The sequence below is a fragment of the Polypterus senegalus genome, chromosome 17 (assembly GCF_016835505.1).
Source record: "Polypterus senegalus isolate Bchr_013 chromosome 17, ASM1683550v1, whole genome shotgun sequence".
In the NCBI taxonomy this organism is placed as follows: domain Eukaryota; kingdom Metazoa; phylum Chordata; class Cladistia; order Polypteriformes; family Polypteridae; genus Polypterus; species Polypterus senegalus.
The window spans coordinates 95,284,640-95,353,601 of record NC_053170.1 but is presented as its reverse complement, the minus strand read 5'-3'; the positions used below and the strand labels follow the sequence as shown (position 1 = coordinate 95,353,601).

General features: G+C 43.3%; 2 protein-coding genes across 2 annotated transcripts in view; both read right to left on the bottom strand.

Annotated features, from left to right (window-relative positions):
* cbx2 (chromobox homolog 2 (Drosophila Pc class)) overlaps positions 1-338 on the bottom strand; it is a 13,176-nt gene extending 12,838 nt beyond the window's left edge. The window contains exons 1-2 of the mRNA XM_039740004.1: positions 112-338; positions 1-14 (exon numbers count right to left, since the gene is read on the bottom strand). The exon at positions 1-14 is cut by the window's left edge and continues 30 nt beyond it. Coding sequence (XP_039595938.1) covers positions 1-14; positions 112-183 — 86 coding nt within the window. The 5' untranslated portion in view covers positions 184-338. The remainder of the gene's footprint in view (positions 15-111) is intronic.
* A 12,669-nt stretch (positions 339-13,007) lies between these two features.
* LOC120517216 (ectonucleotide pyrophosphatase/phosphodiesterase family member 7-like) lies at positions 13,008-43,496 on the bottom strand. Its single transcript, XM_039739384.1, has 6 exons — positions 43,250-43,496; positions 32,622-32,767; positions 28,758-29,387; positions 24,534-24,756; positions 13,987-14,113; positions 13,008-13,228 (listed from the first exon to the last, which is right to left on the bottom strand). Exons 1-6 carry the CDS (start codon positions 43,494-43,496, stop codon positions 13,054-13,056), a joined length of 1,548 nt encoding a protein of 515 aa, XP_039595318.1. The 3' UTR covers positions 13,008-13,053.
* Between the last annotated feature and the right edge of the window lie 25,466 nt (positions 43,497-68,962).

The following is a 68,962-nucleotide window of genomic DNA, read 5'->3' as shown; positions in this document are numbered from 1 at the left end:
TACTCCGACTTTCCCTGCGAAAACATGAAAAGAAAACGTCATGCAAGTCTGCCCGAATTCGCGTATGCTCCCAGAATCGGATCCGAACTGTACATTCGGTCGTGCACTAACCTTACGGAACCTCTTGTTCAGGATACATTCTGCATCGAAAACCTGCCCCCCGACAGCGCTCAGCTCCTCCATGGCTGCTGCGCTACTTCGTGTGCCGTTTATTCCCTCTTCATGAAATGAGGAGAGGGAGAAATGGGGCGGAAAGCAAAGGCGCGCAAGGCATGGCGTCTCTCGGCCACCGTCCACGCATCGGACTAACCCCGCCCTCCTGGAGCGACTCCCCCACGCAAAAAAGCGGCAGGTCGTGCAACGTAGCGGGTTTGCTGCGGCTAAGCGAAGGTGCGCTTCAGTGTAAACAGCTACTAGAAAGTTCTCCTGTTTAATTCGGTAATGCGAATTTTTGTGAAATTTTAACAAAGAGGAAACTCGGCCACCACGTTACTTGATTGTTGTAAATTCTACTTCTTTCTTTATTCTGGTTGATTTAAAATTTGCTTTGCATTGTAAAATACAGTAAAATATTCAACTATCCATTTTCTTTTGCCAATGGATAGTCACTGTTTTTTTCAATTGAAATTTGTTCCGTTTATATTACTTTATACTTCTATGCAAATAAATACAGAAACATGCGGTTTCACTGATATCAGAACCAGAGCGGTTCTTCAGAGCGACGCCGTAGGGGAAACCACTTTTGGTTCCCAAAAGACTTGGCCCCCTGAAGGTTCCAGAAAGAACCGTTTATTTATTTAGATCTGTAACGGGCGCCATACAGTAAATAAGCAGGAATAGATGGTAACAGAACTTGATTTTCACAAAGGCTTTTTACAGAAGCTCTTTAAATAAATAAATAAAAAAATAGGTAACAAAATAAAAATAAATTAATTCATAAATACACACACACAATTTAGTCTGTACAAAGAAGAACATTTTTAAAAAAAGAGAACTTTTGACTTGGCTGTGACAGTCACAGTGAGGTATGATGCACACCTGACCAATCCCAGTGGCTCCTGATTTTTAAAGGACTCTCACTGCCCACAGGCCAAGTTCGGGTTTTCTTAATCTGTTAGTGTCCTGCTAGGTGGTCTACCATACATTGAAGATGTTTTTTCTCTCTACATATTAGGATGTTTTTCAAAGCACAAAGAACCGACATCATAACCCTTCCCAGAATGAAATGGTGCTTGGTGGGAACAACAGCTCTAAGAGAAACTACACAACCCAGTAAAGAAGCACATTACATTAACGCTGCTTTTACGAATCCCATACCATAAAGCATAGAACAGAGGCATATGAGTTGTTTGGTGCATGGCAAACGTTAACGCTGAGGTCTACGTTGATTACTTCAATTTCTGCCCATCTTACACGTTTGGCACAGCTAGTAATTGTATGTTATTTTACATTAGAAATAAATACACACGCATTCTCAAATTTGCTTTGAGGCTGGTGTGTACTACAGCTGCATTGGGCAAAAGACAGGAATGTGATTAGAAGGGGAGGACAGTCCATTGTAGGAGTCTCCACATGCATTAATCTTATATTGTATCATAAATGAAAATTCTCAAACCTCATGATTCTGATTCAGAGTCTCCTGCTGGCCATTGCACATAATAGTGTCATTAGGCGTAAGGCAGGACATTTCCCCAGACAACGCACCGGGTTATATACTCAGCAAAAAAAGAAACGTCCTCTGACTTTCAACTGTTTTTACTTTCAGTAAACTTAATGTGTAAATATTTGTATGAACACTAAGAGTCAACACCATAAGACATAAACTAAAAATGTTTCACAATGTGTCCCTGAATGAAGGGAGGCTCAAAATCAAAAGTACCAGTCAGTATCTGGTGTGGCCACCAGCTGCTTGAAGTACTGCAGTGCATCTCCTCCTCATGGACTGGACCAGATTTGTCAGTTCTTGCTGTGAGATGTTACCCCACTCTTCCACCAAGGCACCTGCAAGTTTCTGGACATTTCTGGGGAATGACCCTAGCCATCGATCCAAATCGATCCCGCTCCAGGGTACAGGCCTCGGTGTAACGCTCATTCCTTCGACGATAAACACGAATCCGTCCATCACCCCTGGTGAGACAAAACCGTGACTCATCAGTGAAGAGCACTTTTTGCCACTCCTGTCTGGTCCAGCGAAGGTGGGTTTGTGCCCATAGGCGGCGTTGTTGCTGGTGATGTCTGGTAAGGACCTGCCTTACAACAGGCCTACAAGCCCTCAGTCCAGCCTCTCTCAGCCTATTGCGGACAGTCTGAGCACTGATGGAGGGATTGTGTGTTCCTGGTGTGACTCTGGCAGTTGTTGTGGCCATCCTGTACCTGTCACGCAGGTGTGATATTCGGATGTACCGATCCTGTGCAGGTGTTGTTACACGTGGTCTTCCACTGCGAGGATGATCAGCTGTCCTTCCTGTCTCCCTGTCTTAGGCGTCTCACAGTGCGGACATGGCAATTTATTCAGCAGTCCTCATGCCTCCCTGCAGCATGCCTAATGCACGTTCACGCAGATGAGCAGGGACCCTGGGCATCTTTCACAGTCGGTAGACAAGTCTCTTTAGTGTCCTGCGTTTTCAGAACTGTGACCTTAAATGCCTACTTTCTGTAAGCTGTTAAGGTCTTAACGACCATTCCACAGGTGCATGTTAATTAATTGATTATGGTTAATTGAACATGCATGGAAAACATTGTTTAAACCCTTTACAATGAAGATCTGTCAAGTTATGTGGATTTTTAACACATTATTGTTGAAATACACAGTCCTGAAAAAGGGACGTTTCTTTTTTTGCTGAGTTTATAATACATTCTCAAATCCATTTAATGCAATTCAGGGTCATGCGATTATATTACAGAGTATTTCAATTCATTGCAGTTTTAATTCTTGATGTTTACAACAACAACAACAACATTTATTTCTATAGCAGATTTTCATACAAAAAGTAGCTCAAAGTGCTTTACATAATGAAGAAAAGAAAAATAAAAGACAAAATAAGAAATTAAAATAAGACAACATTAGTTAACATAGAAAAGGAGTAAGGTCCGATGGCCAGGGTGGACAGAAAAACAAAAAAAAACTCCAGACGGCTGGAGAAAAAAAAAAAAAAATCTGCAGGGGTGCCAGGCCACGGGACCACCCAGTCCCCTCTGGGCATTCTACTTAACATAAATGAAATAGTCCTCTTTGTAGTTAGGGTTCTCACGGAGTCACTTGATGTTGATGGTCAAACAGACTTCTGGCTTTTAATCCATCCATCATTGTTGGAACCTCACGGTGTTTTGAGTAGAGGACACAAAAGGACACCGGAAAAGGAAACAGAAGAGAGAGTAGGGGTTAGTGCAGATTTTAGAGCCACCATGAATAGTTATTATAATGAGTTGGATATACAGAGTATCAGGATTTTAATTACAGTGAAGTTATGAGAAGGCCATGTTACAGTAATGTGTTTTCAGCAGTGTTTTAAACTGCTCTACTGTATCAGCCTGGTGAATTCCTATTGGCAGGCTATTCCAGATTTTAGTTGCACAGCAGCAGAAGGCCGCCCGCCTCACCACTTCTTTTAAGTTTTGTTCTTAGAATTCTAAGGAGACACTCATTTGAGGATCTGAGGTTACGATTTGGAATATAACGTGTCAGACATTCCGATATATAAAATGGGGCGAGATTATTTAAGGCTTTATAAACCATAAGCAGAATTTTAAAGTCAATCCTGAATGACACAGGTAACCAGTGTAGTGACATCAAAACTGGAGAGATGTGCTCAGATTTTCTTTTCCTAGTTAGGATTCTAGCAGCTGCATTCTGCACTCGTTGCAAGTGATTTATGTCTTTTTTGGGTAGTCCTGAGAGGAGTGCGTTACAGTAATCTAGTCGACTGAAAACAAACGCGTGAATTAATTTCTCAGCATCTTTCAATGATATAAGAGGTCTAACTTTACTTATGTTTCTTAAGTGAAAAAATGCTGTCCTAATGATCTGATTAATATGCGATTTAAAATTCAGATTACAGTCAACAATTACCCCTAAGCTTTTTACCTCCGTCTTGACTTTTAATCCTAATGTATCCAGTTTATTTCTGATAACCTCATTGTATCCATTATTGCCAATCACTAAGATTTCAGTTTTCTCTTTATTTAAACTGAGAAAGTTACTATTCATCCATTCTGAGATACAAGTCAGACATTGTGTTAGTGAATCAAGAGAGTCGGGGTCATCAGGTGCTATTGATAAGTACAGCTGTGTGTCATCAGCATAGCTGTGGTAGCTCACGTTGTGCCCTGAGATAATCTGACCTAACGGAAGCATGTAGATTGAGAAGAGCAGCAGACCCAGGATAGAGCCTTGTGGACCATCATATCGGATATCATGTGTCTTTGAGTTGTAATTACCACAACTAACAAAGAATTTTCTCCCTGTCAGGTAGGATTCAAACCAATTTAAGACACTGCCAGAGAGGCCCACCCATTGACTAAGGCGATTTCTAAGAATATTATGATCAATGGTGTCAAATGCAGCACTCAGATCTAAGAGGATGAGAACAGATAAATGGCCTCTGTCTGCATTCACCCGCAAATCATTTACTACTTTAACGACTGCAGTTTCTTTGCTGTGATTTGAACCCGACTGAAATTTATCAAGAATAGCATGGAGTGCTGGAGTGCATAGGAGTGTTGTATTGACTGGGTGATGCATGAATTGCTTTTTATTCTTTTTATGACTTGATCTTAAAGCATAATAAAGGGAGAGGTCGGGCATGTGTGCTGATTACAACGCATTGCCGCACCCACCACACCACCCAGATTGGGACCCGACTGGGACGCCTCAGCAGGTTACGGTGTAACAGTGGCTGGAGTGCCAATCATGCCACCAACCCTCAGTTCTCCCTGCAAGTGCGAGGACCTGCTTTCAAGTTAACGTCATACTCTGGATTTAGCAACTGCAGGTTAAGGGTCTTGCTCAAGGGCCCACCAAAATAGAGTCACTTCTGGCATTTACGGGATTCGAACCGACAACCTTATGTTTGCTGGCACAGATGACTAACCTCAGAGCCACCACTCCACCCACTAACCCTACGATATATTAATAATTTTTAATATAAGAGTTGGTTATATGGAAACAAAATGTAAAATATAGTGTTCTATATATATATATATATATATATATATATATATATATATATATAGTCTGGGCTTGTGAGTGTCGTGAATAAAAACCAACAGCCAGGCCTATAATGACCTCTTGGGCATGGCCATCAGCAGTGTGTCTGTCTGCAGGGAGAGTGTCGACCTCATCGAGGGGCTTACTTACCATTCATGTGACTCTGGTGACTCTTCCTATGAAGTCAGTCTATGGATTGGGAGACAATGGACAGGGCAGGATTAAGGTGGGTGCTATTGATGCTGCAGCATTAGGCCCATTCCTGAAATAGGCCCAGATGAAAACAGACGAGAATTTTCCGGAAGCTGATCAGTTTTCCTTTGCTATTTTAACCTCAAAATAATTCTTAGAATGAAATTTGGAGTACGACTTTTGGACGCCTGGACACAGCATTACTTATTATACAGTTACTATTGTTCTTTGCGCTGTGACGTAACTATAACGTTGTTGTGTTTATTGTTAACCAAAGATTTCAAGTTAATGCTATCAATTTTACGTTAAACAGTTTACTTTTTTTAATTTAATTTAATCTGTAATTTAGCTGCGTTATTTGCAATATCTTGGGGATTCTTGCCACTTTATTGTTGTTCGGTAAGTGCCACGTAGTAAATTTTTCACCTTGAAAGTTAGTTGGACAGTAAAAATCGACGGCTATTTAAATGGTTATCCATGCCTGCAGGCCCGGCACGGATGTTTAGAATTTTTTAAAATCCTCGATAGGATTCTGGTCTATTATGAAATTTAAATCGTGGACAAATTTTTACCCTCGAGAGCCTGAACTGAGTCACTTTGACCCAACGTCTCTGCAAATTCATTTTTTCTTACTCTGTTTCGTAAGAGAATTGTGAAATTTGCTGTATTTCATTGTTCGGTTTTCTGCATTAAGTGCACTTTTCAGACAATTGCTGTTGAATGTTGATGTTAGATAGTTTGATGTTAATCTCGAGTTGTTACGATACTACGTCGTTATTATTATTCATGTTCAATAAAGGCTGGCTGGTTGCGTCGCAAGCAATTAAGACTCCTTGGTCGGTGTGAGTGCGCGTGTACGGTGAGTGTCGAATGCACAGGCGCCAATGCTAAGAAGAAATAGGCCTTTTTGCACCGCAGCATCAGGCCCAATTTCGTCGTAATCCGGCCCTGAGCATGGGGGGTCATGAGGTCACTGGAAAGTGGTGTGTGGTGCTCCCGATCTCTCTGCAAAAGGCCGAAGGTCCAAGTCTTTAGAGTCTTACTATATGATTGTGAGACATTGACGCACTCCAGTGACCTGAGACGAAGACTCCTTCATGTGTGTCTCTTCAGAGGGTCCTCAGATTCTGCTGGTTTGACTTTGTGTTGCTCACGGAGTCCCAAATGAGGCACCTGACCTGCATTGTGAGGGAGCGTCAGTTATGGCACTACGGCCATGTGGCGCGATTCCCGGAGGGTGATCCAGCTTGCAGGACCTTCATTGTTGAGGACCTGAGCGGCTGGACCAGGCCAAGGGGTCGCCCACGTAACACCTGACTGTGGCAGATAGAGGGGGTGGGACTGGACCTCGTGTCTGCGTGAGGGGTTGCCAACCAGTCTCCTGAGCTGTTACGCCATGTGGTGGGTGTGGCACCGTGCTGTACCAGTTTGTGCTCCCCAACCCGACCTGACCTGATTGTACACCGAAAAAAATTCAAATCCTACACAATGTGCAATTCCAGCTCTTGTCAGTAATGAGTTATGATGGGACTATCTTTAATTAAATAAAATGATGAATACAAATAAAATGACATTCTGATGCATACATGTGGCAAAAGTGGAAATTTGTCTGACAGATAAATGTTTGTCTAAAGCAATATAACATTGAGTTACAGTTATTTAGAAAAGGAACGATCACAACATTTTAATGATGGCGGTTTTTGCTTTTATTTCTCTTTTGTTCACCGCATATCCATGTAGTGGTTTTCCAGATAACACGCAAACCGATCCAAGCCTGCCTCGTACAATCGATTGTATTGAAAGAATGAAAACGGAAAGTTTGAATTAAAATGAGCGCACATCCTGCACATTTCCTCTCAGCTCCAGGCCCCCAGCAGGAAGCGACAGCCTTCGGCCTCCAGGATCGTTTGCGCGCTTACAGCAGGAGTTTGACGGTTTCGTTCTGTTTGGCAATGGGACGTGGCGGAGCGAGCAGCTGGCCGGCTGCTTCTGTTTTCTGATGAAGGCTCGGTGGCAGCCGGCGACCTTCCACGCCCGGTGTATGCCATGTTAGTGGAGGAGTGCAGGCTGCTGCTGGCAGGTAGATTCTCATCAAGTCAATAACACTTATGGACTATTGATCTGCTCAGTTAAGTAGCAGAGGGGCTTGTTCATCAGTTTCAGGTGCACTAGAGGGGCAACAATGAGATGACCCCCAAAACAGGAATGAATGGTTTAACAGGTGGAAGGAGGCCACTGACATTTTTTCCCTCCTCCTCTGTTTTCTCACTCGTTTTGCATTTGGCTACGGTCAGTGTCACTACTGGTAGTATGAGGCCATACCTGGACCCTACAGAGCTGGCACAGGTAGTCCAACTTCTCCAGGATGGCAGGCACATCAATTACCATGTGCCATTGCCAGAAGGTTTGCTGTGTCTTCCAGCACTGTCTCAAGACCATGAAGGAGATTCCAGGAGAAGGGCAGTTACTCTTGGAGAGCTGGACAAGGCCCCTCGTAGATGGTCCTTAACCCACCAACAGGATCCACCAGTATCTGCTCCTTTGGGCAAGGAGGAACAAGATGAGCACTGGCAGAGCCTACAAAAATGACCTCCAGCAGTCAGGCCAATGGTGTGAATGTCTCTGACCAAACAATCAGAAACAGACTTCATGAGGGTGGCCTGAGTCCCCAAAATCCTCTAGTGGGCACCGTGGAGCTCAATTGGCATCTGCCATAGAATACCAGAATTGGCAGGTCCACCACTGGCAAGTGCCCTGTGCTTTTCAAAAATGAGAGCAGGTTCACCCTGGGCACATGTGACAGAAGTGAAAGGGTCTGGAGAAGCCGTGGAGAACGTTATGCTGCCTGTGACATCGTCCAGCATGAGCGGTTTGGTGGTGGGTCAGAGATGGTCGGTCTGGGGAGGCCGTGGAGGGACAGAAGAGCAGCTTCAGCGACAGCCTGCTGTCACCATCCTGCTCCACTGACAGACTGAGGAGACCCCACACTATGCGACTCTTCAATTCCACCCTTTAACCGTTAACACTACACCATGTTATTGACTGTTATACCTGCATTGTTATCACTCTTTAATTTAATATTGTTCTTTATGTATGCTGCTGCTGGAGTATATAGTGCCTTTCATATCTGTCTCTCTATCTATCTATCTATCTATCTAGTATATAGTGCCTTTAATATCTATCAGATCTCTACAGGCTAGACAACAGCACCGCAGGACTGCCATTAGGTGTCGGGATGAAATCCTTGGACCCATTGTCAGACCCTATGTTGGTTCCTCCTGATGCCCGACAATGCCCGGCCTCATGTGGAGAGAGGATGAAGGAATTGATACCATTGACTGCCCCCCCCCCAACACATACTCACTCGCCTGACCTCAATCCATTGGAACACCTCTGGGTGGGACATTATGTTTCAGTCCTTCTGATGCCTCAGCCTGTCCAGGAGCTCAGTAATGCCCTGGTCCAGATCTGAGAGGAGATCCCCCAGGACACCATCCGTTGTCTCATTAGGATTTTGTCAGGCATGGCATACAAACTACTGAGTACGATTTGGAGTTACTGCAATTAAATTTCCACAAAATGGACTTGCCTACCTGCCACATCAATTTTTCCCTTTGATTTTCGGGGTGTCTTTGAATTCATCCCCATGTAGGTTGATCATTTTCATTTCCATCAAACAATGTGCCATCCTTTCGTTTCGTAACACATTCCATATCAGTAGTGATTGCCAGCAAAACATTTTTTCCCCATCGAGATCTGATGTGTTTTCAAAGTGTGCCTTTCATTTTTTTGAGCAGTTTATATTTAGGCAGTCGGTATTTATGCCCATCCATTATCCAACCCGCTATATCCTAACTACAAGGTCACGGGGGTCTGCTGGAGCCAATCCCAGCCAACACAGGGCGCAAGGCAGGAAACAAACCCCGGGCAGGGCGCCAGCCCACCGCAGATCCATTCATTCATTCATTCTTACTGGGGCTGTCAAGCATAAGATGCATTCAGCGTTTAAATATTTTCAGAACACTTCCTGGCCAGATCATCTGTTATTTATTTGCTTGTTCTGGATGTAGAAGTCTCGCGTGTGACTCCCAAATTGTTCAGACACCGACGGCTCAGCCCAAGACAACTCAGGAAATAATAAAAATTGTCAAACCACAAGGCGTCACACCCGCAGGAAACACCCTCTGTGTTCAGGTGCAGCTCAAGCCATTGATGCAGAAACAAGAAATCCTTCATCTGCAGGCAGAGGTTAAAATTCGTATAACGTGCATAATAATTGGTGGGTTGGAGAGGAACGAGAGTTGGAGAAACATCAACTCACTTCCATTCCCGTAAAAAAACGCTTTAGATTTTCAAAAAATACACAGAGTCGTCCTACTGGCCTGCACGGGCAAAATCACGGCGCCCGTAAATATCGTTGTCAGATTTTCGTTGACACCTGAAAATCGTTTCCTTTCCTCTGTGATTTGACCTTTTACTGAATATGGAAATGCAGGAACAGGCATAGTTTGATGGTGGAAATGAAGGAGACACTTTGCGACAGTGCAATAGTATTCAATATAAAAGCGCTATTTAGTGAAGGCAAAATGATCAATCAATGAACGGCACGAAGTCAAACAATTGCAGAATTCGTCAGTTACAAATACAAAGCAGTGGCAAGTCAGAGTACGACAGGCACAGACACTCGGCTGCCAATTTGTCTTCAGACTGCTTACGGTTATCATTGACAGTTAAGATCTGGAATCTCTGGCAGACAACGCAGGTTTGGCTGGCATCTTAGGTCATACTGTATATGGGATGGAACAACATGGATGGACGGGCATCTCCAACCCGAAAGGATCTGCAGAGTAGAAAACTCTCCAAATCCAGGTGGGTAAAGCTTGTCTCGTCAGACCCGAGAGGCGTCCCGGCTGGAATGGCGGACACAACTAAGTACTTACTAAAGGGGTCTAGGTGAGATTTCAGTTTTTTTATATTTTTAATAACTTTGCAGAAATGTCTAAAATCCTGTCTGCACTTTGTCATCCTTGGGTATTGAGTGTTGCTTGATGTGGGGACAAATGTAAATGATCTTAGCGTAAGGCTGCAAAATGGGAAAAGGTGAAAAAGGAGGTGAGGTCTGAGCGCTTTCTGAATCCTCTGTAAACAGGCTGCATTAGGAGAACTCTGGAGTCCTGCAGATTTCCTTTTAATGTCTTTGAGAATGGATTAAAGGCTTAAGAGGAGAAAGATCTGGCAGGATGGAGACGAAGTGCGGAACGCCATCAAGTTCAAGAAGCCAACGCAAACCAGCCAGCAGCTGCAGCGTGTTATTAAACTGTCAGTATTCATTATGACAGACACAGGCGCAGACACACGCACACCAAAGCCATCTTGGCAGGCCCGTGAGAGGATCAGTTCTCTTATCATATGTTTATTTCAAGGTAGTGATGAATGTTGACAATAATTTAAGATGAGGAGAGTTCATTTCTAATAAGCGGTTAGTTTATATGAAGACTGTTTGGAGGAAATGGAGTGGTCTGTTATCACACCTAAACCTATAAAACATCGACCCCACATAGAAGAAGAAGAAAAAGAGGTTGTTCATATATGATGAACGTGTATTCAAACATTCCCTAATTTTAAAATGTATTTTCTGGATTAAGATTGAGAGTAAGATTAAGAAGGAAGTTGTTCATATATGGTGAATGTGTATTCAGGCATTCCTTAATTTTAAAATGAGCTTTTCTGGATTAAGATTTATATTAATATTGTGATTAAGATTAAGATTAAGAAGATGCTCATATATGACGAATGTATCTAAGCATTCCCTAATTTTAAAATTTACTTTCTGGATTAAGATTCAGAAGAAGAATGAAATGTGCAATACTGTAAGTACAATTAAAATTCCACAGGTTTGTGAACTAGAATGATGGAAGTGGGTTCATTAAGAGGCTGATGTGAAGGAGAAAATGGTATATACTGTATCTGTGTATATATATATATATATATAGAGAGAGAGAGAGAGAGAGAGAGAGAGAGAGATATATATAAATACAAAGAGGACTGTTTGACTTATGTTAGGTAGATTGCCCAGAGGGGACTGGGCGGTCTCTTGGTCTGGAACCCTTACAGATTTTATTTTTTTTCTCCAGCTCTTTTGAATTTTTTTGTTGTTGTTGTTTTTTCTGTCCACCCTGGCCATCGGACCTTACTCTTATTCTATGTTAATTAATGTTGACTTCTGTTTATTTTTTATTGTGTCTTCTATTTTTCTATTCATTTTGTAAAGCACTTTGAGCTACATTTTTTTGTATGAATATGTGCTATATAAATAAATGTTGATTGATTGATTGATTGATATATATATACTCTTTGCATTATTTGACAGTAAAACTATTTCAACCATTCTATGATCTGCTTCTCGCAACTGAAAGAGGGCACCGTGGCGGATGTTAGCCGACTTGTTAACCAACCACAAGCGTCACAATCAGATTGTGAGTCAGACTACGAATGCCATATATATATATATATATATATATATATATATATATATATATATACAGTACAGGGAAAGATATAAACTGTATGTATGTATATATATATTTATGTCTATCTATAGATATATATATAAATGTATATGTGTATATATAAAATGTGTGTGCGTGTAGTAAGGTAAGGCGTATTTGTTGCATGAAGTGCGCATTTGCCAGGCTGTTATTGTACAAACTTGTGGTATATGTCGCCCTCTTGTGGCTGACATGCACTATCCCAGCCATCGTCCATCATCGTTCTTTTTTGCCGACATCCTTTACTTTGCCATCCTTGTAAAGTATAAATAAAAGGCATTACTGTTTTATTAATTAATACAATCATTAATTTATAAAAGGTATTAATATCTTATTAATTAATAAAATGTATTAATTTGCAAACATTATGTAGTCATGCATATACAGATTATCCCTCCATTTTAGAATACACTCATACTTGTGATCATTATGAATATTAACCTTTGTATAAATCCTGGCAGGATCTGATAAATAACATTTTAGATTAAGCACTTAGACTCCGTTTCTCTCTTTACTACTCTTCAAAGATTTACTTGGGCTGTTGGCCTTCCTCTCTTTCTCATGGGTGAGGGATGAATTGAATTTTAGTTGTGTTATGTTTGAACTGATTGTATAGAATGTTACATGCTTTTAATAAATTCAACAAAAGATTAAAAAAAGAAGCAGGATAGTTCCAGTACCAGGCATCTGCATTCACACCAAGAAAATGTGAAGTCACTCTGAGGACAAAAGCACAGGGAGAGAACATGCAGACCTCACACAGAGAGCAGTTAGAGGAATTGCAGCCAGTCATGCAGAACAGCAAAGCAACTTAAAATGAACTTTTATGTATTTTCTTCTTTTCAGACACCTCATGACACAAAGTAGCACCACAGATACTCAAGGCACCGCCAGTCGTCTTTGTGTTTGTGGACTTTTTTTTCCAGTCTAAATGTATTTTCTTAAAAAAATGTCTTTATTACAGATTATAAAAACGTACTACAAACAGGTTCTCTTTTTTACTTTCCAAATACTTTAAAACAAGTTTTTTTTAAAAGGACTTTGCCTGCAAACAAATAAATTACAATTAAAACTGGAAAAAAAGAAAATCACTTTATAAACTTGTTCTTAAAATCCTGTAAAATGTCCTTCTTTTGCAGATGCATTTTTTTCTGGGTTTTGTTGATTGCTGGTAAGTTGAAATTCGGGCATCTTAGTGGATTTGCTGTCTTGCAGATACATATTCTCTATCACAGGGTTCAATTCGTGTTGGATTTTGTCCAGGCTCAGTTTGTCACTCATTCTGAAACAATAAAGGGCAGGGGGATTAGACACATTGTAGAAATTCAATTATTGATTGAAGCAAATGTATGAAAGATTCACTATTTGCCATTTTGGCATAGCATTGATTAAGATTCAGATATGCAAAGACAGAATTTCAATGACTTCATTCAGATCAATGCACCAAGCCACATTTCATTCCTTAATTTTCTTGCTTTAAGTTACTAAAGGGTTAGAGGCAGAATTTTCACAGAGCATTTTATGTGTAGTCATCATTCAGCAGATTCTGAGAAAAAAATGTCAAATCGTTCCTTGCTGGGACAAGAAAAACCCGTGGCTTGTGATAATTTAATGCAGACATTTTCTATTAATTGTCTTGTAAGCTGCGTTGATGTTGTACAAAATTACTACTGTATTTTAGGGTATATTAGGAAATGACATTAATTTTAGCATAGTCGGCAGTGATAGATTTTAATTTTAGTATAGTAGGTAGGATAAGATAGACAGACAGATAGATATTAATTTTAGCATAGTCGGCAGTGATAGATATTAATTTTAGCATAGTAGGTAGGATAAGATAGATAGATAGACATTAATTTTAGCATAGGCAGTGATAGATAGATAGATTGATATTAATTTTAGTATAGTCGGCAGTGATAGATAGATAGATATTAATTTTAGCATAGTAGGTAGGATAAGATAGACAGACAGATAGATAGATAGATAGATAGAGACTGTGAAGACGATTGCCTCGACTCTTAGGATTTTGTAATGCCATACCTCTCCGATTGCTTTCTCCTGTGCACGACTGTTTTAATTATGAGCGCCACTGCAACAACCAGCAAAACGCAGGCCACTGCCAACAAAGCAATGCTAACCATTTTTTCTGTGGAGATTTTTTCAGGCTCTGAAACAACACAAAGACACTTTGTTTAGGAACATTTTGGGAGTGTATTTTCCAAATTAATGAACTTCCATGGTTCTGTAAAGGAAGTGATATTTGATAAAGATAATGGCCATTTACTGAAAACTATTCTAAAAGCTATGGTCTTCAAAGAAAGAGTCTGCAATTATTTGAGAAAAAAGAATGGAATGGTATTGAACTTAATGATAGCAATGACATATCTAAGCATTACTGTGTAATGTGTGTATTACCACCTGTGAGCTTTTTTAATGATCACAGAAGTCATATTTGTATTTCTCACATATCATATATGATCACATATCACGTATTTACATTCTTTTCTTGTTCTGGTCTCCGTGTGTTCTACTGTAGCTCTTTTGAAAGAGAAATGTGGCAATCATCATTTGTACACATATTTTGAATATTTGAGTAACGTAGAAAATTGTTCTTCTTTTGCCTAATCACATATTAAATGCTATTAATTTCATTTTCCAGGTACATTGCCATACATTATTATGATACTTTAGGCACTTCCTCATAATAGTGTGATTTTTATGCTTGGTATTACAGTATATTGTTTATTACCGTTCAGTTCTTCAGTATATTACTCCACTAGCCACAGTACCTGTCAATGACCGGTAAAAGAATAATTTAAAAAAGAAAAAAAAAAAACAGTTGCCATCTCTTGCCCTACGTGCAGCTTCAGCACCTTTCGTCAGTATTTTTGTGTGTCTGAACATCTCTTCACCTCCACTCCATCTCTTATTCCCATAAATCCTGCTTCTCAGACTCAGTCCTTATTTTCGAGGTGCCTTTCTCACCCCTTGTCTGCTTTTATGGTTGCCATCTTTGAAGAGGGCTCCCTCAGCAGGCCTCTTCACTCCTCGTACGTCTCACACTTACACTTGTCATCAAAAGCCAAACTGGCCGTTCAGATTGCTCAGATGGACTGGACAAACAGACCTTAGAGGGAGAGAGGTTGGGAGCATGCGCTGATACAGCTCATAACTGCACCCACAACATGACGAACCACCCAGATTGGCACCCAAGTGTAGCTGTGCAACGAGTGCCACCTCAGCCTCACTCTGGGACAGTGTGAAGTTTGTTAGTTTTTTATGGTAGCTGGAGTGCCAATCCTGCCACCAACCCCCAAGTTGCCCCAGCTAGTTGGAGGTCCTGCTTGGAGGATACACAGACCTTAGTGTTTTATTATATACTACATAGATTATTTATTTGATCTGAATTAAAGTCAAAGTCCTATCTTGATAGGCAAAAATGTATCACTCCAATAAACCTGAAAATACTTTGTTTAATTAAGTCAATTGAAATAACTTGTTTTCCTAATTTCCTCATACCTGCGAATATGGAGTAACGTACATTAAATACAAATTGTTGCAGCCTGCCCGAGGCGTGCGCACATGCGCATACTGCCTGCCCGATGTGTGCGCACATGCGCATACTGCCTGCCTGCAAGAATGAAGCTAGCTGGTGTTACAGAACCCCCTGGAGTTTGTATAGCTCCGGCTTAGCACCTCCAAAAATGTTTACATTATCCTGTAATGATCTATAGGGTGGTCCAGATCTAATTATGCAATTTTTATTACGCTATAAATTAAGTTGACTACATAGAAAATCACCCGACAAATCCCGGATCATCGAGAAGTGTGCAAACTGACGACATGAAGAATATTCTTCGCGCCAAACTGGAATCGTCGCCGCGTAAATCAAAGTCATCCAGACGATCTGGATCTGCATAATTAGATCTGGACCACCCTGTATTGCATCTATGCAATCATTTTGAAAACGTATTTCAAAATAAATAAATAAAAAAAGTCAAACTCTCATGAGATGTTATAGCTATCAATACTAATTGATGATGGGTTATCGCGAGGAGATTTTTTTTGTCAATGTATAATGCCCCTTATCTGAACATTGATGAGAATGGGTCGCTTTCTAATAGCCAGCAAAAAAAACAAGGTCTTTAGATGCCCCGAACAGTACTAAACCCAACGAGGACGTCGGTAACACAAACCAACATCCACCACTTGAAGCAGAGCTGCAGTACCGGGAAGGGGGGCCGTCATCTGTGCTCTGTGGCCAAATTGAGTTGAACTCCGGTCCTGGAGAGCCGCAATGGCTGTAAGATTTCATTCTAACCACCTTCTTAATTAGTGACTTGTTTCTGTTGCTGATTAACTTCTCTCGCTCTAGTTTTAATTAACTCGACTCGGACCCCTTAGTTCTTTCTTTTTTCCTTAATTAGCAGCCAAACAATAATGAGACGCAAAAGAGCCTCCACGTGACCAGCTAACCAATTTATCTGAACATAAAGAAAGGTGAATGTCTCAGTAAAATTGATCTCACAGATCACTAAAACATTTTGATGATGTTGTTAGGAAAAACAGAAAATCAACAGTTTTGGAAATGTCCGCTGTAGCAGAAAGAGAGCAGCAGCAATCCGTGGAATCATGTAACGGGTTTAATTAACAGGAATCGGTTTCTCATTAAGGAACTGGTTGGTGTAAAATTGGTTGGCGTTTGAATCCCCAGTTTAGCTGGTTATCTGTTGGCTCGTTTCATGGCACGTTTCTGTTTGGCTGTCATTTAATGAAGAAAAGAATTAATTGAGAGGACTGAATCTTTAAAAACATGGCTATGAAAATGAAGGGAAAAGAAGTTAATTAGCAGTGAAAACTGGTGAAATGTTAGATTGAAAACTTGCAGCACAACTTGGATGCTTCTCCACCACAGACCAAGCACACACTAGGGACAATTTAGAATCGCCAATGCAATTGACCTGCATGTCTTTGGACTGTGGGCGGAAACCCACGCAGACACAGGGAAGCAAACCGGGTCTCCTAACTGCGAGGCAGCAGCGCTAACCACTGCGCCACCGTGCCATCCCCTTTTCTATTATCGTGACGCAAATCGGATTTTCGTTTTTAAGATTAGGCACCCAAAGGGGACATTTACATTAGGGACCTATAGACAACTATGTTCCACCCCCACTAGCTTTAAGGTTAGCATTTGTGGTTGGGGTAATAATTTAAACTCCAAAAATTAAGCAACCGGGGCGGCAACCCCACTGATTTGAGTGAAGATGATAGTGCCGTCCGTTTAGAACAGGGGGTCGCCAAGTCCGGTTCTGGAGGACCATCGTGGCTGCAGGTTTTCATTCTAACCTTTTTTTTTAATGAGTGCCCTGTTTGTGCTGCTAATGAACTTCTTGCGAATTCATTTTAATTGATTTGCTTTTTTAAGATTTGTTCCACTGAGTTGCTTCATTTCTTTCCTTAAATGGCACCCAAACAGAAATGAAATGTGAAGTGAGGGAGTCGACAGTAGACCAGCTAAGTCAGCGCCTCAAACGCCAACCAGTTTCACTCCAACCAGTTGCTTAATGAGGTGCCGATCCTTGTCGTTAATTAAACCCGTTTTTTTTTTGTTTTTTTTTTAATTTTGTGGCTTGTTACTGTTCTCGTGGTGCATTAGTGGACATTTCTCAAATTATTGATTTAAGAGCACTGGTCAAATGTTTGGGGACCTGAGCAAATCGACATTCCTGAGACCTTCATCTTTCTTTATTTTCAGATATTGTATGAAGGACACCAGTTGTTTTGGCTCATTTTGTATCTCATTATTGTTTGGCTGCTAATTAAGGAAAAAGAAACAATTAAGGGGTCTGATTCTTCAAGAGCAAATCAATTAAAATTAGTTCAAAAGAAGTTAATTAGCAACAAAAACTCTTTAAAAAAAAAAAAGGTTCAAATGAAAACGTGCAGCCATGATGATCCTCCAGGAGGTTTAGAACTAAAGTACCCTGAATTGAGAATTCGGTTTCTGAGGACCGTGTTGTTTAGCGCACGGAGACTGTGCTTTTTACACAAGAACATCCGAAGAGGAGGAAAGCAGCAAGTCTCATTTAAAACACAGAGTGCTATTGAGGGGCATAAGCAATCAATGGATGGATGGGCCGAATGCAACCTCAGCAAAAAAGAGGGTTCTAAAATGTGTAAGGACATTTAAATACACCCTCTTCCAACACAGGTCATTTTCTCGAACTTTTACAGGTTGCGTAATCCTAGTGATGCTAAATAAACCCACCATGCCATACATTTTGGAAATCATGTCAAATATGGTGCTGGATAAAATAAGTAATGAAACATAAGAATATGTGCCGTTCGTATTAGTTGATGATAGTAAAGACATCAGCAAAAGAAAAAAAAAAAAAAAGGCTGTTTACGGTGGTCCGCTGTTTGCATCGCGCTGCTGTACGGGTGGAATTTTTGCATTTTACTCCAACATACTTACTAACTTAAGAATTAGACTTCAGTCAGTCATTTTCCAACCCGCTATATCCTAACACTGGGCCACGGGGGTCTGAAGGAGCCAATCCCAGCCAGCGCACACACACCAAGCACAATTTAGGATCGCCAGTTTACCTGACCTGCATGTCTTTGGACTGTGGGAGGAAACGAGGAGAACACGCAAACTCCACGCAGGGAGGACCCGGGAAGCGAACCCACGTCTCCTTACTGCGAGCGCTACCACTGCGCCACCGTGCTGTCCCGAATTAGCCGTTGATTCACTTTTTTAAAAAACAATCAAAAAGCACTCGGTGTTAATGTAATATTGACGGCAGCACTTGCACTGCTCAGGGCTCCGATGGACGAGCCGCCCTGTCAGGCTGTCACAATGGAGTAGCCGAGAAATTCCGAACAGAAGCTCCACGGGGCAGCATACATTCCCTGTCATGCACAGCGTGTCAATCTTGTTTCGATGGACTGTGTTAAAACAAAACGTACAACCAGCAGCTGAATTCTTTCCAGCCGTGCAGATGCTGCACATTTTTTTTTTCTTCTTCTTTCAAGCTCGGTTCCTCGCAGTCTTTTTCTTGAACAGACAGAAATTGAACCAAGATGTGCTCCCTTTGAACTGAAGAAACTTTAAGGAACAAAGCGGTCTCGTCGGTATTCCGTCTTACACGGGCGATTCAGGCAACACTCCATACAGTCTGCGAAACTTTTAAAGTCAAAACTGGTCAGCCTAATAATACATGGCGCAAAACTGAAGCGGAAGGAATATGCAGTGTACCCTCATGGACCACTTTCTTTATTTGAGGATGTGTTGCGGCAGGAGACTTCCTGTCTTTGCCGTGAAATTGGCAAGAGAAACCAACATATTTGTGAAGTGTGTCAGCATCCCAATACGGGGCGGACGAAGGACCCTTACTCGGCTGGGAGGGCAACATCATGGAGTAATTAAGGACACCATATCCTAGATGGCAGCATCCCTGGGCCTCTGGCTTCAAATGGGCACCCACTGGGCATGCTGAGAATTGTAGTGCCCTGGAGCAGCCCTGTTGGGTTCCATGGGTGCCACCAGGGGGTGCTGCAGGGATTTATGATCCCTATCTTTTCAGGGAGTTCAACCTGACCTTCTTGCTCTCATAGACCTCTTTCTTTATTTGAGAATCTGTTTCGGGTCACACTTTTTGGTAGAATCACCTGCAATCTCCAGATCTACAGCTTGCATCTACAACTGATCTTATTCAGCGAGTTACACCGACAATCGAAGAGAAGGGCAGTGAGAAGCCATGGGACGACCTACTGGAGTGAGTGCAGGCCTGGTGTGCAAAAATAAAATGGCATTTCAACCCAACTGCAGCAGGACAAGACTCATGCCCAGGCACCATGGCACCTGCAGGACTTTGTGGCCACAGATTGTCCCCGTCCCCCTACCAAAAGCACATATGATTTCTGTCATTATAGGATATAGTGGGTTGGATAATGGATGGATGGATGGCTTAATTCTACCCTGTAATAATAATAATAATACATTTTAGTTATACAGACTCTTCACCAACATATTGTGCGGTTTTGAAAGGATCATCTGCACCAAGCCCTGAGCACGTCTCCTTCTTGGACAAACCGTCACTGACCCCAGTGGCCCATCACTGTGGAATTAAAGATGAGAAACTACGAGTCCGCCGAAATTCACCAAGTAGGGAATCATAAAAAAAAAAAGAAAGTCAAGGACTGACCGCTATTATTATGAAAAATAAAATTAGTAGATTCATGTATTAGCATAGGGCGGCACGGTGGCGCAGTGCATAGCACTGCTGTCCCTCAGTTAGGAGACCTGGGTGTGTGTTTGTGTGCCCTGCGGTGGGCTGGTGCCCTGCCTTGTGCCCTGTGCTGGCTGGGATTGGCTCCAGCAGACCCCCGTGACCCTGTGTTCGGATTCAGCGGGTTGGAAAATGGATGGCTGGATGTATTAGCATAGGGCGGCATGGTGGCGCAGTGCATAGCGCTGCTGTCCCTCAGTTAGGAGACCTGTTTGTGTGCCCTGCCCGGGGTTTGTTTCCTGCCTTGTGCCCTGTGTTGGCTGGGATTGGCTCCAGCAGACCCCCGTGACCCTGTAGTAAGGATGTAGCGGGTTGGATAATGGATGGATGGATGGATTAGCATAAATAAATATAGGAAAATATATAAGCATTAACCTTAGTGCAAATATTAATGCAAGTTAGGCCTGCTAATGGTTAAATAAAGGCCCATATTTCTTTTTTAATTGCAGCTTGGCTTTAGCGAGAGGACCCAGGAAGGGAGAAGATGAGGTAATGACAGCCCAAGGATGGAAGAAGGCAAAACACCTGTTGGCTCTCAGCCGACTTAAAAAATAAGCGAAGGATAAAAATAAAGATAATTGACAGAAAATAAGAAATATTGATGGTTCTAAAAAAGTTAATTAGGCCAGCTACAGAGGGAAGGGGAGTCGGATTAAGCAGCGAATGGGCTGCTTCGAGCGAGGTCAGAATGAGAAGAAATGACGATATAAACTGTGATTTTTGAACTGTTCGGGGCTCGATCTGATTTGGCCGAATTGGGTTGAGTCCGTCTTGTTGTTTATTGCAATAAAACAATGAAATCTGTTTGGCCATCCTCTTGACCCCTGAGAGCCTTCATTCCGGGTGAAGACCTTTGGTGCGTCTTTGCGCCGACGATTTTCTCTTCGACAGTATCACATCGGAATTCTTGACCATCCTAAAGCCACAGCAGGACACGTGTAAGGATTTGCATGTCGGTGACACTCCTGAGTGAGCGCGGCTTTTCATGTTTGTTTTTTTTTTTTGTAAAGGGCAGCAGTAGCCTGGCATCGATTGCGAGTCGGCTCACGGGGAGTGGAGGTCCTTGATGTACAAGACCATCATTGGCCGGGAGTCCCAACAGCTGGCACTTGGTCCTCCTGTAATCATTGGCTGGCGAGTACATTTTCTCAAGCTGTTATGTTTTACTTTAAGTCACAATGACAACATTTCATACTAATTTGTAACTGATATATTAGTTTATTTTTTTTAATGGCTGAAAAAAAATAATAAGGGGCGTTTATCAGGTGGCACCTTTTTGTTCCTGGATGTTGGTGGTTGTTTTCAGCTCTGGCCCTTTGTGTTGGTGCGTGAGATGGCAGAACATCATCTACTGTGCATCAGCATGTATCATAGCATTTATACCGACGTGAAAACAGCTCAGATATTTTGCAGCTTTTGTAGTGTAATGTGCAGCCGGGACTCTTACCCGGCAGGGATGCCTTCCTAAGGAAAGGACTGGGGGGGGCAGGAGCTTGCACGGGGCAGTACCACCCCCAGGATGACAGAGGGCAGCCCTCCTGGCTTACTACCGTGCCACAGGTTTGCAGCATAGAAGCCCATGGCCACCATCAGGGTGGCAACAAGGAGAATGGCCCTCTGCAGGGCTGGCGCCACACCTGGAAGTGCGGCCGGAAGGAGACAACCGGGTGCTCTTTAAAAGGGGCGCCCGAGTCGAGAGGTGGAGATGGTCAAGACAGAAGAGAGAGAGAAAAGCGTTTCCCACAGCTGAATAAACGTGTGTTGTGCTGAACTTGGGTCCTGGTGTCTGTTTGTTTATATCGAAGGTTTGGGGGAGCTGCGCGCCCCCTGGTGTCCACAATTGGCAACACATGGCCGGCTACATTTTATTAGCACCTCCACTGAAAAACCACATTTCTGGAGGCGCTCCAGGCCCTGAGCGATTCCAGGCTGGATGAGCTCTTATGCTTAGACAAAGCCTGTCAACCATTTGAGAATTATTTAAAATATGGGGTGTCCCCAAAAATATATATTTGCATACTTTGAGTCATTAGAAATAGTCATTCAGGGCATGGACTCATGCTGGAATAAAATTTCTCCAACAGACGTGCTTTAAAATGCAATGGATGCTTGATTTTGGAACGCCTGTCATAAGAAACCTTGTATTTATAACTATTCAAAGTGTGTATACAGTTTTGGGATGCCGTGCTGTCATGGACTACACTCCAGGGCTGGCATCCCTGCCAGGGTGGGTTCTGAGCCATTACTGGGCTGGGAGGCCAAGAGAATGAAAAGGCAGGAGGCTTGTTGTTCTTATCATGAAATTGACAGGAGAAACCAACGATTTGTGAAGTGCATCAGCATCCCAGTAGCGGGGTGAACAAAGGACCAGTACCTGGCAGGGAGGGCACCATCATGGAGTAATTAACATACCCTAGATGGCAGCATCCCTGGGCCTCGGGGCTCAAATGGACTCTGATATGGCATGCTGAGAATTGTAGTGCCGTGGGGCAGTCCTGTTGGGTTCCATGGGTGCCACCAGGAGGTGCTGCACTTTCAGGGAGTTCTGCTTGACCCGGAAGTACTTCCCAACGGGATATGCCCTAGTGCCAGAAGTACTCCCAGATCTGGAATAAAAGGAGTCACTGTGCCTCACCCAAGCGAGTTGGAGTCGGGAGGAAGAAGAACAAAATTTGTCATGGAGAAGGAAGGAAGAAGAAAAAAGGGATGGTGTTTGTTTAAAGGCTATTGTACTAAAAAGAAGCCTTGGCTTAGGTAATTTATTATAATAAATCTTTGATTTGAACCTGTGGAGGTGTCTGGGGTTTGAGGTGCTGCAATGCCCCCTAGTGGTCACACTGTATGTTGTTTGGATGTATGCTGTGCATAAATGTATTTACATGCACATATGTTATCATATGATGTACAACACATCACTCTTGATTACTAACTTACTTAATGTCACCACAAGCCATGTTTCATTCTAGAAATAACAACAACATTTATTGCTATAGCACATTTTCATACAAACAATGTAGCTCAAACATAATGACGAAAGAGAAAAAAGACAAATAAGAAAATAGAATTATCCATTATCCAACCCGCTATATCCTAACACAGGGTCATGGGGGTCTGCTGGAGCCAATCCCAACCAACACAGGGCACAAGACAGGAAACAAATCCCTGGGCAGGGTGCCAGCCCACCGCAGGGCACCCACACGGGACAATTTAGGATTGCCAGTGCAGCTAACCTGCATGTCTTTGGAGTGAAACCCACGCAGACACGGTGAGAACATGCAAACTCCACACGCCCAGGTCTCCTTACTGCGAGGCAGCAGTGCTACCGCTGCGCCACCGTGCCACCCAAAATAGAATTAGGGAACACTAATTAACATAGAATAATGGTGAAGGAGGACAGAAAAAACATAAAAAAAAAAAACTCCAGAAGGGTGGGGAAGAAAAATAAAATCAGCAGGGGTTCCTAGGCCACCAAACCCCCTCTAGGCATTCTACCAAACATAAATGACCTCACAATCAGTCCTCATTGTATTTAGGGTTCACATGGAAGAACCTGATGATGATGAAACCCACAGGTCGTGTCTGCACCTACGCTTTATTAAGGGAAGTGTCCCTAGGAGGCATTTTTATATGTATAGTTTATTTTTTATAAGTATATCTCTAGAACAGAGGCATTAAAAAATAGACATCATAGGTTCAGACGAGGGAAGGTCGTGTTTCCCTGATACGCAGGCATTCTTAGTAGGAAGCAGCAAAAGCTTGCGAGAAGAGAGGTGTCATGTGATATTACTTATCGCAGAAGGCCTTTGATAAAAGTACCACGTGACACGTTCGTGACCAGACCAAAAGAAGTAGGAGTTCAGGGCGCAGTCTGTCGGTGTGTACAAAGTTGGCTCATAACACAGGATTATCAAACGGTGCGCGCGTGCGCGCGCTCTCCGGACTTTTCTAAACCCAATCACCCGTCCGGCCCGTGAGTTCATTTACATAAACGGCGCCCACTGCGTCCGCCTTCGTCTCCTAATGGATTGACCGGCTGTGACTCTACCTGAACGGAGCTAAGGAGTACTTTAACGCGCGATCTCCTTCTTTTCCTTAAATTATATAATGTGTAATGTTTGGCTGAATATCCTGCTCCTATTTAACTAAATGTTTTCTTTTAATTCAGTTGATTTAATCAGGGTGGATGAATTGGGCGACCATATACCCAATCCAACAATAAATGGGTGACGATACACATAATCCAATAAAAGAAGCATTTCAAAGGGAACGTTCAATTTTATGATAACCGATCCTTACCCTTTTCTCTTAGCATATGCTGGGTGACTTCGAGAGATCCATCATTGGCCTCTGGCTTAATCCCCAGCAAATTACACATCAGGGCGTAGACGTTCACTGTGTGGAACGGATCCACCTCGAGGTTCGCCTTGAAGTCGGGACCAACGGCTCTAAAAAAGGTTTTCATGTCCATGGCGTCATTGTCAAAACCATGCTCTCCATTATTAAACTGCACAGGCATAATCTGAAACAAGAAAAGAACCATTCAGGAAACATTCGAGATTGCTTTGTTCTTAACAGTACCAAAGCTGCAAAATGTTGCATTATTTAATGCTTATACCAACACAATTTGGAGTGATTAGGATCTGCTTTCTGTCCAACTTTTAATTGATGTATTTTCTTAAAAAAAAATAAAAAATCCTGCTCATTGGAAGTTCTACAGCGTATACCCAAGCCAACCACTAGATGTCGCTGTTACTCTTTTAAAAAGACGTTTGCATTTTAAAAGCGGGACCAGCTGTCATCTCCGTTGCCGTCACTGATCCTTGATATGTCACCAAAATGTGAGTTTTGAAAGTTGATACTTTTTATTATTCATTTAGGTTGTAAATTTGAAGTCAGATTTTCATTTGGAAACGTTACTGTAAAGTACAGACAATACTTATTATAAAATGAACACATTGTTTCATTTTTCTGTTGGTTATTCTGGTAGCCACCAGCCGAGCTGGACATACTGGGCCACTTTAACCTCTGCAACTTTCCCAGCTCCTCCTGAAGAATTTCTCGGTGGTCCCAGGCCAATTAAAAGTTTTAACCCCTCTAGTGCGATCTACCTGTGAGTCATCTCCCATCAGGCCATGCTTGGTTAATGTCAGGGGGGATCCTAACTGTGTGTCCAGACCACCGTAACTGTCTGTTCTTGATCTGGAGAAGCAATAATTCAACTCTGATGTCCTCCCATATTCCTGAACCATGTGTGAGCCCGGCAACCCTGCTCAGAAACATCATTTTACCTTCCCGTACTTGCAAAATTTAATTCTTTTGGTTGCCACCTAGCTTTTGACCACAGGAACGAATGAAAATGTGGACTGGTGAGTAAAGCGGATGCTTTCTTCAATGACTTATCTGACGCTTCACCACTATTCGGTGAAATGAAATGGAAAAATCAGGACAGGAGGGGAATGAGTGTGATCAATGTTCAGGTCAAAATGGACGCTATATTCTTTGGTGCTTTTTGCAAAGACTTGAGACTACACTGAAGGTGCCACAGAATTTATTCAGAACGATGCCATAGGGGAGCCATTTTTTTTGTTCCCAAGAGACCCTACCACGTGAAGGTTCCAGAAAGATCCTGCAACAGGCTCCCTCGCAAATAACAATAGATGGAAATTAGTGGATTACCAATTGGTCATCGTTTAAAATGGACACAACGTCACGCTGGCCATGTCCATGTTTTCTTAATCTTTTAGTGTTCTGCTAGGTAGCCTACCATGCATGAAAGATTTCAGATTTTCCACATCTTAGGAAGTTTTTGAAAGCACAACTTTATATGTAAAGATCTCTCTCTGGAATGGCCTGGTGCTTGGTCAAGCGATAGCTCAACGAGGAACCACACATCCCGAATAAAGAACCCTAAAGTGCCATTAAAGAAAGTGTACCAGAAATGCTAATAATTCACTGCTCTGTGGTTTTTGGGGTGAGGCCTATGGTGGCTTGGTCAAGCATCAGGGTGGTAAACACTTACTGAAATGTTAGGGAATAGTTTGGGTAACTTGGTTCCAGGGGCGCAAAGCCTACTGACACTCACATCCGAATTTTTCATGTGTAGCTCCTCGCTGGTGGAACAAGCTGCCTATTTGAAATTAGGAAGCGTTTGAAGATCCTCTTGCTCAGTAAATTCCTTTCTATCTTAGTTGTTTGGTTCTCGTAACCTAGAAATTGTAACTTGCTTGTACTTTGTTCTGAGCTCTTCAATTGTGGTGGTCAATTTTGTACCCTTGACCTGTCACACTTGCTCCCAAACGGTCTCCTAGACGGGAGCTTAATTGATGATGTTGACCTAACCCCACCCAAGTCACTTTGGTTAAAAGCTTCTGCTAAACAAATCAGTGTAAATCTTAACCACTTATCACCCCTTTTTAAGTATTGTAATCATCCAAAAATTCAGCCTTGGGATTTTGATGAGTCTCAACATTTTAGACCTCCGTGACTCCAATTTTCTTTCTCGCAGGTAAAGTATTGTAATCTTCCAAAAAATCCAATTTCAAGATTTTGATGAATCTTGACGTTTTAGACCTCCCTGTGTCCGAAAATACCATTTTTACTTTCTCGTATACGAAGTGTAGGGAAAGTATTGTAATCGTCCAAAAATTCGATGTCAAGATTTTTGATGAATCTCGACATTTGAGACCTCCCTGTTTCAGATTTACTTTCTCATAGGGAAAGAATTGAAATCATCCAAAAATTCGGTTTTGAGATTTTGGTGAATCTTGACATTTTCGACCTCCCTGAATCCGAAAATATCATTTTAACTTTCTTGTATACGAAGTATAGGGAAAGTATTATAATCGTCCAAAAATGCGATGTCAAGATTTTTGATGAATCTCGACATTTTAGACCTCCGTGACTCCAATTTTCTTTCTCGCAGGGAAAGTATTGTAATCGTCCAAAAATTCGATGTCAAGATTTTTGATGAATCTCGACATTTGAGACCTCCCTGTTTCAGATTTACTTTCTCATAGGGAAAGAATTGTAATCATCCAAAAATTCGGTTTTGAGATTTTGGTGAATCTTGACATTTTCGACCTCCCTGAATCCGAAAATATCATTTTTACTTTCTTGTATACGAAGTATAGGGAAAGTATTATAATCGTCCAAAAATTCAATTTCAAGATTTTTGATGAATCTCGACATTTGAGACCTCCATGTTTCAGATTTACTTTCTCGTAGCGAAAGCATTGTAATCTTCCAAAAATTCGATTTCCAGATTTTAATGAACCTCAATGTTTGAGACCTCCCTGTTTCAGATTTACTTTCTCATAGGGAAAGAATTGTAATCATCCAAAAATTCGGTTTTGAGATTTTGGTGAATCTTGACATTTTCGACCTCCCTGAATCCGAAAATATCATTTTAACTTTCTTGTATACGAAGTATAGGGAAAGCATTGTAATCGTCCAAAAATTCAGTTTTGAGATTTTGATAAATCTCGACGTTTTAGACGTCCCCGAGTCTGAAAATACAATTTTTGGAATTGTGTGTGTGTGTAAACACGATAACTTGAGTGCGCTTTCAGTTAGGTCAACCAAATTTTTCATACAAGTATGAGGTACAAAACGTAGATTTCTATCAACTTTTGAACTATTTCCGATAACCGCAAGTGGTACTTTTTTTATTCGAGTCCGATTTATTCAACTTTACTTTTATAATAATTGCTCGATATATTATTAATTTGATTTGATTTGCTGTTGATGGTTCTTTAATGCACATGATGTAAAAATATAATCCTTGTCTTGCGGTTTACTCCTCAAATATCCGTCCCCATATCTCAGTATACAAGAAAGTCGAGGGCAGACGACTCCTGATCTTTGTCATTGGTGAACAAAATCGCGAGGAAGTTGAGCTCTTCGACTTGTGCCTCCTTCCCTGTAGGTAACAAGTCACTCTTTGCTTCGAAAGGACCGTGACCTGAGATTTCATGTTCATGTGATGTACTCAGGGGATCATTCAGTGCACGCTGGTTTTATTTTTTTGTCGGGCTTAATTGCCCTATCACACAAGTGAGGAAACGATCAAATAAATGGCATTATGTAATGCTAAAGAGCAGATTATCAGCAGTGGTCAGCCGGCTGGTGTGTCGAGATCAGCATTGTTTTATCACGTAATTAAGTGTGCGAGAAAGCCATTCATCTAGTGCATAATCTGATTATACAGATAGCGCTGCTCTAATGTCTTTATTGCTCACCGGCAATATCTACTGTAACAATCAATGCTGCGGGTGACAAATCTTTGCACGAGATGCACTTTGACATGTTTTGTCTCACTTGGGCACAATTTTAAAGGTTATTTGATTGCTGTTTAGAAATGTCTAGAAAAATCATTCAAATAAAAACTACAAAGTTTTGCAGCCCAGTGCCCAACTCTTATTATCATTTAAAAATGAATTCTATTGTTTGTGCTGCACTTTCCTCCGATGTGAGCTCACGTTGTATGTAAAAATGGCTGTGCGCAGAAGACTTTGTTCTTACCCCGTGAATCACGTATCCCGGATCTGCAAATAACAAGAGAGGGAGGATCCGAGGGTTTTGGGAATATCGCAGCCTGCTGGGGATCTCCTCCTTTTTGTACACATGAAGGTTAGGGTGGCCATTCTTCAGTATATTATAGACTTTTTCTAGACGGCCTTCTTTTGGCAAGAGGAGACTGACTGGCCCGTAGTCAAAAAGCGAGAACTGGAGGTCTTGTAAAGAGAAATTGGCAATCCGAGACAGGACGATAATTTTATTTGGGGGCTTCTTCTGTACTTGGTTCATGCCATGGTCAGCCGTAAGGATGATGTTGAGATGGTTGTCGAGGCCATGCTGCTTGACCTTGTCTCGGAGATAGCCCACTGTCCGGTCCACCTGTCGCACCATCACTTTCCTCTCCTCTGAGTTGGGACCAAATTTGTGTCCGGTGCTGTCTGGCTCTCCAAAATACAGCGACACGAAGTCCAGGTCACGATGGACAAACCACTCCATCACCTTATTAATGTTCAGGTGCCAGTCTTCCTCATTTGAATAGTCATAAAATCGAGGTTCCACCACCTTCACGTATGTTGTTTCTCCTTGGTATGTGGCGGCTGTGCCCGGGAAGTGAAATGATCCAGTCTTTAGTCCCTGTTGAGAGAAGACGAGCATCATGTTACCCCAAAATGTGAGCTTCATAGCATAACACTCCTAGATAGATAGATAGACAGACATAAATGGCACTATATGATAGATTGAAAGATATGAAAGACACTATATAACAGACATATATGAAAGGAACTATATAATAGATATCTGGATAGATAGAAAAGACACTGCATAATAGATAGAGAGATATGAAAGGCAATATATAATGATAGAATTTAACTGTAGTATAGTAGGCAGGATTAGATAGATAGATATGAAAGACTGCATAATAGATAGATGAGACATGAAAGATACCATATAATTGACAGAAAATGCACTATATAATAGATATGAAAGGCACTATATGATTGATAGATATATAGATAGATGTGAAAGGTACTTTGTAATGATAGAATGTAATTTTAGTATAATAGGTAGGATTAGATAGATATGAAAAACACTATACAGTACATAGAGATATAAAAGGCACTATATAATAGATAGATAGATGTGAAAGGCACTATAAGATAGAGAGATAGATTGAAAAGGCACTATATGATAGGTAAATAATGAAAGGCACTATATAATATGAAAGGTACTATATGATTGATAGAATTTAATTGTAGTATAGTAGGCAAGATTAAATTGATATGAAAGACACTATATAATACATAGAGATATGAAAGGCACTATATGACAGATAGATAGATAAATGTGAAAGGTACTATATAACGATAGAATTTAATTTTAGTATAGTAGGCAGGATTAGATTGATATGATAAGACACTGTATAATAGTTAGAGATATGATTAAAGGGTCATATAATAGATAGATATGAAAGGAAGAATATAATAGGTACTGTATCTAGACAGAGATATGAAAGACACTATATAACATAGATAGTTATGAAAGGCACTATATAATAGATAGATACGAGTAGATGGCACTTTATTTTTCTCTGGGGTAAATTTGACTTTTTACAGAAACTAAATAAATAAATATTGTAATTATGGCAAACAATCAATACACATCAGAATGACTGAAAAGAAAGAAATAAAAACTTGTGACTTGGCTTCTTCAATGCATCATATAAATGAGCTTCTGGTCTGTCAGATGTGATGTCTAAATCTCAGATCCGTCAGACATAACACAGATAAGAGGGGCACAATGTGTAGCACTTCTGACCGCACAGCACCAGGGATGTGAGGGTCAGTTGCCAGCCCAGTCGCTGTCAGTGTGGGGTCTACGCGCTCTCTACATGTTTGTTTGTTTGTTTGTTTGTTTGGTGTTTCACTTTCAAATTTCTCCAACATCCCAAAGACATTTTGGTCATTTTGCTGGATGACGAATGTTTATTGCACAAGACTGTTGCCTCATTCGGAGAAGGTTCCTATCTTGCCCTCAGTCCTACTGGGATAGGTTTCTGTACTGGAAAAAAGTGGATTTGGGAAATGAGCAGATAACAAGAATCTGTTTCCACTTATGTCTGTGAATTTATCCATTTTCTGAACTTGCCTTTCTTGAGTTCAAATTTAAATTTAATGTCCTGTGTGGCGTGGCGTGTATATTGTGTAATGAAATTGTATCGATTATTAGAGTGAGAATTATTACGATATTCACTAGCGTGGAAGAACAGGTGACAAAAGAGATGCATTGAAAAGAATAACTGGTGGCAAAGGGAATGTATTGGAAAATAGTGACAAAGGAGATGTACAATAAACTGGTGATAAAGGAGATGTACTGGAAGGTGTTGACATGGGTAATGTACTGGTGACAAAGGGGGTGACTTGTGACAAGTAGGTTTGTGCTGGAAATCATAAGTGGTGATGAAAGGGATGCCCTGCAAACTGGTGACAAAAGGAGATGTACTATAAACTGGTGACAAAGGGGATGTACTGGAAAGCATAAGTAGTGACAAAGGGGGTTCAGAGCTCAGAGCAGGACAGTGCCAGTGGCTCGTCTCTCCTTCGGGGAGCACATTTGCTTTTGTAGTTCCTGGACCAGAAGTGGCCGGGTTAGTTACCCTCAATGGACATCTTCTCTGAGCTGTGATCATGCCCCCTGTTGTCCCGGGGTGGCAGTGCTTACTTCTGACAAGCTTGGAAGGTGACCTTCTGTTGCTCATGTGTGACAGACTCCTTATATAAATTTTAATAATCCATAACCTTGGTCATGAACAAGGATAAATCTGTTGGGGTAACAGGAAAGTGTTTTGCAATGAGGGTCTCCTTGTTCAAAATGTCCACCCAACCAACCATGGAGTCAATAGGCCCTTGTGCGCCAGTGAACTGAGCTGTACCCGTTCATGAGGTGTTTGGGCGATGAGGGTGCCGGTGCAATGGATGGGGCAGACGTGTTGCCCCCTTGCGTGCCACTGAAGCATCCCTATGGTGGATTCATGTGGCTGTTTCCATGTTGGCACTATGGTTAGTGGTAGGAGATGTTAATTACTTCTGTATGCCGAGTTCTGTGTGGGTCTTCTGCAATGGGAAACCTGACGAAGGGTTGAGTGGGTGACTAACATCCCATCCAGGGTTGGCACCTTTCTTGCATGCGTTACATGCTACGGTTCTGTTGCGAGAGAAGCAGGCCGAAAAGATGGACGGGTGATTTACGTGGCACCTTCCAAAGTGATTACACAGCAATGAACACACAGCTGAAAGAAAGTGACGGAGTCGAGTGCTTCGAGAGAAGGAGCTGCTACCATAGATAGAATGAGGACCTCGGTAGGATTAAAGACAAGAGCGACCTACGGCTACAAAAGATAGGCACCTGATAATCAGATTAAGGGCAAAAAAAAAAACCAAACAAAACAAGGTGAATCATGGACTGCCAAGGTGCCACATCCGCTGTAAGAAACGAGAAGCAGGAGGGAATGATTTCTTCTTGCAACCCTCTCCTTCTTAACCCGTCAAGATTGTTTCTAAGACAACTGCCTGCCATCGACGTTTAGCCTCGTTGACAGCCAGTTGTTCAGCCATGTGGCAGGAACATGAAAAAAATGAAGGGGGTGTTGGGGGTTTAGGGCAAAAAAAAAAATCAAACGGGTCCAGCAGTGCCATAGCTAAAGGTAACCTCGGAGAGTACGGTACAGGCTTTGCTGACCTTGGTGGTTGTTTCAGATAAACACAGGACTACCATTATCTATCAAAATCATTGAGTGACTCACTGTGTGACCTTTTATTTAACATCAGGGTTGAGTTGCATAAACAATTCCTGCAGGAACGGCAGCGCTACCTGTCTTTGTGCTGTTATCCAGATGGGCAGGCTACCGTTGTCCCACCAATCATTGACAAACTGCGATGCATAATAAGGTTTCTTCTCCCCTGTGGTTGTATTGAACCACATGTTGTGGATGACTCCGTGATTCTCAATAAACTTCCCTACAAACAAAGTAGCATCAAGGTCAGATCAGTACAGTGACATTTTCTCTCTCGACACCGGCGTGCTGGCTTCAAACCAGCTTACCAGAATTCAAAGTCTGCATAAAGTCATTTTATAGTCCCATCAGTTGATGTTCACCGTCAAGCCCATCCTGTCATTGAAGGGAGAAAGGACAGAGTCGGGGAAATTAAGGAATAAAAACCTGACCCTGCATTTGATCCTTTGTCACATTTCCCCCCGTGCCAGGTTGTGCCAGTCAGTGAGCTTACCAGTTCATCTCCTGAAGTACCCCCAGTCATCACAAGGCTGATTTATATTTCTGACTCGAGCCAACGCCATAGCTTTGCTTGTAGGATGCTCTGTACAGTAAATTTAACCCTAACCCTAACCCTAATCTATCTATCTATCTGTCCAAAGCCGTTTATACTTCGGAGTCGTGCCACGCCACTGGCACACATGTCTGAACGTTTAGTCGGTGGTGTTTGTGGCACCCAAGCTGTGCTTGAAAATGCAGGGCAGTTTTGTGCCCTCCAGGATCACCGCTCCTCTTGCCACTCATTTGTTCCTCGCATTTTTCCAATTTTTTCATACATTTGCCAACTTCCGGAAGACAAAATGGAAATGGCGTTTTTAGAAAGAGGAGGAGTAGTACAGGTCTGCATAGGTTTCATGTCGACACGACGCATCATCAGATTTTTGAGGAGGTGTGTGTGTTTGGGTTGGGACGTGGACTATGCTGTACTGATGGCTTAGGCTTGACGCAGAAAATATAAATCAGCCTTAAGACCGTTAAATGAGTTGCGATCCACACATAGACTTCATAGTGCTGGTCGAGCATATCCCATTTGCCATGTTAGATAAGCCACATTGTTAGACGCTGAGAAGTTTGTGTTTATACACTGGGAGTCCCTTTCGGCCCTTTTTTTTGGACATCATTCCCTATTCTTTACAGGCTTCTTTCAATTCCCATTTGCAAAGAGCAGGACTTCCCCAATATTACTTCATCTTCTTGCTGTTCCTGTTAGGGGTCGCCACAGTGGATCATCTGTTTCCATATCTTCCTGTCCCTTTCATCTTGCTCTGTCACACCCACAACCACCACCTGCATGTCCTCTCTTGCCACATCCATAAACCTTCTCTTAGGCCTTCCTCTTCTCCTCTTGCCTGGCAGCTCTATCCTTAGCACACTTCTCCCCATATACACAGCAGCTCTCCTTTGCACATATCCAAACCAACGCAATCTCTCCTCTCTGACCCTTTGATCTCCTCGTTCCTAATCCTGTCCATCCTCGTCACACTCAATGCAAATCTTAACATCTTTAACTCTGCCACCTCCAGCTCTGTCTCCTGTGCCACCGTCTCCACCTCATATAACATAGCTGGTCCCACTACCGTCCTGTAGACCTTCCCTTTCATTCTTGCTGATACCTGTCTGTCACAAATTACTCCTGACACTCTTCTTCATCCACTTCACCTCTCTTCCACACTCCCTGTTACTCTGTACTGTTGATCCAGCTCTACTCCTTCCATCCTCACCATTCCTCTGACCTCCCTCTCATTCACACACATGTATTCTGTCGTGGTGGTCCTACTGACCTTCATTCCTCTCCTTTCTAGAGCAGATCTCCACCTCTCCAGGGTCTCCTCAACCTGCTCCCTACTCTTGCTACAGATCACCATGTCATCCGCAAACATCACAGTCCATACCCAATGCAAATCTTAGCATCTTTAGCTCTGCCACCTCCAGCACTGTCTCCTGCTTTCTGGTCAGTGCCACCGTCTCCAGCCCACATAATATAGCTGGTCTCACTACCGTTCTGTAGACCTTCCCTTTCACTCTTGCTGATACCATTCTGTAACAGATCACTCCTGACACTCCTCTCTATCCACGCCACCTTGCTTGCACTCTCTTCTTCACCCCTCTTCCACACTCCTTGTTACTCTGTACTGTTGATCCAACTCATCTCCCTGTATCCTCACCATTCCTCTGACCTCCCTCTCATTTACACACATGTATTCTGTCTTGGTGGTCCTGCTGACCATCATTCCTCTCCTCTCCTCTCATATCTCCACCGCTCCAGGGTTTCCTCAACTTTCTCCCTACTCTCGCTATGGATCACCATGTCATCAGCAAACATCACAGTCCATACCCAATGCAAATCTTAGCATCTTTAACTCTGCCACCTCCAGCTCTGTCTCCTGTGCCCCCGTCTCCAGCCCATATAACAAGGCTGGTCTGACCGTTCCCCAGTATTACCATTAGAGTGTATTTCTGGAAGAATACCAGAGCATTACAAAGGCTTGACGTATCCCATTAAACAGGTGGAGGGTCATTTCCTTTACTCCTCTATTGGCGTCCCTTTGTTATTTCCCCGGACAGGTGGAGGTTTAATGAACTTAATGAAGACCTGCTCCAGAGCACTCTACACCTCAGGATGGTCCGAAGGTTCACCTTCAAATAGGACAAAGGCCCAAAGCACAAAGCAAGTAGGCTTAGGGCTCTGGGAATGTCCTTGAGTGGTCCAGACAGAGCCCATACTTTGAACCCAAACCAGGACATCTCCGGAGAGACCTGACGATAGCCGTCCACCGATCACCTCCATCCAACTTGACTGAACTTTCTTGACTGGCTCTGCAGAGAAGAAAGGCAGAAAACCCCCAAACCCAGGCGTGTGAAGCTTGTCGGGGGCTTGAACTAAGTACTGAGTAAAGGGTCTGATTCTACCCAGTCCATGCAAGCACCGAACAGAGTAGGAGCAGAACACACCCCTGAGGAGCCCCACAATCATCTGGGAAAAACGCACCTCTGCACAACACTCACCTTACTAGCGTACAGGCCGGCCATGATATCCAGTGACCTTGAGAGGACCCCGCAAAGTCTCAGGATGTCCCACAGGGCAGCCTTCTGCTAAAATTGTTTGAATTCATTTTTTCCCCACATCAAGCAACACTCAATACTCTAGAAGGTCAAACTGAAAACAGGATCATAGACAGTTTTGCACATTTATTAAAAATAAAAAACTGAAATATCACTACAATGCAAGTATTCAGACCCCTTTACTCTGTACTTAGTTGTGTCAGCTATTCTAGTCTGGGGTCTTCTTGAGTCTGACGCGACAAGCTTCCTACACCTGGATTTGGAAATTTCCTGCCGTTCTTCTCTGCAGATCCTCTCCAAGTTCTGTCCGGCTGAATGGAGACCATCAGTGGACGGCGGCTGTCAGATCTCTCCAGAGATGCTTGATTGGACACCTCAGGCTGGGCCAGAGGTTCATCTTCAAACAGGACAATAACCCTAAGCACAAAGCCTGTGGCCTACGACTCTGTCCTCGAGCGTCCCAGCCTGAGCCTGGACTTGAACCCTATTGGCCATCTCTGGAGAGACCTGACAACAGCCATCCACTGATGGCCTCCATCCAGCCTGACCAAGCTTGCGGGGATCTGCCGAGAAGAATGGCAGGAAATCCCAAAATCCAGGTGTGTGAAACTTGTTGCGTCAACACCCAGGGGCTTCAACTGCCAAAGAGGCTTCAACTAAGCACCAAGTAAAGGGTCTGATTACTTAAGATTTCCTTTTTTATTCTCAATAAATTGGCAAAAAAATCCTAAAATCCCCAAAGGGTCTGACTACTTGTGTCAACGTGAGATTGCACCTTTTTTATTCGTAATCTTCTTCTTCTTCTTTCAGCTACTCCCGTAAATTGGCAAAAATTCCTAAAATCCCGCTTTTCGCTTTGCCATTCAGAGCTATCGGCGTGTTGCTCGATGAGGGTATTTACGGTATATTTCTGGAAACGTAGAAGGGCATTATGATGGCCTGATGTATCCCATAAAACAAGTGGAGGGGCCTTTCTTTAAGTCCTTTTATTGGCTTCCCTTTGTTATTTCCCCAAAAAAAGGCGCCATCGCCGGGAAAGGGAGAGCCATTTGTACCCACTGTCTGTGATTTTGCCGCTCACGGAGCCAGATGTTGTTTGTGGGATTTAATTCAGGTGATCGCTCCATCTAAAGTTTCTGTTTCAAGGCGTGGTGGTTGTCCTCACTGATCTTGGCACTGGAGACTGGCAGTGGGGTACATGTTGATTATGAATGTGCTCTGCGTATGTGACAATAAAGACTCGAGAAACCTACAAAGAAGTCCCGTGGCTCTCTTGTCACACTGTCCTTACACCATATTGCAGCATACAGTGGCACGAAATGACATGACATCAACACAGTTAAAGAACTATACTATACAAGGCTATAAGCAGATAAATCATATAGATACATGGATAGATATTAATCATTTAAAATTGTTAGTAATAAAAAACAAAAACAACTAATAATGAAAAACAACAATGGTGACAAGTGTAACAAATGTACTGCTTATAAATGAGCTACTAGAAGCAGATCTGGGGGCGGATGGGCAGCACCCAGTTCAGAGTCCGGACCACCAAAGGGTAGACGTTGTTACAGAACCCATCAGAAGGTTTCAAATATTTTAACCTTTTCATTTAATTTAAATCTAATAATTTCAAACTGGCCATGTGAGCAGGAAGAGATTAGATCAAGGGTGGGCAGCGTCAGTACCTGGAGGGCCGCAGTGGCTGGCAGCAGGTTTTTGTCTCAACCCGATTTCTGAATGAGAAGTCCATTATCGCTGATGAAGTGACCTTTTAACGCTTCATTTTAGTGGTCTCGCTTGTTAAGGTTCCCCACCCTTAATTGCTTATTTCAGTCTTAAAACGGCTGCATTTAGTGTTTTAGCAAGAAGACGCAAATGGCAATGAGGCCTTCTCACTTGTGTCCATTTACACCTGTGTGGATTCATCCTGCACCACTTGGTTTAGTAAAACATGTAAGAGAAGAATGGGACAGACTAAAAATGATCCATGTTTGGCTTCAAATCATTTAGAACAGGGGCTCGCCAAGTTCGGTCCTGTAGGACCACCGTGACTGCAGGTTTTTTTTAATGAGTGCCGTGATTGTACTGCTAATTCACTTCTTGTGAATTCATTGTAATTGAATTGCTTGTGGGCGGCACGGTGGCACAGTGGGTAGCGCTGCTGCCTCACAGTTAGGAGACTCGGGTTCACTTCCTGGGTCCTCCCAGCGTGGAGTTTGCATGTTCTCCCCGTGTCTGCGTGGGTTTCCTCCCACAGTCCAAAGACATGCAGGTCAGGTGGATTGGCGATCCTAAACTGTGCTTGGTGTGTGTGTGTGCGCCATGAGGGGGGCTGCCACCCTCCCTGGGGTTTGTTTCCTGCCTTGCGCCCTGTGCTGGGTTGAATTTGCTCCAGCAGACCCCCGTGACCCTGTAGTTAGGATATGCCATGATGGATGAATTGCTTGTTTAAGATTTGTTCCCCTGAATTTCTTCATCATTCTTCTGAGTTGCTTCATTTCTTTCCTTAAACAGCACCCAAACAGAAATGAAGTGTGAAGTGAGGGAGCCAACAGAAGACCAACTAAGTCTGGGCCTTCAACTCCAACCAGCTGCTTAATGAGGCGCCGATTCTTGTCGTTAATTAAACCCGTTCTTTAATTTCACGGCTTGTTGCTGCTCTCGTGGTGCATTAGCAGACATTTCCCTTTTCTCTTTTCTAAGAGCTCTGGTCAAATGTTTTGGGGACCCGAGCAGATTGAAATTCCTGAGACCTTCCTCTTTCTTTATTTTCAGATATTGTATGATGGACACCAGTTGTTTTGGCTCATTTTGTATCTCGTTATTGTTTGACTGCTAATTAAAGAAAAAGAAACAATCAAAGGCTCTGAGTCTTCAAGAGCAACTCAATTAAAATGAGTTCAAAAGAAGTTAATTAGCAGCAAAAAAGGGGCACTCATTAAGAAAAGGGTGAGAATGAAAACCTGCAGCCACTGTGGTCCTCCAGGACCGGACTTGGCGACCCCTGATTTAGATGACATCTTTAGAAAAGAAACAAAATCTACGATATAAGGACCCAACATTGCAGGCTAACAAGCCATAAAATGAAATAAGGTCCGAGACTGGCAGGGATTGGTTTCTAATTAAATAACTGGGTTGGAACGAAAACCTTCAGCCACTGCGGCCCCCCCAAGACCGACGTTGCCCACCCCTGGATTAGATCAAAGAAGCAAAAACGGGGACAACTTTATTTAAGGACATGTGTTCTCTGTTTCCTTAAAATGTGAAATGATTTCAAAATGGTGCGAGTGGCAAGAAATATTTGATAGCTGCTTCATTAAAAGTTAGAACGTTTTCTTCATGAATAAAGAAGATGTGGCAGAGATTTGCCATCGGCTTTTACATTACAAAGAAAATGTGTTTCATTTCTGCGACCTCGGATGAAAAAAAAAATTAGTTTGATTTAGTTTTTTTTTCTCTTCTCTTTCCACATATTTCCTTTAATAATTGCCGGAGTATATTGTCGCATATTGTCACGTTCAGAGTACAGAGAAATTCTTGACTAGCACATTCAGCCATCGCGTATTGAGATACGAGCAATTATCTTGTTTCATGATGTCTCGTATTTATCCGCAAATTAGATTATCCTAATTTTTAAACAAAACATTGAAATGTAACTGCCACAAAGCCGATGTGCAGAGAAAGACAAAGCTAAGAGCTGTCGGATAGCCTTACTGTAAGTGCCAGTAATTCTCGGCTTGCGTTATTTTATGAATATTTGGCTTTTGTCTTTTATGAACTCAGGAGAGCGTCGGGCAAAATGATTTGTGCTGTCTGCTTCAGTGCATTCAGAAGGTCCTCGGACCCTCTTCAGTTTTTCAACTTTTTCTTGTGTTGCAGCAGCAGGTCAGGGTCAGAGTCAGGTTGGGGGGCACCCGCAACACGACCAAACAGCTCAGGGTCCTGGCTGGCAACCCCCTGACACGTGGTCCAGTATAACCACCCACCGAAATGACCACCTCTCTGCTGCAGCCAGGTGTTACACGGGCGACACCTTGGCTTGGTCCAGCCGCTCGGGTCCCCAACAATGAGGGTCCTATGAGGAATGGCGCCGCGTGGCCTCACAATGCAGGTCATGTGCCTCATTCGGGACTCCATGAGCAACACAAAGTCTAACCATAACGTTTGAAGAATTGGGGCCGCAAACTCCACGCGCTGTTGCCTGTGCAGATCAGTAAGCCGTTTGGGGTACTTGTCTTGTGCAGACTTTACAGAAGTTCCAAGCCATCATGCACTATATGCACTGTACCAGATATCCAAATGTGCAGCAACAGTGGACAACGTAATCGGTCGGTCTTCTTTGATGAAGGGATTGTGTGCGTGATGTTGATGGTCGACCCCATAATTCTTTGCCGGTAACACTTACTCTTCCCATGATAAACCTTTCTACCCATTCCTAAACTTTTCGCCAAGTCCCGCTGTTTACATTTCCGTACTGAGCCAACATCCTTTGGTGAATTTCAACAGGTTTCATGCCCTCCGACTAACAGAAATCTCACCATGGTGCATTGTTCAACAATGGTACGATCCCGTAAGTTTGACGTTAGACTAACGGCAGAATGCCGTACTGCGCTTGTTCAAACTACCCATAAGCCATCAAGAACTTGTTGTATTGCGTCAACTTCTCTCCAATGTATCGGGTCAGGTCAGGTTAGGTTAGGGGGCATGCACTGGTACTGCACGTTCCCGCACCCACCACACGATGAAACAGTTCGGGATCCTGGTTGTCAACCCCCCAGGCTCACCGTCTGGAAATGACCATCTCTCTGCCGCAGCCACGTGTTACGTGGACGACCCCTTGGCCTGGCCCAGCCACTCGGGTCCCCAACAATGAAGATCTTGCGAGCTGGATCACCCTCGGGTAATCGCGCCACATGTCCGCAGTGCCGTAACTGACCCTCCCTCACAATGCAGGTCATGTGCCTCATTCGGGACTCCATGAGCAACACAAAGTCAAACCAGCAGGACCCAAGGATTCTCAAAAGAGACACACATGTAGGAGTCGATTCTTCGTCATTTCGCAATATATAGAGGTTAAAGGAGCATTTAAATGTATATGTCTGTGCCTCTTTATGAATAATAATAAAGTTACAGAAGAGTATGCTGAGCCAGTTTTAAACTATGTAAGAATTGTTAACTGCGGTGGGCTGCCTTGTGCCCTGTGTTGGCTGGGATTGGCTCCAGCAGACCCCCGTGACCCTGTGTTAGGATATAGCAAGTTGGATGATGGATGGAATATTTTTTTGGTTAAAGAGAATCCCTGAAAACTTACGTTACTATTCTGCTTAATTTATTTTATAATTAAAAAGGGGATTTTTATCATTTTCTATACCCCAGTTTCTTGGTGTTTTATTATATTTCTCTGTGTAGCTTAAACTATTGCACTAGTAATAGGTATTAAAGGGTAACTACACTTAGTTATTTGTTATACCCCGCTCAGTATTTAGCTCAAACGTAAGAAATAAGGTTTCTATAGTGACCCCATCCATCCATCCATTATCCAACCCGCTATATCCTGACCACAGGGTCACGGGGGTCTACTGCAGCCAATCCCAGCCAACACAGGGCACAAGGCAGGAAACGAACCCCGGGCAGGGCGCCAGCCCACCACAGTTCTATAGTGACCCAAGACTTAAAATACTAAAGTAATCAGAGTTACAGCAAGCCAAGAATTAGAATAAAGAATTCAGGGTCCCTGTCTACACATAGTTAGAGCAGATAGGCTAGCTACACAAAAAAAACACAAATCGGTGCAAACTTCACTTCAGGATAGTTTGGGTATATTACTGTGTGGTCACGTAGGCACAATACATAGAAAGAAAAATGGCTGTGTGCTCCGTGGTGACTCCCTCAGGTGGGTGTCAGCATATCGTAATCTCTTGGACCGATAGCGTGAGCTTTCCGTATTCGACTTATAAAATACCGGAAAGTATATACGGTAAAATCAAGTCCCGACTTATCCACGGGTATATACGGTCCGTCCTTCGCGCCAAAGGGATTTTAATGAAGACAAGGGTAGTGAAGGGTAAATTTCTTATGAAGTTGTCTATGAGAGCAGGATATTATTATGAGAAAGTCCGCTTGTTTTAAGATTGTTATGAGAAAAGGTGCTGAACGAGATCATAATTATTAGAAACTCTGTAAAGCCGATGATGGGAAATGGAGTGAAGAGGGGATATTTTGTGATAAGAATTGTAATAAATACAAGATCGCTGCATTTGCTAATTGCTCAGTTCATCAGAACTTGGGACCGTGCGTGCATCACGTAATAAATCTTGGTTGTGCTGCCTGTCCTGAGCCCTCCGCGTGCCTTCTTTTGGGGGCTGAGGGTTCCCCGTGCTGCCTAATGTGCTTCCCCAACATGGTTCGTAAGTCCTAGGACCACCTATACACTGAAAAACGTATAACATTGATGTTGTTCATTTAACGTACATTTTCTCTTTGAAACAACTTAAGATGACTCATTTAGTGTTGTAGCTTGAACTATTTGGCTTCAGATCTCAATCAAAGTAAAAAAAAAAAATCGTTTGTACCAAAGTAAGTTATGGTGGAGGAAATAAACGTAAAAATCCTATTTCAGTTCGTGTGCTGTGTGCGGGAGCGGCCGTTTGTATGTTCTTCCGGTTGAACTTCCAGCGTGAACACTTTCCCGAGTGGAGTGGACGTGGATATGCAGGTCTGGTCATTTTCAGCAACAGACTTTTATAACGGAGGATTTCTGGTAAGTAACCCCGTTTCTCAACTGTTAATTTTAAGTGTAAGAACTCGCAATAAAAACATACTTTCAAGAAAGCTGTAGAAAAGTTTAATAATTTTTTGTTCTATATTACAGATTTACACTGCAAAATGCTTGTGTATTTGCACTAGATTTTTAAATAAATGTAAAAAGTACAGCATTGGAATTGTGTTAGGTTCATAATATTTCTAATAGCATCAAAACAGGTTACGACCAAAAAAAACATTTTAAATTGTAACATAAAAAAATAGATTGACTTCAGTATAAAACAAGTGAATTACACCCAATCACTCTAAATGATTTGCCTCAACTTAAAAATTGAGGGTTCAATAAGATAAAAAGAATTATATTGGTTCAAAAATATTACCTTAATTGTTTTAAGTTGAATGGAGGTTATAATTTTTTCAGTGTAAGCGGGTCCACGCTGTGCGCCTTTTTTAAAACGAAGTCCAATCAATTCTCTGATCAGATTCTAGAAGCCTCTCGAGGGGAACGAAATAAAGCAAACGGGAGGCACAATTTGCAGTGGCACAGCCAGGGGTACAAAAATGTCTAGCAGTGACACTTCAGTGTTTCCGTTTTGGATTTTTATTACATTTGCCAACCTTTGTGAACGCTTGTTTTCACTTTGTCATCGTACGGAGCAGAAGTTGGTGGGTTTCTCCTTTCATATTGAGACCTATGACACAATAAAGCGTGCAGAAAGCGAAGGGGTCCGAATGCTTTCCAAATTTACTGCCGTGGCTCCTGTATACCCGACCCCCATAAAAAAAAAGCGCGTGTCTGAAGTAAACACGGAGAGCCAGAAAACGGACGCCTTACCTGTCAGCAGAGTGAAGTGAGACGGGCTGGTAATGGTGATGAACGGTGGGGTGACGTATTTAGCCTTAACGCCTTCCTTTGCCATCGCGTCAAGGTTCGGCGTGTCCACGTCTTGGTCGTAGTCCCATCGGAAGCCATCGAATGAGACGAGGAGCAGCTTGTTGTGACTCCTGCCTCCGTCACCCCGCAGAGGAACGGCGAGGGATGAATCGAGGAGCGCCAGCACCACAAGCCCACTCCACAACATTGTTGCACCCGTCTGCTGTTGCCTCGTTTGCTAAGGAACAAATACTTAAGGGGGAAGATGTGGACTTTTATCTTATCTGCTTCATCTTTTCGTGATGCCTGCTTTCAGAGATGCTCAGCAAATTTTTATTTTTTTTATTTTTTTATTGCCGATATCTCAGAGCTGTGTTGGGGAAAATGAGAGGCAGTAAAGCTGCACATGGCGTGTATTTATCAGTCATCGCTGATATCCGTTTTTATGGTGTTTACTCCTATACAGCATACCTTGTATAAAGTACGATACTTTTGAAATCAAGTAGTTAAACTTTCAAGGGCAATAAAGATACTGCGGCGCTGAAAATACACAGAAACACACTGGGGTTAAAAGTGAGTTTGGAAATCAAAGGCAACGGGTGCCCCTGTCAGTCATCGGCGGGTAACCATCCAGGGATTTACACGAGGAAAGGCTGGCCATAAACCCAATGTCTTCTGACTTGGAGGGTCCCTGCTGACGGCTTCTCTGTGTGAGGATATGAATTGGAGAAAGGTGAGACCCCCCCTGCCCTCGAGTGAGCTCATTCAGGGTTAGTGTAAGGAGTACAGAGAGAACCTGGTACTGTGTAATAAGACATCCTCTCCATTGCAGTTGTGGAAGTGGAAGAACAGGGGAGGAACGGCATATGCGGGACATTGTCTTCCCTGGAAAGCCAGATTTAGCACCCCAGATTCCCACAGGATGGGAATAGGAGGCACAGTATGGGCAGTATGGGAGTTCTTTGACTCGGCCCTATTGGGTTCCATGGGTGCTGCCAGAGGGCGCTGCGGGGACTAGCGAGTCCTACTGTGTGGGGAACCCGCCCTACCCGGAAGTTCTGCCGGGCTTAATCTTTAAGACAACAGAAGTACTTCCTGGGATCACGTAAAAGAAGTCGGAGGCCTCGGAGTCGGGAGGAACGAGGACAAAGCTTGCCAAGAGGAGAGGATGCTGAAGAGCGAGAGAAGAAGAGACTGCCTGCTGGCCGTATTGTGCCTGTGCTACAGCGTTTGTACTTGTGGCTGTGGTGGGAAACACTTACAGAGGAAGAGTTTCCCACAATAAAACCTCTTTATTCATTTTATAATCGAGTCTGTTTCTGGAGCTCCCTTTAAAGTCCACACCGTTGACGTCAAGTAGACCCCAGCTCGCTCCTTTAGTGAAGCCTCGCGATCATTCACACTTGAGTTCACGTCCAGCCACTCTGTGTGGAGCTGTTAAAAGGCGAAGGTCAAGACCCTCCGTGATTCCTCATCGGTGGCATACCCCAAATGGGACAGTTCAGGTGCTGACAGGTGAAGATGGAGGTAACTGTGACGCTGACCAACAAATCATTGCAGAAACAGCAGGGTTGAAAATGCAGTAGTTGTGAGAAGGGAGCTATAACTTGAAAACGCTTTTGATTAAAGGCATTCCTATACTCATCCATGATCACAGAATCTGGGAAATGACCGAGTCCCATCATAAGTACAAGTAGCAAAAATGAAGTTCCTGAACCAACCTGCTATAATTAATCCCCATAATGGAGTGTAGAGAGCTCAGCAATATGGGTGGACCAGGGATTAGAAAAGCTCTTAGGCACCTGCCTATACAATGGCGGAAATCAGAAAGTAAAGGCAACATACCCTTTAATACCAGTAATTGAGAGCAGATGGACGTAACAGTTCCATCACTTCTCCACATCGTCTCCCTGTAGGTCTATCGTTCCACTAACTTTTTCATTCTTTGCGAGAAGAAGCTTTTCAGCTGCTCCCGAATCCAGTTCTTCAGAGGTGAACCTGTGACCACACAGAGTCTCTTTAAGTGGACCGAAGACGCAACAGTTGCACGGTGTGGGATCAGGGCTGTAAGGGTGGATGTACAACAACAACAACAACGTTTATTTCTAGAGCACATTTTAATACAAATAATGGAGCTCAAAGTGCTTTACATGATGAAGATAGATAGATAGATAGATAGATATGAAAGGCACTATATAATAGATAGATACTTTATTAATCCCAAGAGGAAATTCCCATACAGCAGCATACTGATAAAGAACAATATTAAATTAAAGAGTGATAACAATGCAGGTATAACAGACAATAACTTTGTATCATGTTAACGTTTACCCCCCTATGGTGGAATTGAAGAGTCGCATAGTGTGGGGTCTCCTCAGTCTGTCAGTAGAGCAGGATGGTGTCAGCAGTCTGTCACTGAAGCTGCTCCTCTGTCTGGAGATGATCCTGTTCAGTGGATGCAGTGGATTCTCCATGACTGACAGGAGTCTGCTCAGTGCCCGTTGCTCTGCCACGGATGTCAAACTGTCCAGTTATGTGCCTACAATAGAGCCTGCCTTCCTCACCAGTTTGTCCAGGCGTGAGGCGTCCCTCTTCTTTATGCTGCCTCCCAGCACACCAACTCGTAGAAGAGGGCGCTCACCACAACCGTCTGGTAGAACATCTGCAGCATCTTATTGCAGATGTTGAAGGACGCCAGCCTTCTAATGAAGTATAGTCAGCTCTGTCCTCTCTTACACAGATCATCAGTATTGGCAGTCCAGTCCAATTTATCATCCAGCTGCACTCCCAGGTATTTGTAGGTCTGTACCCTCTGCACAGTCACCTCTGATGATCACGGGGTCCATGAGGGGCCTGGTCCTCCTAAAATCCACCACCAGCTCCTTGGTTTTGCTGGTGTTCAGGTGTAGGTGGTTTGAGTCACACCATTTAACAAAGTCCTTGATTAGGTTCCTATACTCCTCCTCCTGCCCACTCCTGATGCAGCCCACCATAGCAGTGTCGTCAGCGAACTTTTGCATGTGGCAGGACTCCGAGTTGTATTGGAAGTCTGATGTATATAAACTGAACAGGACCGGAGAAAGTCCAGTCACCTGTGGCGCTCCTGTGCTGCTGACCACCATGTCAGACCTGCAGTTCCCAAGACGCACATACTGAGGTCTGTCTGTAAGATAGTCCACAATCCATGCCACCAGGTATGAATCTACTCCCATCTCTGTCAGCTTGTCCCTGAGGAGCAGAGGTTGGATGGTGTTGAAGGCACTAAAGAAGTCCAGAAACATAATTTTTACAGCACCACTGTAAGAGGCAACGTAAGAATTAAAATCAGAGAACACTAATTGACATAGAATAAGAGTAAGGTCCAATGGCCAGGGAGGACAGAAAAAACAACAACAAAAAAAAAACTCCAGACGGTTGGAGAGAAAATAAAATCTGCAGGGGTTCCAAGGCCACGAGACCACCCAGCCCCCTCTAGGCATTCTACCTAAGATAAATGAAACAGTCCTCATTGTATTCAGGGTTCTCATGGAAGAACTTGATGATGACGGTCACGTGAACTTTTGGCCTTTAATCCATCAATGTAGGGACATCACAGTGCTTTGATCAGGTAGTGGTGGCGCAGGTCACCACCACAGAAAACCGGAAAAACAACAAAAGAGAGAGTAGGGGTTGGTACAGATTTTGGAGCCATCATGAATAATTATGATAATGAATTGAATATACAGAGCATCAGGATTTAACTAAGAAGAAGTTATGAGAAGGCCATGTTAAAGTAATGTGTTTCCAGCAGTGTTTTAAAGAGCTCCACCATACCAGCCTGGCGAATTCCTATCGGTCGGCTATTCCAGATTTTAGGTGCATAACAGCAGAAGGCCGCCTGCCCGCCTCACCACTTCTTTTAAGTTAAGCTCTTGGAATTCTAAGCAGACACTCATTTGAAGATCTAAGGTTACAATTTGGAATATAAGATGTCAGACACTCCGATATATAAGATGAAGCAGATTATTTAAGGCTTTATAAACCATAAGCAGTATTTAGAACACGTTCAAACCTCAACTGTTGCATCGCCTCCACCATAGCGGCCATGTGGTCGTGGAGCAGCAAGGCTCTTCGTTTGCTGTGAATTGCTGGTTTCAGTTTCTCTCTCGGCATAGCACAGTTAACTATACTGGTCCCCCCGATTATCTGTTTTGCTGAAAATGCGCCAAAAACGGACCCTTTGTGTCACAAAAGAAGGTCATCAGGATTTTCTTGGCTAGGGTGTTTTCATTTGAATTTCTTCTCTACTGGAGAAGACGGGTGTTTCCATGGCCTGCTTTGTCTCTTGTTCTTCGGCTCACAGTGATGGACCCTTGTCTCATCTCCGGAACACCTGAATCTTCTTCGTAACGTTTCAGGAATTGGGTCGCAATGTCCACGCGCTGTTGCTTGTGTAGATCAGTAAGCTGTTTTGGGTACTCGTCTTGTGCAAATTTTACAGAACCAACCCAAGCCATCATGCACTATAGCTTGTGCAGATCCATAGCGGATATCCAAATGTGCAGCTACAGTGGACAACATAATTAGTCGGTTTTCTTTGATAAAGGAATTGGCTTCTGTGCGCGACATAGGTTACACTTACTCTTCCCGCTATAAACCTTTCTACCCATTCCTAAACTTTTCGTCATGTCCAGTCGTTTTCACTTCCGTGCTGAGCCAACATCCTTCTGTGAATTTCAGCAGGTTTCATGCCCTCCAACAAAAAGAAATCTCACCATGGCACGTTGTTCGACAATGGTACGATCCCGCACATTCATTTGACATTGGCTTCAATTAGATTAACGGCAGAGTGCCACGCCATGCGTGTTCAAACTACCCATAAGCAATCACGAACGTGTTGCATTGCGTCAACTTCTCTCCAATATGTCAGGTCAGGTCAGGTTTGGGGAGCACACACTGGTAAGGCACATTGCCGAAACCCAGCACATGAAGAAACAGCTCGGGATCCTGGTTGGCAACCCCCCAGGTAGACACGCAGTTCAGTCCCACCCTCTATCTGCCACAGCCAGGTGTTACATGGGCGTCCCTTTGGCCTGGTCCGGCCACAGTGAGGATCCTGTGAACTGGATCACCTTCAGGTAATCGCGCCATGCGGCCGTAGTGCTGTAACTGAGGATCCCTGACAATGCGGGTCATGTGTCTCATGTCAAGTCAAACCAACGGTACCCAGACATTCTCTGAAGAGACACACATGAAGGAGTCCAGTCTTCGTCTCAGGTCACTGATAGCGTCCATGTCTCACAAACGGGGAGCACCAGGACTCTAAACACTTGGACCTTCGTCCTTTTGCGGAGATATCGGGAGTGCCACATGCCCCTTTCCAACGTGGTTACCATGTAATTTCCAAATTGCTTTTACTTTATGATTGACCCTCACACTAAATAACTCGGCCCAGGGTGACATTCTGAACCTGATGCTCTTGTGACGTAAGGCCCACTTCCTTGGCTGCCTCCAAAAAGTGCGGATTGAATTTGCTCTCCTTGGGGGAGCTGAGCTGCTCATATTGTCAGCGCCGCAGCTTCTATAACATTTCATATAATACCCTCAGGAGCCTGAATTGGATTAAGTTGCTTTGAGAGTGTTACGCTATGTTACCTTTTATGGGGGAATGAAAGAACTTTATTTTGCATGGCACTTTTCTTGGGCGCGCGCCAAAGAGCTTCACCTGCACAACTCCTCTCTCTTTCTAGATTTTCAGAAACTGTGAGCCCGGCGGCTGCTAACTTGCAGGACTCAGGGCTCAGATAGAGAGTCGGTGGGCATAATGATGGAGTGCCTTGTCCGTCCCCATGTCCTCGGCGGTGGCAATTTAAGGGACATCTTCAAGTTTGCACAGTGCTGTTTCAAGTTCAGGCCCCTTAACCAGTAGGCCACACTGCTACCGCCCTTTTAACTGAAGGATACAATTGTCACTTGCTAGCTGAGTGGTACTACTATGGGTCACTATGAGATGGGATCATTCTGGGGTAAGTGGGCAGCCAGACCAAGAAATGATTACAGATGTTTATTGTTCCACATAATTGCTCTTTTGATTCCACCCTCGTGTTTGTTATTATCTCATCTCACACTCAAACCTGCCCGATTCAATTCAGGGTTGTGGGGACATCAGACCATTGAGGCAGGAACCAGCCCAGGACAAGGCACCAGTCCATCACAGGGGCCCACTCATGCACACCCCTCACATTTAAATAGGGACTGATTTGGATTTGACAATCAACCTAACAATCACATCTTTGGAGTATTGTTTTTGTTCTTTATTTCACTTTATACAATTACTTGTATTAGGGCGGCACGGTGGTGCAGTGGGTAGCATTGCTGCCTCGCAGTTAGGGGACCCGGGTTCGCTTCCCGGGTCCTCCCTGCGTGGAGTTTGCATGTTCTCCCTGTGTCTGCTTGGGTTTCCTCCCACAGTCCAAAGACATGCAGGTTGGGTGCGTTGGCGATCCTAAATTGTCCTTGGTGTGTGTGTGTGCCCTGTGGTTTGTTTCCTGCCTTGTGCCCTTTGTTGGCTGGGATTGGGTCCAGCAGACCCCCGTGACCCTGTAGTTAGGATATAGTGGGTTGGATGATGGATGGATGGATGGATGGATTAGGAATTTGTTAGTTTTTCGCATGCCCCTTGGGGTCAGACCACAGGGTCTGCCATCATACCGCAGCCCTGGAGCCAGTGCCTGGCTCAAGGGCCCAGCAGAGTAGACAGTAATGGGGATTTGAACCAGCAATCTTCCGGACACCAGCGCAGATCCTTAACCCTCAGAGCCACCACTCTGCCCATGGAGTGGGAAGTTCCGAAATGGCGTGAGTTCTGTGACAAACTCTCCTCGACCGGATCAGACACACCAAGTGGAGTCAGAGGCAGAAGTTGAACGCATCGTGACAGGAACTCGTGGAGTGACAGCGAATGAAATAGTCGCATTCCTGGACATCGGTCGTGCTTCAGCATTTCGCCTTATACCATTACCGTACATACTCGCGGATAAGTCGGGACTTGATTTTATCGTATGATTTCCGGTATTTTATAATGTCAGTCGTATAAGTCGAATGTGGAAAACCCACGCTATTGGTGCAAGGGATTATGATATGGTGACGCCCACCTGAAAGAGTAACCACGGAGCACACAGTCTTGTTTTCTATGCATTGTGCCTACTTGACCACACGGTGATACCCGAACAATTCCGAAGCGACGTTTGCACTGTTGTGTGTTTTTTGCATCTCACACCCTCGTACTCCTTTATCGTAAGAGCATCTCTTATTTACAATGGAGCGTTCGATCAGAAGAAAATATGAAGCTGGTTTTAAATTAAATGTCATTGAAGTGGCGAAAGAAATTGGTAACTGAGCTGCTACAACAAAATTCAACGTGTCTGAGAATTTGGGGCGAGATTGGAGGAGGCAAGAAGATGTAAAAAAAAAAATGGAGCGTTGCATTTTTCAACGGGCGTATAAGTCGGGGTCTGATTTTATGATCGATTTTTCAGGTTTCATGACCCGACTTATACGTGAGTATATACAGTTCTTGTATTAGGAATTTGTTAGTTTTTCGCATACCCTTTAGGGGTCAGAGCTCAGGGTCTGCCATCGTACAACACCTCTGGAGCCCATTGCCTTGCTCAAGAGCCCAGCAGAGTAGGCAGTAATGGGAAATCGAACTGGCAACCTTCTGGATACTGGTACAGATGCTAGGCTTCAGAGCCACCACTGCGCCCAAGGAGTGTGAAGTTCCAAAAATGGCGTGAGTTTGGTGACAAACTCTCCTCGAGCGGCTCAGACACACCCAGTGGAGTCCGTTGCAGAAGTCAAACGCATCATGACGGAAACTCGTGGAGTGACAGCGAATGAAATAGCTGCATTCCTGAACAACGGTTGTGCTTCAGCATTTCGCCTTCCAGACACCGGCGCAGATCCTAGGCCTCAGAGCCACCACTCCTGATCAAAAAGTCATGAAGACACAACACAAACATGCAAACTCCACATAGACACCAGGCAGACACTCCTGAGGTTCTCATCTCCTTCTCATTCACTCCGGTCTGCTAGTGAACCTCAAATCTCAATCCAGACTCATTTCATGTGTAACTCTTAGTTGGCAGAATGAGCTGCTCACCTCAAACCCTCAAGTGTCTGGACACCTTCGAGTTTTCTGAATATCTTTTTAATCGATAATGTTTTTCAAGGGAGGTTCTTAGTAGCCATAAAGCGAGCAGCTAGTGTGAAGCGAAGAAAATTGGAGGCTACGTAAATCTTTGGGGTGCCAACCTGGTAGCAACACTTCAAAATGAACACAGTGGATGTACAGAAACGATAGAAAGCGCATGCTCCTCACCCCTCGATATAACAATGTTTAACTTTGAGCTCCATCTCTGGCTCTCGAGCAGCTTATGCAATGCCAACCTTGCCTAGTACCCTCCCCCTTCCCCTCTTTGTTTACATCGTTTATATACCTGGAAGTGGCGGTGCGCCCGTGTCACAGGACAAGGGTACAAAAAAATCGATCATCACAAGTGAAGAGCTGAGAACAAGAACGATAAGCAGGTTACCACAGCTATGCTGATGACACACAGCTGTACTTATCAATAGCACCTGATGACCCCGACTCTCTCGATTCACTAACACAATGTCTTACTGGTATTTCTGAATGGATGAATAGTAATTTTCTCAAACTAAATAAAGAGAAAACTGAAATTTTAGTAATTGGCAATAATGGATTCAATGAGGTTATCAGAAATAAACTGGATGCATTAGGATTAAAAGTTAAGACGGAAGTAAAAAACTTAGGGGTAACTGTTGACTGTAATCTGAATTTTAAATCGCATATTCATCAGACCACTAGGACAGCATTTTTTCACTTAAGAAACATAAGTAAAGTTAGACCTCTTATATCATTGAAAGATGAGTTGAGAAATTAATTCACGCATTTGTTTTCAGTCGACTAGATTACTGTAACGCACTCCTCTCAGGACTACCCAAAAAAGACATAAATCGATTACAACGAGTGCAAAATGGAGCTGCTAGAATCCTAACTAGGAAAAGAAAATCCAAACACATTTCTCCAGTTTTAATGTCACTACACTGGTTACCTGTGTCATTCAGGATTGACTTTAAAATTCTGCTTATGGTTTATAAAGCCTTAAATAATCTCGCCCCATCTTATATATCGGAGTGTCTGACATCTTATATTCCAAATCGTAACCTCAGATCCTCAAATGAGTGTCTCCTTAGAATTCCAAGAACAAAACTTAAAAGAAGTGGTGAGGCGGGGGGCGGCCTTCTGCTGTTATGCACCTAAAATCTGGAATAGCCTGCCAATAGGAATTCACCAGGCTGATACAGTAGAGCAGTTTAAAACACTGCTAAAAATACATCACTGTAACATGGCCTTCTCATAACTTCACTTTATCTTAATACAGATACTCTATATGTTCAATTCATCATAATAACTATTCATGGTGGCTCTAAAATCCGTACTGACCCCAACTCTCTCTTCTGTTTCTTTTTCCGGTTTCTTTGTGGTGGCGGCCTGCACCACCTCCACCTACTCAAAGCATCATGATACTCCAACAATGATGGACTGAAAGCCAGATGTCTACGTGACCATCATCATCAAGTCCTTCCATGAGAACCCTAAATCCAAATAGGACTGTTTGATTTATGTTAGGTTGATTGCCCAGAGGGGACTGGGTGGTCTCTTGGTCTGGAATCCCTACAGATTTAATTTTTTTTTCTCCAGCCTCTGGAGTTTTTTTTTTGTTTGTTTTTTCTGTCCACCCTGGCCATCGGACCTTACTTATTCTATGTTAATAAATGTTGACTTATTTTTATTTTTTATTGTGTCTTCTATTTTTCTATTCTTTATTATGTAAAGCACTTTGAGCTACATTTTTTTGTATGAAAATGTGCTATATAAATAAATGTTGTTGTTGTTACCAACAGCTGATATCAGTTAGAGAGTGTAAATGCCACACAGGCTGGACGGGCATCCCGGGATGGGAGGCTCTTAGCAGACAGACAGACATCCTGGCTGGGGAGGAGAAAGGGGATCAGAACCAGAAGGAAGAGAGGGCCAGAAAGGATGAACGGACAGCCCACCGGAAAGGGAAGATGTCGCTGGGGACTTTTCATTTGACGTTGGCTTCATGCGCTATAGCTTGTGCAGATCCATAGCGGATATCCAAATGTGCAGCAACAGTGGACAACGTGATGAGTTGGCCTTCTTTGATGAAGGGATTGTGTGCGTGACGGATATTCATCGGTTACACTTACTTTTTCCACTATCAACCTTCCTACATTTTCATACATTTTTCGCCAAGTCCTGCTGTCTTCACTTCTGTACCGAACCAACATCCTTTGGTGAATTTTAGCAGGTTTCATGCCCTCTGCCCAAAAGAAATCTCACCATGGCGCGTTGTTCAACAATGGTATGATCCCGTACGTTCATTTGATGTTGGCTTCAACTAGATTAATGGAAGAGTGCCGTGCTGTTCAAACTACCCATAATCCATGAAGAATGTGTTGTGTTGCGTCAACTTCTCTCCAGCGTCTCAGGGTCAGGTCAGGTCAGGTTGGAGAGCACACACTGGTACAGCTTGACCAACCACACGACAAAACAGCTCAGGATCCTGGTTGTCAACCCCCCAGGCAGACCACCCTTTGGAAATGACCCTCTGTTTGCTGCAGCCAGGTGTTATGTGGGCGTCCCCATGACCTGGTCCAGCCACTCGGGTCCTCAACAATGAGGGTCCTTCGAGGCGGATCACCCTTAGGGATCATGGCTGGCAACCCCCCAGGCAGACACGTGGTCCAGTCCCACACTCCAGAAATGACCCTGTATATGCCGCAGGCAGGTGTTACGTGGACGTCTTCTTGGCCTGGTCCAGTCACTCGGTTCCTCAGCAATGATGGTCCTGTGAGCCGGATCACCCTCTGGGAATCGCTCCACATGGCCATCTTGCCGTAACTGACGCTCCCTCACAATGCAGGTCATGTGCCTCATTCTGGACTCTGTGACCAACACAAAGTCAGACCAGTGGGACCCAAGGATTCTCCGAAGAAACACACATGAAGGAGTCCAGTCTTGATCTCCGGTCACTGGATAACGTCCATGTCTCACAACTATATAGCAAGACAGGAAGCACCTTTGACTCCCCCAGCACACTAGATGGCAGTAGCCCCCCAGATATCGGTGCCCAGTATGAAACCAGAAGGACATGCTGGGAAGTGTGGTCTGGCAAAACAGCTCTGCTAGGGTCTGTGGGTGCCTCAATGGTGGGGCTTAGGTGTGCTGCGGGGACATGAGCTCCCTAAAAATGGGCCACAATCCCTTGTCCAGCTGAGTCAGAGCTGGGAGGAAGGAAGGCAACACTCAACCGGAGGAGGACACTGCGGAGGTGAGAGGAACTGTGGATTGTTGAGAGACGTGAAGAGAGAGATCATTTGTTCTTGTGCTACTCTGAGGTGTTGTGGAGGGTTTAGAGAATAAACCATCGTTCATCGATCACTCTGTGCGTGTTCGTGTTGGGAGTTTCGGGGCTCGCTGACAAACCCTTGGTTTCCATCACAAGAGAAATTCATCAGATGAGAGTCTTCCAATGCTTCTCAAACACGTTGCGGCCAACCGGAATCAGGGTTATGTGTGAATAATTAGCTTATGGAAGTGCATGTAAATGCGCCAATAGTCTCCCAGAATGTGTCTAATATTTCCACGTTAGTCATTTTCAATTGTCCAGAATAGCAAATCTCAAGAAGACCACCAGCCACCCTTAACATCTCAGAGGAACAAAAAAAAAAATCTTCTGTTTCTTTCTCCGGTAATCTCCTGATTATTTTGGAGGAGTCTACAGCGGATGTTGTTTTGGCAAACCGTCCCGTACAAATACAATTACGAAATGATTGCCTTCTGTGGGATTTATTTCCCCGAGTCTCCCATTGTATTGTACAGACCAGAACTTAGTATAAGAAAAACTTCATCTTCCACCCGGCGCTCATGGCGTTCAACTGTGCCGGCACAAACACATAATCACGGATTGAATTGCAAGCAATCTCGGCTGCTCGGACCGCTCGTAAACAATGGCGTCTCTTGCCAGGCGTGATCATCACAGGCTCTTCATACGCACTTGAGCCATTCTTGAAAAGCACTGAGGAAATCACTGTTTTCTCATAATCACACTCAATGACTTTGACGTACACGTGTATAATTCCAGCGTTTGTGTACATTCTTTGTTTAATTTTGTTTCTGTGTGCTTAGCAGAGTCCACAGCATGCTGCGTCTCAGCCTAAGAAGGCGCTTGTTCTACACATTCCAGGGAAACAATAAGATTTCTTAAGCTTAGATTAGCCAGTCAGGTCGAGGATCTGTGAACAGAGAGCAGTAACATGATGCCACTTTCAAGAAGCGTGTAAAGTACTGTGAACGTCACCCCCGTCTGTCTGGCCTTCTCAAATCGGGGTTCTCTTCCTTCTCCCAGTTGGGTGTTTTTGTCTCCAGTTTATCGCCCAACTTCACACACCACTAGCATCCTGCAGTGAGACTTCTATAATCCCCTTCCTGAAACCACTGATGAGATTAGAAGAACCACAAAGTCCTCAAGGCGTCTCCACAGAGTTCCGTCTGATGGTTTCCCTGTGCAGTCGAACTTCGGGTCACGACCGTAATTTGTTCCAAAACTCTGGTCGCAACCCGATTTGCTTGTGACCCGAAGTAATTTCCCCCATCGGATTGTATGTAAATACAATTTATCCGTTCCGGACCGTACAAGCTGTATGTAAATATATTTTTTTAAAGATTTTTAAGCACAAAAATAGTTAATTATGCCATAGAATGCACAGTGTAATAGTAAACTAAATGTAAACACATTGAATAACACTGAGAAAACCTTGAACAGAGAAAACTAACATTGCAAGAGTTTGCGCTACAGCCTTACGAACCGCTCGCTGTAAACACTTTTTTAATGAGTTTTAAGCACAGGGGAAAAAATGAACATTTGAAAAATCTGTAATTCATACAAAAACTAACCATAAACAAGCAAGAAAACTAACCTTGCAGGAGTTGAGTTCTGGCAGGAAGCTGGGTGGAGAGGAGATTACAGTTTTGAGATGAAGTCTGTGACGATGCGGGTTCGCTGCATGCTGCCATCTCGCTTCCGGGAGCCCTTAAACCCGTCACCGTCGGTGATGTTACCGATGAGCACGACAGTGAGGCACTACAATGGAGCAATCGGATGGTGCAAAAAGTACCAAGTGCTTTAAATAAAATCAACCAAACAACAATCAAAAACAAAGTCCAAATTAAATAAAGTGCAGTGCTTTCAGAATCCTTCAATAAATAAATGATCCCATAAAAACAAAAGTGGAGTGGAGGTTAAAATCCAATAGAAAAAAGTCTTCGTTAAATACAACGAGATTAAAACAATGCTCGAAACAGCCGCTTTAAAAACAAGCCCGGTGCATTCTTTAACTGCCTTCCAGGCCTTATTGCCTTCTCGTGCGCTCTCTCTCTCTCTCTCTCTCTCTCTCTCTCTCTCACTCTCTCTCTCATTCTCTCTCTCTGTCTCTCTCTCTCACTCTCTCTCTCTCGCTCTCTCTCTCTCTCTCTCACTCTCTCTCTCTCACTCTCTCTCTCTCCTCTCCTCTCTCACTCTCTCTCTCACTCTCTCTCTCTCTCACTCTCTCTCACGCTCACTCTCTCTCTCTCTCGCTCGCTGCACAGGGAATGCACAGGGAGAGACTGAACACGTGCGGAAATCATCATCAATACGAACCGGAGGGGAAACTGGCTTGTTCGTCACCCGAGTGTGTGGTCGTGAATAAATACAAAAGTTTGGCGAACTTTTTGGTCGTAACCCGATTTGTACGTGTTCTGAGACGTTCGTGACCCGAAGTTCCACTGTACAACTAAAATATAAGCTGTGAGAAAAGCCAAATTTGAATAATGGGTTCATAGCCATTTTTACTTTCTCATATAGGGAAAGTATTGGAATCGTCCAAAAATTCGACCTCAAGATTTTGATGAAATCTTAACGTTTTAGACCTCCCAGAGTCCGATTTACTTTCTCGTAGGGAAATTATTATAATCGTCAAAAAATAAAATTTCAAGATTTTGATGAATCTCAACGTTTTAGACTTCCCCGAGTCAGAAAAAAAACATTTTTGGAATTCTGTCCGTGTGTGTGTGTAAACACGATAACGTGAGTGTGCTTTCACTTCGGCCAACCAAATTTTGCCTACAAGTATTACGTACAAAACGTAAATGTCCAACCGGAAGTGGTACTTTTTTTATTCATGCCACTTTCAAGAAGCGTGTAAAGTACTGTGAACGTCACCTCCATCTGTCTGGCCTTCTCAAATCTGGGTTCTCTTCTTTCTCCCAGTTGGGTGTTTTTGTCTCCAGTTTATCGCCCAACTTCACACACCACTAGCAACTTTACTTCTATAATAATTGCTCAACATATTATTAATTTGTTTTGATTTGTTGTTGAGGGTCCATTAATGTATATAATATAAAAATATTGTCTTGCGGTTTACTCCTCCAATATCCATCCCCATATCTGAGTATAGGGGAGACCACTCCCGATTTTTACTTTTTAACGTTCTACATTATTAGCCTGGCATATCTCGATTGGTAAAGTAAGGACAGTGTGCAATGCCATGGCACCGGAAGTACTCTCCGAGTCCGGTGTAAAAGAAGTCGGGTTTCCTGAGATGAGAGGAGGAGGATGAGACCACATTGGAGATGTGGAAGGAGAAGGAAAAAACCGACTGATTGGTGGTGCAACCTGAAAAAAAAAAGTGGGAATTGAAACATTTTGGAGGAGTAGGCACCTTGTACTTGAACCCAGGCCTGTGTTTTGAGCCCCTTCTTTCTGACACCCACTGCACACCCAACCTACCTGGAAAGGGGTCTCTCTTTGAACTGCCTTTCCAGGGATTTCTTCCATTTTTCCGTTTGGGAGTTTTCCGTTGTCTCCTTAGAGAGTCAAGGCTGGGGGTCTGTCAAAAGGCAGGGTCTGTTAAAGCCCATTGCTGCACTTCTTGTGCGATTTTTGGCTTTACAAAAAATAATTTGTATTGTATTGTTGTGTATTAGTATCTGGAGCTCTGCTGCACCCCCTGGTGGTCACAACGTTTTGCTAAGTTGAGTGTAAATGAGACTCCCTGAGATTTCTGGGGGCTTTTCTTGGCGTTGGGTCCACAGTGGCCCTGATGAAGAAAAGTATCCGTCTGTCGGAGGTCATTGGACTTGAATTTCAGGTCATGGACAGGCCGGGCCTGCCTTCAGGAGCACCGAGTGCCAGTTCACTCACAAAGATCGCCCAGTTTAAAGATGCCAATGACCCAAACTACAGCGCGAGGGGCAGACACTGACATACCTACAGAATGCGCATTTGGGGTCCCTGAGGACGTGACGTGCCCCCGTCTCGCCAGCTGAAGGGTTTTGTAATGACTGTTCCATAAATCATAATTGATATGCCAACCACCCAAATGAGCCCGGGATGAATCATCCAATTACACCATAAAATCTCTTTAATTTCACTTTTACGGACACTTTTGTGCCTGGTTATGCTTGTGCTGACTCCAGTATGTTGGCTGTCAAATCTTATTTTCAATCTGCTGATATCTTTTTATCAGTTCACATTCAGTTTTACTACAGGCTCCCGAATGATCTTGCGTTGCACTTTGCTTATCTTTGTTGCTTTGAATTCTGTCTCTTCTGCTCTTTAGAAATCACCTTGTGATGGTGTCCTTTGGGAGCAGCGTAATATAAAATGAGAATTTATTATAATGAGCCCTAAAATCGCAGGGCCGTCGGTTCAAGGGGCAGTTCAGTGCTGGACACCACTATAATGAACGTGAAAGTTCAGGATATACTGATATGGAAAACGAGAAGCTGTGTAATACTACAGAATTCTTCATTTGCCTTTTCTTATGGCAACACAGCAGATTGATGAGTCTTCAAACCCCAGTGGATTTGATGTGGAGTGTTCTTCCTACATTATGCCAGGCCATGTTATTTTATTCTAACGCCAAATCAAGTGTTATTTTATGGTGTGACCACCATGGGGGGCACCGAGCCCTGAAACTTCAGACACAAAGAGAGGTTCGGGTGCAAATAAACATTTCTTATTCACCAAACACCTTTTTTTACAGTTCAGTTCGCAATACACCTTCTTCTTCTTCTTCTTCTTCACTTCCTCCATGTGAGCGTCACCCTCTGCCTCCTGACTCTGACTCACTGGAGGAGGCTCGATGGCTTCCTTTTATGCCAGATCTGGCATAGAAGCACTTCAGTGTCAGGCGGAAGTGCCCTGAAACAGGGACCCCCTTCTCCCTGCAGTGCCCCCTGGTGGCTACCCGAGGCCCTCAGCAGGGTCGTCCCTCAGAACAACCCTGTGGGTGCCATCTATTGTACTGGAGGAGGAACTGCTCTTGATAAACAAGCCCCCCCAAGACTGGGATAATAATCTAGCCCCATCATCCCCATGCCCCCTCTCATGTCGTGCCTCCATTATGGCTTCCCAGCTGAACAAGGGTCCACCTTCCATCCACGGCATTTACAACGGTGTGAAAACTTGTAATTTACATTTCTGGAAAGTAGTGGCATGTGTCGGTGGTTCACAGAAATGGCCGCTATTCTTAGGGCCAGGAGATATTTGACGCTACACGACGTGTGCGCTTGCGGGTTCTGCTGCTACCTAAGCAGTGTACGGACAATTCTTAGTGTGCAGAGTTTATGTAAATCTGGAGGATTCCACCAGGTGGCAGTGCAAGATTCTGTTGCAAAGGTGCAAAGGGCAACAGCTGGCACATGAGGCCTTTATGTGTATCGCGTCATCACGATGGGGAATATGCGACGCTTGTATTGCCGATGAAGAAAAGCACCACAAATACTTGCATACATCAGCATTTAAGTCTGAGGATTTGCTTCACCACACTCAATCATTCATCAAACATCGAATCTCATAAACACCAGAGAAGAAAAGGGAAGGAAGAAAATCTGAACATTTTCTGAAAATCGAGAATAGACAATGGGAGGTCTGAAAATCAAACGTCCACCTTATGAGAAGGATTTAGGAGTCGGAGTGGATTCTAAGGGCGGCACGGTGGCGCAGTGGTAGCGCTGCTGCCTCGCAGTTAGGAGACCCGGGTTCGCTTCCTGGGTCGTCCCTGTGTGGAGTTTGCATGTTCTCCCTGTGTCTGCTTGGGTTTCCTCCGGGCGCTCCGGTTTAGGAGTCGTAGTGGACTCAACATTATCAACGGAGAGATAGTGGTTAGAAGCCGTTAAAAAGGCTAACAGAGTGTCAGGTTATATAGCGCCTTGATGTGTGGAGTACAAGTCACAGGAGGTTCTGCTCAAGCTTTATAACACACTGGTTAAGGCCTCATCTGGAGTCCTGTGTGCAGTTTTGGTCTCCAGGCTACAAAAAGGACATAGCAGCTATAATATGATAAATCTGAGTTAGGGAAATTGTCCCGTATAATGTCCGTCGGACTTGATGAAAGTTGAATGAGAATGGATCATAAAACCAAAGCATTTGACAACATACAGTACTGAGATACAGAAAATGGCGACAGGATGTGATATGGCAGGAATTTACATCAAAACTGTAGGCCAAAAGTGATGTCATCATGGCGGGACCGGAAAGTGACGTCATCACTAGGAGGCAGTGCGTGACATCATCATGGCGGGACTGGAAAGTGACGTCATCACTAGGAGGCGGTGCGTGACGTCATCATGGTGGGACTGGAAAGTGACGTCATCACTAGGAGGCGGAAACGGCACTGATGTGGAGTGGCCATCTTGAGAATCCGGAAGTGGTGGAGGTGAGTGTGTAGAATTATTATTTGTCTTCTTTGGGTCTGGTAAAAGAGAGAGAGAGAGACGTTAGTACTTGAAATCAACCCTTCATCTTGTGGTCGATCACTCACCTTAGGGCTTGTTGGCTGCCTCCTAAGCACAACACTAGAAAATAAGGTCCAGAGAAGAGCAACGAGGCTGATTCAGGGCTCCAGGGGATGAGTTATGAGGAAAGCTTAAAGGAGCTGAGCCTTTATAGTGATGAAGAGGAGACCTGACTGAAGTATTTAAAATAATGAAGGGAATCAGTGCAGTGGATCGAGACGATGACTTTAAAATGAGTTCATCAAGAACACGGGGACACAGTTGGAAACTTGTGATGAGTAAATTTCACACAAACATTAGCAAGTTTTTCTTTACACAAAGAACGATAAGACACTTGGAATAAGCGACCAAGTAGTGTGGTGGACAGGAGGACTTCAGGGACTTTCAGAACTTGACTTGGAAGATACAAGTGGATAGGACTGGCAAGCTTTGTCAGGCTGAATGGCCTGTTCTCTTCCTGATTGTTCCAATTTCCTAAATAACCAAAAACCCTGGAAAAAGTTGAACGGATATCTTTGCAGGGAAGGGGATGGGTGGGATTTATTATTTGGAGAGTTACCTGTGAGCTGAGACAGTGGAGCGAGACCACCCCATCAGACAGTAAGGGTAGACCTTCTAGCAGACAGGATCCCAGCCCACTTTGCTACGTGTGCTCTCTCTGTTCATTCCTCTCTCGTTTCATTTTCAATTAAATTAAATTGCTTTCATTTTTCTTTAATTGCGTCCCTATTGGCATTATTTTACAGGCTGGCACAGCCCCCCTGCCGATGCCTCTTCAACAAATGCTAATGTAGCAAAGCAAGAAATTTTTAACTAAACCCACAAAAAACAAACAATACAATCCACTCCTTACCTCAGCCAGTTTCACATTTAATAATTTGCTGTGTAAAAAAAAAAACATTCCTCTGTAATTTCTTTAGGTTTTTTTGTTTTTTCCAGTTCTTTGTATTTTGGTTACATGCGTGTTTTTCAGTCTGGCCTTAGTCATTAGGTTCTATACATTAGTTAGTCTTCATTATCTGCATCCTTAGCAGTGTCGTACCAGATCGTTGAAGACTGGAGCAAATATTCTGGAAAAAAATATTAAAAATCAGCCCATTAACGTCAAAAACAATTCATAAATTCAGTTCCATTCAGCGTATTTTGGTCTTGCACTCTCTATCGAGTGCAGACGCAGAGCCCTGTGATGACGTCCTCAGGTATAATGCAAGTGAAACTTGACTAAGTGCATAGTGGGTCCAGGATGTGAAAGTGGGTGACATCAACGGAGCCCGACGCAGGCTGTCCATTAATTAATCTGCGAAAAACGAAAACTCTAGTCTGCATCGGCAATGAGAAAAGAAAAACCGCTGGAAGGTCCACAGTCAGTTAGGAAAGACAAAGTCAGACACGGTCCTCGAGACCCCTGCTGGGTGAGAATCAGCAAACAACCTAACAGACATCTTTGGGATGAAACCGGAGAGAATGTGCAAACGCCACAATTGACAACACAGATAGTGACTGTGCCATCTTTCGAATATCTGACTATTTTAAATCTCTCTTCTGTTACAAATTCTTCAGCATTGTAAGTAGGGTAGGTGAGCTTAATTTAGGAAACCTAATAATCAAGAGAGTCTTCTAACAAGACTTTTGACGGCACTAACGGTGTACCACATTCCCAATACCTTTAGTTGGAAGATTGATTATACCCAGAAGAGCGATCCCACAAAAGCTTGATTTGGACATGCCAGAGCCGAGTGTGCGTGTCTCTTCAGGAGCTGCTGCACGAAGTGGGGCGAGGAGAGCCGGTGAAGAGCAAAGCCCACTGGAAAGCGTCCTGATTGCACATCACCTGATTTATCATTGCTGAACAAGACAGGTCTTTGTGTTAGGGTTTCATGTAATTGATTTTAAAATGATTTGGTATGTTCTTCATTCTGAAGCCTCATTACTGCATTTCTGCTGCACAATATTAATATTTTATATTTATTTGCTACATTGTATGAAAAATGATGAGATGAAACAAAAAACAAAAAATCTTATATTTCAAAAAGTGTAGTACAGGGCATCTATCTATCTAGTCCTGCTGACTATGGCAAAGTTAAAATCTATCTATCTATCTATCATATCTATCGTATAGTGCCTTTCATATCTATCTATCTATCATATAGTGCCTATCTATCTATCTATCTATTATATATAGTGCCTTTTCTATCTATCTATCTATCTATCTAATCCTGCCAACTACGCTTATCTATCTATCTTTCTGTCTAATCAATAAAATTTAATTTATTTGTGTATAGTACTCTTCACTGTGTCCAGGCTCAGAGTGGCTCCACAAATTTGCAGCTGTGACATGGCAATAGTACAATGATAAACCTTACCTAGTTTATGTATGTAGACAAAGATGTATTTAGATAGATAGATAGTGTGTCCTACAGGGGGCACATCAGCTCCCCCAACCTGAAACAGACAGAAAAAGTCACAAGCTCAGTAACACACAGACTTTTTTTTTTTTTTTGCTATGGGAAATGCTTCCCAATTGTTTCCCACAATAAACCACAGTACAGCTCCAATATGCACAGTAGAATAAAGCACACAGCCCTTTCTCTTCTTTTTCTTCTTTCTCTCAGTCTCTGTCTTCCACCTCCACTCCTCCCAGCAAGTGTCATCCTCTACCTCTTGACTGCGAGCAGTAACAATGGGCTTCTTTCCTGTACCCGGGAGTACTTCCAATGACCCGTTAGCAACAACAACAACAACAACATTTATTTCTATAGCACATTTTCATACAAACAGTAGCTCAAAGTGCTTTACATAATAAAGAATAGAAAAATGAAAGACACAATTATAAAACAAAATAAATCAACATTAATTAACATCGAATAAGAGTAAGGTTCAATGGCCAGGGGGGACAGAAAAAAAAACTCCAGACGGCTGGAGAAAAAATAAAATCTGCAGGGATTCCAGACCATGAGACCGCCCAGTCCCTTCTGGGCATGGTCCAGAAGCACTTTTCGGTGAAGCGGAAGCCTGACAAAGTAGGGCTCCACAATACCTGCAGCACCCCTTGGTTGGCACCCTTGGAACCCAATAGGAATGAGCCATCCAACTCCCACTCCAAAAATTCCCTGTGTGAAAAAGTGGGGCTACTGCAACAGAAGGGAACTGCCATCTAGTAATCTGGGGGAGATAATGCCCTGTGTACACTTTGTCCCTCAGTCTTTCCTTTATGAAGGCATCTCGGCCAGGCAAAGGCTCTGGCCATCTGGAATGATAGAAAAGGCACTATATAATAGATATATAGAAAAATAGAAAAGGCACTATATAATAGATAGAAAGAAAATGCACTATGTAATAGATAGATAGAAAAATAGAAAAGGCACTATATAATAGATAGATAGAAAAATAGAAAAGGCACTATATAATAGATAGATAGATAGAGAGAAAAGGCACTATATAACAGATAGATAGATAGATAGATAGATAGTTAGATAGAAAATTAGAAAAGGCACTATATAGTAGATAGATAGATAGAGAGAAAATGCACTATATAATAGATAGATAAAATGCTAGATAGAAAAGGCACTATATAATAGATAGATAGATAGAAAAGGCACTATATAATAGATAGATGGATAGAAAAGGCACTATATGATAGATAGATAGATAGATAGATACAGAAAGGTCGATGGAATGAGCCATCTCGTTGCGCAAAGCCCATGAATTCTTGCAGTACTCCAGGCTGCCAGGTAAGGACAGTAACGTGTGTCCCAGAAAGCCTCAACGCATTGCAGTAAAGCCCCCCTGGTTTCACCACAATGAGCCACAACTATTTGAGCTTCCTTTCTAGTCGGCTGAACTCACCTACAAAACACCTGGGCTATCTGCTACAAAGCGTTACCAGTTCATGCCAGAATTCGGATGTAGCCAGGTGAGAATGGAGGAAAGGTGAAGAAAACAAAACCTGGGGTTGGCGAGGGGGTCAGTTATCTTGGGCAAAGTCACAAGCTTACTAACCGGGATAAATGGCTGCTCTCCTGCTTAGAAGCACAGCGGCACGTATTCAGGTCTAGAACTTTACAAAGTGAAGTAGAAGAAGACAGTCTGGTCTCTCATTGTGACATCAAGCAATGAATCCTAAAGCTGCTCTGGTACTCTGGTACTTTAATTTAAGAATAGGAGCAGTAGCTCAACAAAGTAGCATACCAAGAAGAGAAATATAATAGAGCAGAGTTAGTGGCCAATCCACCGCTGTGACTGACAAAAAAACTTACAAACACAGTTGCAATCTGACCAGCCGAAGGGGATAAGGGGATGCTGGACTATGCCAGTGAGTCATCTGATGGCAGATGACTGATTCTTACGTAAGTTTGAGGCCCAGTCTCTAGTGGTTGAGCCTCACAATTTAATTGTATTTATCCTTTGAATCTTCTTGTAGTCATAATTCATGCATTTAGCTACTGTCCCGTTGGGTTTTTTCTCCCAGCTCTTGGTGGTCCTTTGTCACTTTTCATTGGCCACTTCAGTGCCCTAACCCATCTTTCTTTGCAGGATCTCAATTGTAGATTTCTAAGCCACTCTGGACACCTCATGAGGGTACAAATCTCCTTCCCGTGGCTCCTGTGACGTATGAATCTGCTCCTAATGGCCACTTTCCCCTTTCTTCTTCAGTCCACATTTTACTTACTGTTTGAAATCCTCTTCTGCAATTCACTGATTTGCTCGTTGTCCTTTTCCAGCTTCTTTCACTGCGCCCGCCACTGCCAGTTACTGGTTTCCAGTTTGATGAGAATCCATTTAGACTTCTCGTGTTCCTCCAGTTCCAATAAATGACTCCAATTTCCCAGCAGCTGTCCTCCTAATCTTCAGAGCTCCTCCATTTGCCTCCCCGTCCTTCCATTCCCCACCCCTGTCCTGTCCTTGCTCCTACTTGCCAGCTTCTACTTTTCTCATTCCCCCTTTCTTCAGACTCTTTGTGTTTCCCTCTCCCTCCTTCATCTTTTATTTCAGCTTAGAGCAGATGTGGGTTTTATCAGCTCCGCTTCCCTCTCACTCTTGTAATCTCGCTCACAATGTCCTTGCCTCAGGCTATTTTCTTTTGTGTGTGTGTGTCTGTTAAATATAATTTCTGTCTTTCTACAGTTTTAGCACTTTGGACGTTTCTTCAACTTGTGATTGGGTCTTTGTTTCTTAACTGGCATCAGGGCCTCAAAGCGTCTTTGGCTAAATTGGAGTTCTAACTCCATCATGTGGTGATTTTTCTGTTAAACTCCCAGCTGCCTACTCCTGGAAAGACTTTGTGTTTTTTGAAATGCCATCAATATGGAAGTTTAGACCCCGTCCACGCTGGCATTCAGATCGCAGTTAAATGAAGGCGCTCTGAGCGACTCAGGAGTTGCATTTTGTGGTGGCGCTTAATTGACTTCAACATGACGTTACATTCGCGTTCGTTTACCTCCAGTAAACGCAAACCTGCAGCCCAGATTGTAGTTTTGTGTGTTTACCTGGGGGGGGTGCCGGTAGACAGTTGTTGTGATGTGAAATTTTGCACATAACTTGAGAAATGTTTCGTATGTCTTTATTTGTAATCTAGGCAAATCAATGTAATTTAGTGTTACTTTGGTGAGAGGTAGTCGTGTTTGCTCCCCCGTTTACGACTAATTTTACGACAGGATTTGGGGGGATGTGTCTTAAACCAGTTTGATGAGAATTTCTCTGCTAAAGTCTTTCAACCCCCCCGGCAAGGAAGCCAGGATGTTTAACATATGGCTTGGGGGTTGCAGGTGTTAAGATGTACTATTTCCCCCATTGGTCTGAGATATGGCTGTCTGGATTGGCTGTAGGGGCTGGACAGAAAACCTATAAATTTGCTTGCTCAACCACATTCTCTCTCTAACCAACATATGACAAAGAAGTACCTTTCTCTTGCTAACCTGTGATGATGTAGAAGTATCTTTCTCTTGTTAATAACTGATGAAGACCACCACGCCATGAACTGAAGACAACATAATGAAGAGCACAGCTTCAGCCATTTTGAACAGATGTGTGGCTAAAAGCTGAGCACCAATGATGCCTTAACTAGAGACATTTGAAGTAACTACAGGTTGTATGGTTGCCAATATTCAAATGTACAGTGTGGGCCATTTATATGGATACACCTTAATAAAATGGAAATGGTTGGTGATATTAACTAAATTAAAGTAGTTGAAGAATTAGTGATGAGTGAGTGAGTGAGTGAAACAGTCAGTCAATCAGTCAATCAGTCAGTGAAGGCTTTGCCTTTTATTAGTATAGATAACTTATCCCGACCTTCCCTTCGATATCTATAACCTCAGGCAATTAGATGTAGTAAAAAGACAAGCAGGAGTTAAGTTACACATAAAATAATGTATTACTGATAATATTCATAAATAATAACAAAATGCAAAGTACAGGGTGGGCCATTTATATGGATACACCTTAATAAAATGGGAATGGTTGGTGATATTAACTTCCTGTTTGTGGCACATTAGTATATGTGAGGGGGGAAACTTCTCAAGATGGGTGGTGACCATGGTGGCCATTTGGAAGTCGGCCATTTTGGATCCAACTTTTGTTTTTTCAATAGGAAGAAGGTCATGTGACACATCAAACTTATTGGGAATTTCACAAGAAAAACAATGGTGTGCTTGGTTTTAACGTAACTTTATTCTTTCATGAGTTATTTACAAGTTTCTCTTTGTTTACAGCCATTGACATGTCGCAGAGGTTAACACGTGAGGAGCGGATAGAAATTGTGTTGATGTCTGGTGAACGCAGTAACCGGGTCATTGCAGCAGATTTCAATGCAAGACACCCTACGAGACCACCCATCTCCCATGCTACAGTTAGCAAACTGCTTGCTAAGTTTCGTGAAACTGGTTCAGTGTTGGATTTGCCAAAATGTGGACGCATGAAAACTGTCACTAATGAAGAAACATCAGTGGCTGTCCTAGCTTCATTCAGCAAGAGCCCACAGCGTAGCACTCGCCGCATGTCACTGGAGAGTGGCATTAGTCAACATCCCTTCGGCGGATATTAGCTACTCACAAATGGCACCCTTACAAACTCCAGCTACTGCAGCATCTCAACGAGGATGACCCAGATCGGCGCACTGAATTTGCAGAATGGGCAAAACAAAAATTGGAACAGGACCCTCAGTTTACGCAGAAGATTTTGTTCAGTGATGAGGCAAACTTTTATGTGAATGGTGAAGTTAACAAACAAAACCACCGCTATTGGTCTGACACTAACCCACATTGGATAGATCCCTCCAAGACTGTTGGAACAAAAAAATTGATGGTATGGTGTGGTATATGGGGTACAAAGATAGTGGGGCCATTCTTCATCAATGGAAACCTCAAGGCCACTGGATATGCGAAATTGCTACATGATGATGTGTTTCCCTCTTTATGCACTGAAGCTGGCACGTTCCCTGAGTTTTTCCAGCAAGATGGTGCACCACCACATTATGGGTGTCAGGTCCGAGCATTCCTAGATGAACAGTTTCCTGGAAAGTGGATTGGTCGTGGTGGGCCAGTTGAATGGCCCCCAAGGTCTCCCGATCTGACCCCCTTAGACTTTTATCTTTGGGGTCATCTGAAGGCAATTGTCTATGCTGTGAAGATACGAGATGTGCAGCACCTGAAACTACGGATACTGGAAGCCTGTGCTAGCATTTCTCCTGCGGTGTTGCTATCAGTGTGTGAAGAGGGTTGCATTGACAATCCAACACAATGGGCAGC

Excerpts from the sequence above, each read along its gene's own strand:
- LOC120517216 (XM_039739384.1), bottom strand. The coding sequence starts at position 43,496 with ATGTTGTGGAGTGGGCTTGTGGTGCTGGCGCTCCTCGATTCATCCCTC. Across the intron at positions 32,768-43,249 it reads TCACTTCACTCTGCTGACAG|GGAAGTTTATTGAGAATCAC; the intron begins GTAAGGCGTCCG and ends CTTTGTTTGTAG. Across the intron at positions 29,388-32,621 it reads GGATAACAGCACAAAGACAG|GGACTAAAGACTGGATCATT; the intron begins GTAGCGCTGCCG and ends TTCTCTCAACAG.